The following is a 65,795-nucleotide window of genomic DNA, read 5'->3' as shown; positions in this document are numbered from 1 at the left end:
TTTTCTAGCCTTGTCTTCAATGAAATCCTGAAGAATATGTTTCCATTTCAACTTATGAGGATAATAATAAGCAGTTAACATAATCTGATGTCGTTTTTTAGAGAACAGCAGACTGCAGTTCTTTGATGTCCTGATCTATGATTTAGTAGAACACATTTTTCAGTGGCTCCAATGAATCTTATGAATAAATTTGTGGACATAAACCTGCCTGAGTCAACTACCTCAGCTACCACTCCACATCCCAAAACCAAGCTACCACTTGCTTTGGGGATATAATACCAAAACTAAGTGTTTACCTCATCACTGTTTCAACTATTGATCATTTAACAATTGTTACTATGTTATTAACTGTCATCTCAACCTTTTGTTAAAAAAATGCAAAAGAACATTTTTCCATTGCTATTTTCTTGGTGCTAAAATTAAAGGATGAAGTGGACACCATAAATGTTTAATGACTGTTAAGTATTGTTGAAGGAACTGGAGCGATTATCATCACCTTGTTATGTTCTTGAATGTAACTATTTATTATTAGTATTATTATTATTCTTCCTCTTAATATTATTATTATTATTATTATTATTATTATTATTATTATCATCATCATCATCATCATCATCATCATCATCATCATCATCATCATCATTACATAGTTTTGTTTTATTGTCTATTTGTCAGATTGTGGCCCGGTGAAGCCAACAGATCCACATCAGCCGCAATGACCAGAGACCCAATCCTGAGGCCACCAAACTGGATCCCCTCAACACCTCAACTGCACCTAGAAATTCTGTCCATAAAAGTTATGAACAGAATCGGAGACAAAGAGCAGCCTTGGCGGAGTCAAACCCATATTGGAAACTAATCAGATTACTGCCGGCAATGTGGACTAAGCTCTGGCACCAGTCGTACAGGGACCAGACAGCCTATACAAGGGGGTCAGGCACTCCATACTCCCGGAGCACCCCCTACAGGATTCCCTGGGACCCCGTCAAACACCTTCCACAAAGCACATGTAGACTGGTTAAGCTAACTCCCAAGCAACCTCCAAGACCTCAAAGAAGGTGTAGAGCTGTCCACTGTTCCATGACCGGGACAAAAACCACACTGCTCCTCCTCCTCCTTTGACTATTTTTAAATAGTCAAATTAAAACAATATAAATGCCAATAAACAACCCACTACAATAAATCTAATAGTTATAAAAAATAAAATGAATTAACCTAGTTGAGGGAGGATGCCGGTGTTACGTCCCCTTCTCAGATCTAGGGGATCAGGGACGATAACAAAACGAACGAACCAGACCAAAGGGAGGATATAAATAAAAGAATAATAATTTATTATACAAAACTGGGTTCAACCAAACAAATACAAACAAAGGGTGTCCTATCTCAGGTTATATCCTATCTGGTGATAATGAAACAAACAAAAGGTGTCCTTAATTAGGTAAATTACCAATAATCAAACAAACAATCAGAAAGCAAACTTCAACTCTTTAACGAGGATTTCACAGAACAAACAAAAGATTTCCTAGAAAACTAACAAACAAAAGCTCTTCTAATCAGAAACCAAAATCTTCTATACAAACTCAGATTACTTACAAAAGAGGAGTGTCTTTTCTCAACTCTTAACAAACTAGCACAATCGTGCAACCAAACCAAAATCAAGGGAGCCTTAAAGCTTATCACACCACTACGGGTTTACCACAAAACCAAAAGACAGACCAGCATCTAGCACAATCCCAGGTTGGCACACTGTGAGTCCCATGAATCACAGCTGCCCCGATTGACGGTGACAGCTCCATCTTAAAGCTCCTGCAGCGTCTTGATTGGGCCGCGCCGGTGGAGGTGCGGTGCGTGCTGTCCAATCCCCGGAGTGGGCGGTGCGAAGGAATCCAGAGGAGACGGACGCAGGCCAATCCTCCGCATGACAGGCGGGTCTCTCCAGCTGGATCCAGTTACAGGCAATCAGCATTCATTCATGTTTTCACCTACATTCTCAGGCCGGAGGGCCTGGGGATGTAACACCGGTCAGGCCTGGCAGACCCAAGCGTGTTGTGAGGGTCTGCTGGGAACGTCTGGTGGAGTGCCCTGTCAGAAAGAGTTTAAACTCCCATTTCCAGCAGAGCTTCAACTATGTCCCGGGTGAGGCGGGGGACATTAAGTCCGAGTGGGCTGTGTTCCGTGCCTCTATTGTTGAGGTGGCCAGCCGCAGCTGTGGCAGCAAGATCGTCGATGCCGGTCATGGCGGTAACCACCAAACTCGTTAGTGGACACCAGCAGTAAGGGATGCCATCAAGCTGAAGAAGGAGTCCTATTGGGCCTTTTTGGCCTGTGGGACTCCAGAGGCAGCGGATGGGTATCGGCAGGCTAAGTGGAACGCAGCTTCAGCGGTTGCTAACACAAAAACTCGGGCATGGGAGGAGTTTGGAGAGGCCATGGAGAATGAATTCCAGGCGGCTTGAAGGAGATTATGGTCCACCATCCGGTGGCTCAGGAGGGGAAAGCAGTGCTTCATCAACACTGTGTACAGTGGGGATGGGGAGCTGCTGATCTCGACTCGGGACCGTTGTGAGGCGGTGGAGGGAATGCTTTGAAGACCTTCTCAATCCCACCAACACGTCTTCTGATGAGGAAGCAGTCTGGGGACCCTGGTGTTGGCTCTCCCATTTCTGGGGCTGAGGTCTCTGAGGTGGTTAAAAAGCCCCTTGGTGGCAAGGCCCCGGGGGTGGATAAGGTCCGCCCAGAGGTCCTTAAGGCTCTGGATGCTGTAGGGCTGTCACGCCTCTGCAGCATCGCATGGACATTAGGGACAGTTCTCCTGGACTGGCAAACTGGGGTGGTGGTCCCCCTCTTCAAAAAGGGGGACCAGTGGGTGTGCTCCAACTACAGGGGGATTACACTCCTCAGCCTCCCTGTTAAGGTCTATTCAGGGTAGCTGGAGAGGCGGGTCAGTCGGATAGTCGAACCTCGGATTGAGGAGGAGCAGTGTGGTTTTCGTCCCGGTCGTGGAACAGTGGACCAGATTTAAACTCTCTTCAGGGTCTTGGAGGGGGCATTGGAGTTCCCTCAACCAGTCTACATGTGCTTTGTGGACTTGGAAAAGGCGTTTGACCATGTCCCCTGGGGACTCCTGAGGGGGTACTCCAGGAGTATGGAGTGCCGGACCCTTTTGTACAAAGTGTCTGGTCCCGGTACGATCGGTCCACATCGCCGGCAGTAAATCAGAGTCATTTCCGGTGAGGGTTGGACTCTGCCAAGGCTGCCCTTTGTCATCGATTCTGTTCATAACTTTTATGGACAGAATTTCTAGGCGCAGCCGAGGTGTTGAGGGGATGCGCTTTGGTGGCCTCAGGATTGGGTCTCTACTCTTTGCGGATGATGTGGTTCTGTAGGCTTCATCAGGCCATGATCTTCAGCCCTCACTGGAGCGATTTACAGCTGAGTGTGAAGCGGCTGGGATGGGAATCTGCACCTCCAAATCAGAGACTGTGATCCTCAGCCCGAAAAGGCTGGAGTGCCTTCTTCGGGTCGGCAATGAAGTCCTGCCCCAAGTGTAGGAGTTCATGTATCTCAGGGTCTTGTTCACGAGTGAGGGAAAGATGGGGCAGGAGATCGACAGGCGGATCAGTGTGGCTTCTGCAGTGATGCGGACTCTGCATCGGTCTGTCGTAGTGAAGAGGGAGCTGAGCCAAAAGGCAAAGCTCTTGATTTACCGGTCGATCTATGTTCCTACCCTCACCTATGTTCACACACTGTGGGTAGTGACCAAAAGAACAAGATCGCAAATACAAGCGGCCGAAATGAGTTTTCTCAGCAGGGTGGCCGGGCTCTCCCTTAGAGATAGGATGAGAAGCTTGGTGATCCAGGAGGGGCTCAGAGTAGAGCCGCTGTTCCTCCGCATCGAGAGGAGCCAGATGAGGTGGCTCGGGTATTTGGTCAGGATGCCTCCTGGACGCCTCCCTGGTGAGGTGTTAAGGACACTCAAAGATAAAACTTGTCATTTCTGTTGATGTATTGTCCCTATGTCTCTCAAATCAATATCTTAGTTTTACCATTAATTCTACACTTTAAACAAAGAGCAGCAGCAGGAAATTAATCTGATTAAATCAAGTACTTCATAGTTTATACTTCTCAAACTTTTCACACCTTGTACCACTTCAGAAAATGTTACTCCCTAGGTTTAAAAAAAAGATTTTATACTAAAGTCCTGATAAACGAAAACACAGAAAACAAATACGATGATCAAAAACAACTGTAAGTCAACATTTTTGAAGATGAAGCTTTTCTAATGGACCAACTATAGTTGTAAGTTGGATTTGTACCAAAATTTCTTTTGCTAGCTTCCAGTTCTACCAGTGGTACATTATAACTATACAGTATTTAAATGATGAAAGGAACAAAACAAATGTAAAATGTTTGCTCTTCAATAAGCCTTAAATGCCTGTTTTTTTCCCCATCAATTGTGAGTCTGTGGACCTTAACATTTACAATTCCTTAAAGTGAAATTGTAAGGCAGGACAAAAAATTAAATGAAGCAAAGCAAACATTTAATGCTGCACTACTGAACTTTGGCAGATGTTCATAACTCCCTAACTAAGGGTAATTCATCATCTGTTTGAATCTTGTTTCTTTTCTGAGCTCTCTCCAGCCAGTAAGACAGTTCGACGTTAATTCTTGTCTTATCTCTTGCTCTATCACCTTCTTTCTTTTCCCCACTCCCTAGCATAATGTTCTCTTTCTTTCTTTGCTTATTCAGCCTTTGTATGTTCAAACAGCAAGTGTGTTGATATCCAGTTGCTAGGTGTGACAGTAAAGCTAAATGCAGCTGTCATGTAAGCTGGGGAGAGTTGGGGAATGTGTTTCTTAGCTTCGGGATGCTGCAGGGCAATGGCAGCTTTGGGATTTTTGTAAAGAAAGGTCAGTGTGACATCAAACGAGCCAAAGAGTTGGCTTATAGTCCTGAGTAAATGTAAATCAGGCAGATTATTTCACTGGATCTGACTAATTTTCTGTGAATGAAAAACTTTTCTAATCCGAGACATTGTAAGCCAAACTACAGTTTTATTAAATCATTAATGAAAGAATTTTAAAAGAAGGAATGCGTGTACGCGGTCTGTTTCCACTGACAGACGTGTCTGCAGCCCAATGGCAGAGCAAACTGACGCTTAAGGCGGAGCCAGAATCCGGCGGAGGATGGGTGTCGCCTGACCGGATGATGACAGAAGTTTTCAGCGTAATGTGGCTGTTTGTATCATGCAATCACCCATTTAATAAGCTGACCAGAGTATTAACCACTAGCGGAACTTTCGACTCTCTTCTCTTGTGTTTTAGTGCAATAAAGAAAACGAGGTTGTGCCCACTTGTTCTGAGAACTTTTGATTTGCTGGACGAGCGACTCTTTACAGCGAGGGACTAGCAGGGTAAAGCTCACAGGGCTCACCAAGGTGCCGCTATGGGAAATCGGGGAATGGAAGACCTGATTCCCCTCATCAACAAGCTCCAGGACGCCTTCAGCTCCATCGGCCAGAGCTGCAACTTGGACCTGCCGCAGATTGCAGTCGTCGGTGGTCAGAGCGCAGGGAAAAGTTCCGTTCTGGAGAACTTCGTCGGGAGGTTGTAGCCTACTGTCTGCCTGTTACCTTGAATTAATCTCACAGTGTTAATGTGACATTAACTTTTCAAACTTTAATCTCATAACTGTGTAATATAAACAATAAGCTTTTACGTAAAACTTGCCAACTAAGCACTTGGTTACGCGCTCTGCATGTTGGTGCCTCCCAGTTTCTAACGTTTTTCTCCAATGGTTTTTTTTTTCCACATTTTGGAGCCGCTATTCACAACCTCAATCTACGTGATTTGCGCATGAAGACAGCTGTTGATTTAGCGACATAAATAAATGAGAAGAAAATGGCTACATATGTCTTTTAAGGGACTTTGGGTGAACGATTAATAAAAATACATCGAGTTTAACGTGACTTTCGTTATGACTGCTTTTGTGAGTCAGTGCTTCGTGTCAGGCCATCTTGTCAAACATTTACAAAAACATTTTTGCCTTTAGATAGTTTAGGCTGTAAATAAGATGTCTTTACGGGCCTCGCGTCACACAGGTCAGGTGAATGTTTTACATTCAAGGCTGTGGAACAGATCGGTTGTTTGCGTGATTGATTAGGCCATTGTCAGCTACAATTAGTTATTGGAATTTACACAAATGAAGCTGGAGTCTGTCCTCTACATGCCCAGCACGGCTGTGTTTGGGATCATGAAGAACAATAAGAATTTCTGGATCCTTGATGACAGAATTAAAAAATAATATCATTGATACTACTTTTTTCCAACACTTTATGATCACTTTAATCAGATCATAGCTTGGGAGGAAATAATTATGTGACATTTATTTGCTATCAAAACAGAATAACACAGCTTAAGATAAATCAGTTCAAGGGAAAAGGGAAGTTTAGTCTACTGAAGTCAGCCGGAGCAACTGCGTGTTTTAACGTCTTATACAAGGAAAGATTTACTCGACAGCAAGTCAGAAGGATTTTCGTGTTGCCCAAGACATGGTGAATGTTGATCAGGCAGCTATGTCTCCTTTTTTTCCTGTCGCCTTTTGTCTCTGAGTCTCGAGCAGCGGCAGCAGGAGACAGTGGAGGCATTGATGTGTTAGTGCTGGGGTCATCAGTGATGTCACCAGCTGCACTGTCATGTGTATATGACACACTGAGTACCAGATACCCGCAGAAACTGTTAACTGTTTTCATCTTTGTTAATTAGCCCACTAATATGCAGAGATGTAACGCAGGCTTTTGAGATCTGTGCACTTTTCATTCACTTTTAAGTTTGCTGGGCAGTGTTTAGTCAGATTCAAAGATCAGTTCTGATAGATAATGTTCCCTCTTGAATTCTTTATCTGTCATTCACATTAAACAGTTAAGGCTTAAACACTGCTTCAGTTGATAAAGCTTCAAAGAAGGTGGTGCTTAATATTTATGTGTGAGGCCAGAAATGTCAGAAGCACGTGTGTAACTTGTGATTATTGCAAATTTTGATTAACTTTTTTTTTTTTTTTTTTTGGTTCTTCAGCTTGTAAAACATCAAATTGCTCATAAATTGGCTCCTTGAGCCCCAAATACTGTCTTCTGGTGCTTTTCGTTGAATAATAAACAGAACAAATAGGAAACATGTTACTTTAAGTCCACAGATGACTTTCAGTTTGTTTGATATATAGACTCATAAGAAACCATAATTAAAAGTGTTGCCATTTAGTTGTTGGATCAGTCACACAATGAACAAGTTGGATCATTTGTAGTTTGCAGACTGAAATATAAAAATTACCACACTAGTCCAGCACAAATCAGCAGAGAACAGTTTCCTGAATAAATGACTTAATAATTTAATTATTTTTGTCTTGTTCATATTTATGTTGTGGCTTCATGAGTGACAGGAAGAGATGAGGAAACAGGATGGGAATTGAGGTTGTGTAACATCCTGTTTGCTCTGTCAGCACTGAACTTCAGGCACAGCATGTATCTATGGGTGCACATTATTACCTTAGAGCATATATGCTTGTTTTCTAGTGTTTCTGTGGTCTGCTAACCTCACAATGAAACTCAGACCATGCAGCTGACTTGGCAAGCACACAGACAGAAAGGCAGACGAGCCATATTCTCATTGCCTGGAGAGATGTGAGGCCGCTGACCTGGAAATGATCACAATTCTATTGAACAGGAGTTTCCATTCTGATGAGCGTCTATATAATGAAAAAGGACAGAGATGTTTGTTTATCTCGTTTTTTATATAATGAACAGAGTTGTAAGTCAGTCTTCAGCGAGGCCTGTGCATATAACTAACAGCCTTGAATTTCTACTTTCAATTCTACTGGATGAACTCTTATTTTAGTTGAGACTGACAAGTTTTGATGGAGTCTGTGTATTTAATGTAACCTCTGTTTCTCCTGTAGGGACTTTTTACCAAGAGGTTCTGGCATTGTTACCCGTCGTCCTCTCATCCTCCAGCTGGTCAACAGTAAAGCAGGCAAGTCCTTTGCATCCACTCAGCAAAATATTTTCCTGTTCTTGCTTGACGTAGAATTCCAGCTGAATGAGCCGCATGTAATCGGTGGATCAGTTTAGCTCCCAGACTCTGTGTGGACCATGCAGAAGGCGGTTTGTCACTGTCTTGCTGAAATAAGCAAAACCTTTCCTGAAACCAACATCAGTTGGACAACAGCACATGTTTTTCTATAATCTGTTAATATTTTTCATTATTAAATGATCCCCCACCCCGCCCCGCCCATTTTCCACTCCGCTTCACTTCACTCTGCCGAGCTTGAGCTTAGAAGTCGGTCACATTTTCCCTCCCAGTCTTTCCTAACACCTCTAACCTGACTAGCCGTGGGATGTTCCAGCAGGTTTGCTTGGTAGCATTACCAAACTTTTCCTGTCTTTTGTTGCACCAACTTCAAAATGCACGTACATTTTTCCATAAAACTACAACATTTCTAACATTTGATATGTTGTATTTGTGTTGTTTTCAATTAAATTAAACATTGCAAGGACTTGCAAATCTTTGTATTTTTTTTTAGTTCTTTGAGATTTATAATAACTTTTATGTAAACGTACCTGCATCACCATAAAGAGCTACAAACTACTGTCAAGTGCTTTGTGTTAAGTCAGCTTCTTTCTGTAAAATTGAACTTGCTATATCAAGGTTTGGTGCTCTACTTGTTAAGTCATAACTAAATGATATGCAAAGAACCACAAAAACCACTGAAAGGGAGGAAATACCGGCTTGATTTCAGCCGCTACACCACAGTCGGGGGGGTTACTTACCAACGGAGATAAAAGGAACTAGCTAGATTTTACCAATCTGATAATTGTCCATAATTTCTCAAATACTTTTTGATTTTTTTTCTTGTTAGATATACACTACTTTATTTATTGCACAACATGCTGTTCAGTGTGTCTGACCTATAAACCAACCACTAAGTGTATTTAAACAGTCCTCTTTATCATACTGTCAAATTTAGACATCAGGCGAAGATGACGCCTAATACATGACATGTTTTTGAGACATTTAAATCTTATATTACCTACCGTGGTTGTTAGTTTTTGCTTCAATAAATTGTTTGAGTTGCAGGACTCATTGTGCGATTCTACCTAAATGCCTTACATTTATGATTTAATATCAGTGTAGTGTGAAGTTTTTACATTTTCCGTAGGTTTCACCTAAATTTTGTGTGTGGTGTAGTTATTTATTTCTACTACTGTACTTTCATCACACATGCTGAGTGCTTATAACAAGCTGTGTGATCCGTCTTCTTCTTAGTCCAGAAGACACATCGTCCATTATTCACAAAAGAAGTTTGGGTGTGCTCACATCACATCTGTAGCATTTATATTGTCTTTGAATGGTCAAGATTTCACTTACGTTTCTGGTTTTGAATCAGTGAATCAAAAAGATAATTTGATAAACTTCCTCAGTGTCCAAAGGATCACAAATTAGTTAGAATTTCAAGAAACCACACCAGATGTTAAATTTTCTTCTTGGAAATGCTGAAAAGTTTAGCATTTATTTCATTTACATCACTCCCCAATATGATGATGTTGATTGATATTCAAATGGTGTCTAAATAGGAGATGGCTGAACATGTTTTTTAAAAAAACTTGTTTGAAATTATTATTATTTGAGATATTATTGTCAAACTTTTTGGTGGTGTAAACACACCGGTACAAAGTTGTTTACAGCGACGGATAGCTAAGCTCCCTGAAAACAGACCAAATTACGTGCGTAACTGACGCAGAAGATGGATGAAACTGTCCGTCAGTCTACATATCCATCAGTCTGAGTATCCGTCTGTCTGCGTATCCGTCTGTCTGTGTTGAGCATAAATGGGCCTTAAAGGTCTACAAGACCAAGATAAAGCAATAACTCAAAAAAGTTAATTTGCAAATTTCTAAAACATTTGTTTGTGGAAGAAAGTTTTACTTTAGAACTGTTTCAGGCTGATTATTGATTACTCATTAATCATTTATAAGACTGATGTGCCACAAATAACTGGAGAGCAGAAAGTAGTACAGTCATTTTAGTACATTGATTTAGCAGACGCTTTGTTCTAAAGCGACTTACATCTGAGAGCAGACAGTAGCGTTAAGGGTCCAAGCACCCAACTGGAAGGTGTTAATATTAACCCCATTGTTATATGTCCCCTGTGGGAATCGAACTCAAGTCCCCCGCATGGGAGAGAAGAGATGGAATGTAAATATAGTCATCTTATATTCCTGCAACACCATCATCATCATCATTTGCCATTAGGAAGAATTTAGGTTGCATAAATGCTAACAGAGATACCGTTTGTCTTGAGCTTATCTTGCTTTGGCACTGACCAGTCTAGAACCAGAACTAGTTTGGCACTGGTTCCTGATACTCATCTTAAATGTTGCTGCACAGTTTCATTGAACCCATCTTGGATTTTCTTTTTTCACCATTTAGAGTATGCAGAGTTCCTGCACTGCAAGGGACGCAAGTTTGTGGACTTTGATGAAGTCCGTATGGAGATTGAAGCAGAGACGGACAGGCTCACAGGATCCAACAAGGGCATCTCCCCTATCCCCATCAACCTCCGTGTTTACTCCCCTAATGGTGACCCACACACATACAAGAAAAGCCCACCTTCTTAGTGCACGTTTTCAACTTCTCTCTGACAGATTACATCCTGTTGTTTTCCCTTATCTTCTCTCAGTGCTGAACTTGACCCTGATTGACCTGCCGGGGATGACCAAAGTGGCTGTGGGTGACCAGCCTCCGGACATCGAGCATCAGATTAGAGATATGCTGATGCTGTTCATCACCAAGGAAAGCTGCCTGATCTTGGCCGTCACTCCAGCGAACACAGACTTGGCAAATTCTGATGCCCTTAAGATTGCCAAGGAGGTGGACCCTCAGGGTAAGCTGACTCTCAAACCTGTAGGATTTTTATGTGTAACAGTACAATACACTGGCACTTACAAAAACAAAAACACTTTGTTTTTGTATCTATCTTTGCCCAGTGAAAAAAGAATCTAGATAGTTAAAATACTTCCTGGCAGAATTATATAATAAATACATTGAGCAGATGTATAATTAGGTTTTTCACTGCAGATTATTGGATGGTAATCACAGAGTCTATGTGTGCTGAAAATTTGCTTCTCATGTTGCTATGGAAACATCATTGTAACACTTGCCAGGGCTCCGAACCATCGGTGTGATCACAAAGTTGGATCTGATGGATGAAGGAACAGATGCACGAGAAATCCTGGAAAACAAACTACTGCCACTCCGCAGAGGTAACGCCACACACACTTAAATGCAGTGCAGTCTGAAAGTATTAAGACACTTTTGGCCTTTTTCTGCTAGTACCTACTCTGCTTGACTCAACTCAGTTTTCTAGGTTTTCCATTAGGTAGTAACATCTGGTACCTGGTACTTTGTTAGCACCTACTTAGCAGAGGTTTCCAGCAAGCTGAGTCGAGCAGAAAATGTGACATGTACAGACTTCAGGCCAGCGATTGGTCAGGGAGTGACATAACTGAAAGAGTCATGAGAGTGACTCCTTTCCATACTTTACGGTACTTTTTATTTAGCCGCCTCCAGCCTTCTCGGGCTCTCCTCTTTTTACCTTAAGTCTGACTAAAAGCCATAGACGGAGCAGCAAGTGTACCATCACCTCGTTGCAGGACTTTTTAGGTGCTTTGCCATGACAACCCCACTCACATTGAGGTGGTACTCAGCTGTAATGGAAAATGACTTCTTATTGCCTTCGTTGAAGACAGGCTTGACTGAATTTCTTGCTGCTTCATATAAATTTTACCAGCAGCTGTGAGAGATAAATTCAAGCAGTGATCAATAGGCAGGGACAGTGCACATAGTCAGCAGTAATAAATGGAAAGATGTGCATAAATAAATTTTAATGCTAAGAATTGATTTCTTTTTCATTTTTCATTCTTTCAAAACCCCATAAGTTTGCTAACACTGATGCCTTTAAATTTTTTAAAAGGGTTTTAAAGAACTGCCCAAAAGCAAACCTGCTACAGTTTTATGTAGTTTATGTAGTTTTATAAATGTCGTTTTTATTGTATGAACATTTGTAACATTTAGTTATATGCTGCCATCTTTACCAGGAGTCCCTGAAAGAGATTTTGTATCTGAATGCGACCTCCCTGACTAAATCCCATTGTGCAGAATTTCATGTTTATCAGTTTTTAAAAGACTTATTTGCGTTTTTCTGTCAGGTTATATTGGAGTGGTGAACCGCAGTCAAAAGGACATTGATGGAAAGAAAGACATCCGTGCTGCATTGGCTGCTGAGAGAAAGTTCTTCTTGTCTCATCCAGCATACAGACACATTGCAGAACGCATGGGTACACCACACCTGCAGAAGACTCTCAATCAGGTTAGTCACACTTCATACACATGCATGCACTGTCAGCCACTTTAAGCTTCATTTTGGGTAGCAATAGCTTATTAGACCAGAGATGGTCACTGATGATGTACCACATATGTTTCAATTTAACATGTTCTTTGTATTTTTTTAAACTTTTATTTCTTTCCAGCAACTCACCAACCACATCCGTGACACGTTGCCAGGGTTACGCAGTAAGCTGCAAAGCCAGTTGTTGTCTCTGGAGAAGGAAGTGGAGGAGTACAAGAACTTTCGTCCCGATGATCCTGCACGCAAGACCAAGGCTTTGCTTCAGTCTGTACTTACTGTACACACATATCCAGCAGATCCACACATATACAAAATAGATTTTAACTAAAGAGTTAAATATCTACACACAGAGACAAATCTATAAGTAATCTATGGTGTAAAATCTGTAGGATGGTGCAGCAGTTTGGTGTGGACTTTGAGAAGTGCATAGAGGGGTCTGGAGACCAGGTGGACACCTCCAACTTGTCCGGGGGAGCAAAGATCAACCGAATCTTTCACGAGCGCTTTCCCTTCGAGCTGGTGAAGGTAAGCTTTAGTTTTTATTCTCGTTTTCTGTATCATTTCATTTTCTTTAAAAAGGAAATGCTTGCAAATATAATGAAAGAATTATTGTGTCTCTAACTAGAAAATAAACAAAGTGACTCAAGAGTAATGTATTTACAGTACTAATGGGCAGTCTGTTAAAATACTGATAGCATGTAGATCAAACGCTCTTTGATCCTACAGGACCCCCCCGCCCCCCATATTTTCATTTTCAAGGTTTTTAAAGGGTCCAATTAATTATTTATCCATGCACCCATTCATGCCTATACCCTCTTGCTCCAATGCAGGATTCCAGGACAATTCATTTTGACCAGAGTAAATAAAATCTATTTTTTTGTGTCATAGATGGAATTTGATGAGAAGGAGCTGCGAAAAGAAATCAGTTATGCTATCAAGAACATCCATGGAGTCAGGCAAGTTGAACCAGCATGAAATAACACCCACAAAAAACATGTAACACGTATGTGTCTGCTTACCGTTCTGTCAGCTGTCTATGATGTGCCTGTAATGTTTTTGTTTTCTTTTATCTGTGACCAGTTTTGATTTATTAGCTGCTGGATTCCTTTCAACCTCATGTTTGTGTTCAGCTCCAGTTTCTCGTATTCCTAGTTTGTTCTTCCTCAGTGTCTGTCTGTCCGGGTCTACACTGTCTGTGTGATGGTTCACGGTCTCTTCATGTGTCTCCATGTCTCCATGCAATGTGTTATCTGTATGTCCTTCAGGACAGGCCTGTTCACCCCAGACCTGGCGTTTGAAGCCATAGTGAAAAAGCAGATCATAAAGCTGAAAGAGCCCTGTCTGAAATGCATCGACCTGGTCATCCAGGAGCTCATCAACACAGTCAGACAGTGCACCAATAAGGTATCACTGCATGGCCAGAATGGCATGCCCATGCACAGTTGGTGCTGCCAGGTTCTACGTCGGTTCTAATAGTAGACATTCCTGTTTTTCTAATGATGTGCTTTTAGACTTTTTTTTCTTTTTTCTTGGACTGAGGACCCCTACTGAAAAATCCAGCTACTGGCAAATCCAAACTTTACATGTTCTGTATGTACTTATTTACAAGACATGTGTGATGTAAATTTTATCCTCTGCACCAGTATGCAAAGGGCCAGCATGATGAGTCTTTATTTAAAATAATTTTTTAAAAAAGGGAGAAAAGACTAGAAGAATACTGTGGATGCTTGTTGTCAGTAGAGACATGTTTTTTAGTAGTGGACACAAAATATGAATTTTCTTGCAGGTTGAAGTGAGTTATCCACCTTGCTTGAGCTGATTTAATTCGAGCACAAACCTCAGGAGGAGACCCTTTAAACCATCACATAAAAACATTTTATCAAGTCATCTGGCTTGAGAGCAGAAATAAATATGTTTACACCATAGTACAGTTAAATAAAACAGCCCTTTATGAAATCTATTTGGGGGATGAAATGATCCCTTTTTTTAACGCCACTTTTTAAATTAAATATGAAATTGTACTTTATTAGTTTCCTCAGTTTCCTGATAAGATGTCTTCCTGCTATGCAGTTTAAGGCTGTAAAAATCCCAAAGTTTCAGAATGACAGTCTCCAAACTGATGGATCACATCATGGTGAAACTTGGCTCAAGCTGATTAGTCTGGATGCCAACTTGAAATTAAGCTGAATATTTCAGTAGGGACCGTGAATGAGCTTGACAGTCCTGTTTACTCATGCAAACAAGTGTTTATTAAAATTAAAAATCCTGGCTGTACTGCAGTGCATTGGGGCATGCCTGTTAGAGGCTGTGTGCTGCAAGCAGACAATCTGTGACATGTTCCTGCGTAGGTTCATTGCAAAACAAGCTGCAGGCCTGGTTCCAAGCCACAGTTTAAGGTCTGCCATCATGCTACATGCTAATTGCTTTGTGAGGCTATACTTCGTTTTAGCTGGGTGCTAGCATGCTAACTGTAGCTTTGTAATAGTGCCTGACTGATAGAGATTCTTTAAATGTCCTTTATTATAAAAAATTAACTTTCTAAAAGTTTTCAAACGGTCTTATGTGTCCTCATAGCCTGTGTATGAGGCCAAGAATTAGAAAATTCTGCCTCATCTCTCACTTGCTTGCTCCACTTTTTAGCAAAAGTGTGTTCAAACGGGTGAAACAGATCTTTCCCCTTGTGACATCGCAAAGGGAAACAAACATTCCCCCCGGCAGTGGACCCCCAGCTAGCTGAACTTACCCTCTAAAATCACTGAGTGGGCGCCAGTGGGACCTTTAAAGGATGGTGTCAGGAGAGTTTTTTAGAAATGAAAACTTCAAACATTAATATATTGGTGAATGTTATTTCTCTATGTGCATACAATACAGTTGGAGTAAAGGGAACACTATAAAGTCTTTTTTTTTTTTTTGTGCTTTATTGCATTTCCTGCTACAGACATGAGCTCAGTTAGACATTGTGTATAGCTATGTTTCTCATTTCTTCTATGTTTTTTTTTTTTTTTTTTGCTAACAATATCAGAAAAGTTTTACTTGGTATGGCATATGAAACCACCAATTTTAAATTGTAACATGACTATACTTCTTCACAGGAAAATTCAAGGAGCTACCAAAGACAGTTTTAATATAAATATTTCTGCACCATTCCTCTTTAAGCCATCAAGCAATTGTTCAGACAAAGATGGACAGGCCAGCATTGCTAGCCACACAGTCATGTTTATATTGTGGCTTAAAATTTCAAGAACCTGCAGCTTGTTTCTGTTCTGAACATGAAGAAAAACTAACCTAATTCCAATTTTTCTTTTTTTTCATATTCCTCAAAACTCTTCTTTTTCCTTAAACTACTCCCTCCAACTTGGCCTCTTCATTTTCCTGCTATCTTTTTTCTTACCATGACCCATATTACATTTCCCTTCCTCTATGCCCTCATTTCAAATCTCCAACTCCCATGATGCCTCATCACAGGACAGGCCTGTTCACCCCAGACATGGCGTTTGAGGCTATAGTGAAAAAACAGGTCATTAAGCTGAAAGACCCTTGTCTGAAATGCGTAGACCTCGTCGTCACCGAGCTCATCACGCTGATAAGGAAGTGCAGTGAAAAGGTAAAAATGAGGCCTGAAAGGGACAAGATGGAAGGACAAAAATGTGATGGAGAGCAATCAGAAATTCAACGAACTAACCAGCCGCTGTCAGTGTTGATTGTTACCCCTCACCACTGCTTAAAGGCTTCGCTCAGCACCCATCCTGTTGTTTCCTTTTGTGACCCTCGGTGACAAATCTGTCTTGTCTGATCCTGGATCCCTATTAATCCACCCATTGACACCTGGATCAGTGATTTCCCAAGCCCTCACCCTGCCTCATTATCAAATCCAATCCCACCCACTTACACTTGGTAAATTTAACTGCTTAGAAATGGCACCACCTTATAATTACACACATCTGTTCTGCACTCCTAGTTCCCTTGTTCCCAACAACAGAGGAATCCATGACTCCCTGTCTACTCTTCAAGTCTTTCTGACCTTTAACCCGATCTGTCTTCTTCCTTATTCCTTCCTGCTCTGTCGAGACTCGCTATGAGCTTGAGATGACATCACATTGGCACAGTTAATGACGCTGTTGCTGTTTCTCGTTTAGTTTTACTTAAACTGAACTGGATGGAAGTAACACTTGTTTGCCTAAAAGAAATCTCAAGCTGATGAAGAACTTGTTGGTGCATGCCTCCCCCTGTTTAAGTGCATTAACTGTGATTGGTTGGGTGTTGCTGCTTATTAGATGTTGTGTAAGCCTGTATTAAGTAGGCGTGTGTACCCTGTAATTAAGTGGTTCAATCTGCAGCAGTGTATGTGTGTTTGTTTGTTGTGTGTGTCTCTGCAGTTGGACTCTTACCCTCGACTTAGAGAAGAAACTGAGAGAATCGTCACCACATATATCAGAGAGCGAGACAGCAAGACCAAGGACCAGGTGAGTGTGAACGTCAGCTAAAGAAAGCAGCCCACCTAAATGGCTGTACATTTTCACTTCTTTGTATGCATGAAGTAATGTGCCGGGCTTTTTTTTTTCTCAGGTTCTGCTGTTGATTGACATCGAGCTCTCATATATTAACACTAACCATGAGGACTTCATCGGATTTGCCAAGTAAGATAAACTTAAAATATTAATTGATGAATGTCTTTAGGATCAGCATGTCACATTTCCTAACATTGTACAGCCTTCCTATTGTGTAATCAGCTTGTATGAATGAACTGATTTTAACTAAGTATTCAAATGCCATATATTAAATCGGAGAAAGTAGAAATGCAAACAGATGTTAACTGCAGGCACTGGTACTACGTATTAGACACATACAGTAGGTAAAATAAGTATTGAACACAACGTTTTTCTCAGTAAACATATTTCTAAACACAGGCTATTGACATGAACATTTTTATCAGATCTTGGTAACAAACCAAGTAATCCAAGCATACAAATAACTAATGTGTTCATGCATTAGGTTCTGTGTATTGAACACACAAAGAAATGCAAAAAGGAATAGAAGGCCAAGGCAGCAGCCAAAATCTATCAGTAATTAGAAAGAAATCCTGCCCCTCGTTAATATCAGCTGATCCAGTCCCAACTGATGTCTCATTACCAAGGTGTCACCCAAGAAACATCTCATGACATGTCAAAGCTGAGTGTTCTCTCAAGGCCTTTGCAACTTTACTATTGCAAAACATACTGATGGTGTTGTTTACAGACCTTCTGAACATTCCAGTAACACTGTTGGGGGCATAATTTTAAAGAGCATAATTTCATGGTAACCTACTCATGGCCTGATGCTCCTTGCAAGAATTCTGACACAGGAGTAAAAAAAAAAAAGAAAAACATCAGTGGTGTCATCCAAGACCCATGGACCACTTGGGGAAAAAGACTTGGAATTAGCAGGCACATTTTTTTCAAAGAAAACAATAAGTAATGCTCTCAACCACCGTGGCATGTATGCACGCTCACCATGCAAGACTCTGCTGAAGAAAAAGCATGTTGAAGTTTGTTTTTAGTTTGCTGCATTTTTATATAGTCTGATCAGATGAAACCAAAGTGGAATTCTTTGGATGGCATAATACACCATGTTTGGGTTAAAATAACACTGCACATCACCTCAAAAACACCATCAGTTAAGTTTGGAGGTGGGAACATGCATGCAGTGATGGTAAACTTATGAAAAATGTGCTGGTACATTCTTGATAAAATCTGTTGCCTTCTGCCAGCATAATGAAGATAATGGGATATTTCAGCAAGTCAAAGATCCCAAACACACAACCAAGGGAATTCCCAGCTGGTTTCAGAGAAGTTAAGCTGCTAGAATGGCCCAGACAATCATCTGACTTTAATCCAGTTCAAAATCTATAGAAAGAAATTAATAATCAGAGTCCATAGAAGAGACCAACAGAACATCAAGATTTGATTTCTTGGGTTGTTACCAGCATCTGGAATTTTGTCAACAGCTACCATTAGAAATATATTTACTGAGAAATATATTGATGTATTCAATACTTATTTTATGTGCTGTATACACAGACTGAAAATACTCGTAGATGTTTTTTTTTTTGTTGTTGTTTTTTTTGGGGGGAGGGGGGGCATTTCCATCTATCCATTGTCTAACTGGGGGCAGGTGGTGGTCCCTCTCCCTGGCCACGTCTTCAAGCAATACCGCGGGAATCCCAAGGCATTCCCAGACTAGCCAAGAGACATAGTCCCTCCAGCATGTTCTGAGTCTTTCCAGTGGGACATGCCCAAAAAAACCTCCCCAGGGAGGCGTCTTGAGATTCTTGAACTCCTCCACTTAAAGGTCCCATATTATACATTTTTTAAACAATTTTATATGGGTGTCAGAGGTCCAACAACATTGTTTTCAAAGTGTATTAGCCCAAATTCATCCTTGGTCCTTAATCTCAGCCATTCTAGTGAGCTTTACTGAGCGCGGGCTGTTTCTGTGTCTGACCCTTTAAATGTTCATGCTTGTCCACGTCCCTCTCTGGAAGAGGATCTGTCTTCGCTGGCGCCTGCTCAAAGATTTTAGAGGGCAGGCTGAGCTAGGCAGGGGGTCGGGTCAATAACAGCATCCACTACTGGGGACAGTGGTTATTTCCTTTGTGAGGTCACAAAGGGAAAGAAATCAGACTCACTCGTTTGAGCACACATATGCTAAAAAGTGGAGCAAACAAGTGAGAGAGAAGACAGAATTTTCTCATTTCTGGGCCTCATACACAGCTATGAGGACACATGTTACTGTTAGAAAACCTTTAGAAAGTGAATTTTGCATAATATGGAACCTTTAAGGTAGGACCTCATTCCTGACCTTGAGAGGACCATGGTCTCACTGCTTCCCATCCCAGCTTCTTCACACTTGGTTTGGGAATTGCGCACGTCAGAGTTGGAGATCATGGCCCGATTAAGCCAGCAGAGCTATATCGCCTGCAAAAAGCAGAGACCCAGTCCTGCCACCAAAGTGAACACGCTCAACCCCTAGGCTGCACCTAGAAATTTGGCTGTATCACCAAGCCCTAATAAGCCACATGGTGATAAAGACAGAGAGTAACACCACAGCCACACACACACACACACATAGACTAATATGTTGCCAGCATGGACCTTCATCACAGTGAAATCAAAGCTAATAACTAGCAACATTTTAACAAATTCACACTCACCAGATAAATGGAGCTCAGACTAGCAGCTCTTTCACCCGGAAATATGTCAGAAATGTGCTGCTGCTGTCTGATGATGCTCACATTCACAGGTTTAATAACTCATCAGAGATTTGTCATGAAAACACACTCAGTGGGGTGTAGATTAAGTGACTAATTGCCGGAAAACTGCCGTTAGACTCTTTATATGAATTAGGAATTTTCATTCGTAAAGGATTAATAGCTTTTCTTTAAGGAAATGTGAGGATTTGAGACTTTTCTCCATGTGATAGTAAATTTTGTATATTTTAATGTTGGGCTTAAGCAATAAAATTAAATAGTTATTATAATTGCTCTTCTAAATCTTCTCCATTCAATCCTTATAAACATTGAATCAGAAAATGTTCATATTTATTAATCTAATGTAAAAAAATCTTTGTAAAATTATTAAAATATTATTTATGATTATATAACAAGAAAGGAAAACTGGATTAATAAAACAATATTCGAGAGTAAAGAAGTCATACATTGGTTTTCTGTTGTTCTAATAATAACAGCACCTATCATCACATCTAAAAGCCCAAGGCAGTTTAAACTCATCACTCCTCCCTAGTGGACAAGTTGTGTAATGGCAACACATATGATCTGACCTTGATATGAATGTTACTGAACCTCTCTCCTACAGTGCCCAGCAAAGGACGGCTGCTAATGTCACCAAGAAGAGAGTCATGCCCAATCAGGTGAATAAAGAACCAGTGTGAATCTGCTCAACAGCTCTCACACGTTTGCACCTGCATTCTTTCTGTCTCATCGTGTTTTTTTTTTGTTTTTTTTTTACCCCATCTCTCCTGTTTTTTATTATTTTTTTGTTGCTTCATATTTTCATGCTGTTTTCTGTCATGTTGCCTCGTCTCTTTGTTATCCTCTTCTCTTTTTCCTACTGTATTCCCGCTTATAAACGGCTCATGGAGGGATTCCTGTAAGCGTTGTGCCACTTGCTTCCTGTTTAGGTGGGTGGTAATTGTTTCCATGTCGGGAAACAAGATTTGTGCTCTTTGATGGAGAAGAGGGAAATAAAAGTGAAACTGTAGGTCTATTTTAAGAAACAAATAAGATTATTGCTTCCCTCTAAGATTTACTGTGTGTTTATAGATTATAGGTATTTTTATAGGTATTTTTCCCACCAGAAGGGTAAATCCAGTGAGATCTAACTAAATCGCTCAAGGTTTAATGGCATTAAAATATTGCTGAGTTACAAGGAGCAGTTTAAAGGTGTAAAATGCATTTTTGTGAATGACTACTTTTGTCTGTCTCTGGAAATGATTAGTTTCATGGTGATTATGTAGTTTAATTCAAGTAAAAAGAATTTAACGTCCCAGCCAGCTTACAGCTTCTTTCATTTATGCCTGGGCTAGTTTGGATGATAATGAAGGGGATTTAATTGGATTGTAATTTGCACGAATTGGCCTGTGTCTTTAAAGTACTTTGAGATGACTTTTGTTTTGGAATTAACACAACAAATAAACTGAATAACTTAAAATGACCTAAGTACAATGTCAAATAAGCAACAACACATGACATACCGCTGCGTGTCTTTATTTATCAAGTGTTTTCTAAAACTAAATTTAGCTGCAATAACTTGTATGATATTATCAGTTTCTTATATCATTACTGACAGGTTTAGCATAGTTTCAGTTCATTGAGGTTTCCAGGTATTCTTTAATGTACAGCACTTTTTAGGTCCCACCAAATCATTTAATTCAGGTTGAGGTCTGAACTTGGACTTGGTCATTGCAGCACCTTCATTTTTTTTAGGCTTTCCTCAGGATTTTCATCTGTGTTGGAGTCCTGTTGTGTTGTTGTACTTCATGGTCAAACATGTTTACTTTGGTCTTCTCTGGTCAAAGAAGACATGTCCAGAGATCTCGTGGTTTGATGCAACTTGGCAAGCCTAAATCAGGCTGTCATGTATTTTCCTTCAGAGAGAAAAACTTGTGTGGAACTATGTTAACATACCTGAATACTTTTAGTAACATCAGATTCTTGTGTCACAGAGAAAGATACAGAGAAGACTTACCCCGTTTGTGGTGTAAATGCCATGTCTACACGGAGAAGTTTAGGTGTGTCTGCTAAAGATTTTTGTGGTTTGGAGGTTTCGTCTACAGGGAACCGGTATTTTGGGAGCCCAAACATGTTACATTATTAGACCTGTTCCCAAAGTGAATAAATCTGAAAACACCACCATACACATCTCTCCTGAACCAATGGCTGACATCTGATTTTAAATTGCAGCACTCCTATTATTACAGATGTTAGTTTTTTTTGTGTGTTTTTATTTATTTATTTTTTATAGTGTATATTATATTGTTTGTTTTTATAGTTTAACTGAAATATTTCTTGTCAGCTACAGTAAAATTTGTATGTACTATGTCATAAAGCTGAGAAGACCCAGAAATAAAAAGTCATGTCCTTACCGTTGACCAAACTGTAGGTCGGTTGTGATGCCACAGAAACAGGTTTCACAGACAGAGAGGGAGAATTCATTGATTGTGGTTATTGGTAATCAAACATGGCTTATTTGTCCAGAGCTGATCTGTGAATTCCACAGTAGCATCACACAGCTGATGAAGAAGTAGTCACAGAAATGTGATACTGGTTTGAATGAAAAATTGTCAACTGCTCAGGATTGACTCGGGTCTCCACCAGCTCTAGAATTGTGCAGGTGTAAGTTTCATTTTTTATCATTTTACAGCCAATCTTTTGGAGGGATTAGAGGGTTTGTTTCTGTTGCAAGTGAGTGAACTGTGGCAGGATAAATTAGCATCCTATTGCTCAGACTTTTACTCCTTAGAGAATAAGTGAAAACCTAATTTTTTTCCCCCTGTAATTCCTTAATTTGACCCATAATAGTGCAATTTTAAATCCAGAGAATATGCTGTATATTTAGCCGTGTAAGTAGATTTTTCCAGTATTCTATTTCCTTGCTGTGCAGTAGATGATACTCTCTTGGGATGTGAAATGTGTAATGCAGTAAACTGATGTGCTGACTCTTGTGTGCAGGTCATCCGGAGAGGCTGGCTTACCATCAACATCAGTATCATGAAGGGAGGGTCCAAGGATTACTGGTTTGTCCTGACTGCAGAATCTCTCTCCTGGTACAAAGATGAGGAGGTAAAGCTGCTCATGAGAAACCGAAAACTTCATTTTTACCTTTTCATTTGGCACTACTTTGATGATTTGGTGCCTTTGAAGGAAAATGATTCAGTATTTTACATCACTGGCCGTTTCACCAGGAGAAAGAAAAAAAGTACATGCTGCCTCTTGACAACCTGAAGCTGAGAGATGTGGAAAAGGGCTTCATGTCCAGCAAACACGTCTTTGCCATTTTCAATACTGAACAGAGGTCTGTGTGGCTTTGTGTTCTAAAACATCACGTGTTCTTGTGCTCTTTTGTTTTGAATCTTTAATTGTGTGTGTGTGTGTGTCCCTCAGGAATGTGTACAAAGACCTGCGTCAGGTCGAACTGGCCTGCGACACTCAGGAGGATGTTGACAGCTGGAAGGCTTCCTTCCTCAGGGCTGGTGTTTACCCAGAGAAAGATCAGGTGCTCTACAGTGTATTCACTTCTAAAATGTTGTTTTTATACCTTTGGAAGGTGTAACCAAATATGAAAAACCAAGTTAATTGACACATCCAAAGCTGTTCTTTTTCTGATTTGAGAGTTTTGTCCAAAGCTCTTTCTGTCTGTTAATCAGATTTGAGAGGCTGCAACCAACCAGCAGTCAAAAATAACAAAGTGCTGCTTTGTTTTGGTTTTATACCCTGCTCACCTCAAGTTACTACCTGGACAAACGTGCTAAAAACAGATTCCTCACGTGTAAACTGATCAAAACTGTTCAGACTGTCAGAAAATAGTGATGCCATTTATTCTTTTAATCATACTCAGACACATTTCTCTGAGCTCTCGATGAATCATTATTTCATGTCTGTTTCTATGTCCCTTTCTCTCTCTCTGCATCTGGTCTCTGTATCCTCCAGTCTGAAAACGAGGAGGCATTAAATCCTAGTGACACGGTTTCCATGGACCCGCAGCTGGAACGCCAGGTGGAGACCATCCGCAACCTCGTGGACTCATACATCAGCATCGTCAACAAGTCCATCAGAGACCTCATGCCCAAGACCATCATGCACCTCATGATCAACAGTGTACGCTTCTTTTTCTGTTAAGGTTTCATTTGTTTGTTGCTCTCGGCTCTGTTTTTGCAGCAGCTGTGAGCAGATGTTCCTGACCATCAAAAAAAAAAGTGCTATCAGCTTTTAGTGCGGCAGAAAGTGTAATTAAGTATAAATAAATATGTGTTTAACTCAGGGCTAATGTATTATTCTGTTTTTTCTAACTACATCAGAGACCTTTTTATGCTCCTCCCATGTCCAGGCAAAGGACTTCATCCACTCTGAGTTGTTGGCCTACCTGTACTCGGCCGGGGACCAGGGCAGCTTGATGGAGGAGTCCGCAGAGAAGGCTCAGAGGAGAGATGAGATGCTGAGGATGTATCATGCTCTGAAAGAGGCTCTTGTCATCATCGGTGACATCAGCACATCCACCATTTCCACTCCAATGCCTCCACCAGTAGATGACACCTGGATTGCCAAAGAGCCAAGGTGACAATTATAAAGTAAACAATAAAAAGCAACCAAACACTAACATACTTAAAAAATAAAAAAGTTAAATAAGAATCTGTGACACATTCAGGTGTTAAAATCTAGAGTCAATTTGTAATAAATTTGTCATGTTCTCAGTTTTAAATAGATTATCTTTAACCTCAGTGTTATTACACTAAATGCCCACTAGAGGGCATCTAATAGCTAATTATTGTGATGCATTGTTGCCTGAGGTTTAACTTGCATACACTTTCAATATGTCTGCTTTTAAGAGTAAAAATCTGTTTATAAAGGAGAATTTAGCCAGCAGAGCTGTATTAATGTTACAGTCCAAGATTTTTGAACAGCACCTGAAACTGTTGCAGATATGCATCCCAAAACAAAGCAAAGCATAAAAAAGTCACCTGAACTATAGGAATGAATAACCAGTTTCAAAGTATCTCATTGGTCACTTTGAGTCATAATTAGTTTCCATTTACTCAGGTGCATCTGCAAATAGTGCCCCTGACAACACAGACTGACAGACATTAAATGGTATTTTTGTACTATAACAAGGTTATTTTTAATAAGTTTTCAGCCTAAACCTGACATATGAGAGTAGTTTGAAGAGTGTCCTTAAAAAATAAAAAACTGGGCAGGTAGAGGACAAAAGAAGACGTAGCATACCTAGAAAAAGCGAGTGTGCATCTTAAAGTGATGTCCTTAGGAAAAAGGTCATCACTGGAAACAATTCTAGTAAAGATCTCACACAGTTTATGAGATTTATTTGACTCTTTAGTTGAATCATCTGTTAACTGAAGCCTCATCAGAAAGTCAAATTACACAAGAACTGGACTTGAAATCTAAGGCAACAGGTCTTATGGAGTAACCAATCCTCCCCATATCCCACATCACATTATTGAAGCAGTGTCAAATATCTTGACATAGAACAGAACAACAGGCAGCCAGCTTCCAAAGAAGAGCTTTGAAATGTCCTTTATATAAACCTCTAAAACTATTCCTGAACTCTACCCAAAATACATTACATTACTTTTCTAAAAAGAGTTAGACTGTTGAAGATCAAAGGTGCTCATACCAAATATTGACTTTTAAGCTTACAACTTTACAAATTCTGTTTTTTGTCTCATAACCTGCGTTTCTATTTATATTTGGTCATATTTAGGTAAATTGCTGCACGTTTCCCATTTTCCTCTCTGTAAATGGACTGTTCCTTTACTCAAATTAAAATCAAATTAAATTTTGGATGTCTTTAATACCACTTTGCCTTTCTGTCCCAGTCCTCCCCCGGCATCCCGTCTTGCTTCATCAACGGCACCCCCTCCCAACCGACCCCCAGCAGTGAGGGGGCCCACCCCTGGTCCTCCCCCACCTCTAAACCCCTCACCAGCATTTGGGGCACCACCTGTGCCCTCCCGACCAGGACCTCCGTCGGCCTACGCAGGTGACGTCAACTCTGCTGCTGTACCTCTTGTTCCATCAAGGCCAGCCCGTGTGCCACCAGCTCTGCCACCAGGAATACCCAGGTATGACTTTTTATGCAAACATGAATACACACTCTCACACGTGTCCTTCGTGGGCTTGATGTAAAAATTTGGAATAACCCAAAAAGTAACGTTTCAGTCAGTAGCAATATACCGATATTTCCTACAACTATATTAAAAAAATAAATAAATAATAATAATAATAATTTTGTCTCAGTAATACACTTATGCAAAATTTTTGATAACACTGTCTACGGCTCAGATTCTCTTCATATCTGATATGATATATCTTTGATATCTTTTTTTCCTTTTGATGGTTTAGACGTTGTCTCCAACAACTTTAAACGTGTTCATAAGCTTCCCTGGATTTTTTTTTTCTATTTAAATTCAAGCTAAGTGCATTGACTTTGCCAGTAAATGCAGTTTGCAGTGTGCAGAAACTTGATGGGCTCAGATTCAGTAATCCAATCCAACATATGGATCTGTTTATCTTGTTCCTTAAAAGCCTGATTTAATACCCCCTTTAAGATCCCATTTATCTCTCCCTTTCTCTCTCCCTCTGTCTTAACATCAGTTTTGACTATTTTTAACAGCTTTTTAACCAAACAAAACCAGGTAGCCAGGTAACTATGGTAGTAAACACAGAAAACAAGATATCTCTCCATTCCCAGCATGCGGCATCCTCTTATGCTTAAAGCATCTTGTCAGTTGCAGCTGTTGGTGAAGGGTTTTACTGTATTTTCTACTTTTTGGTGGTTTGGGAGCCATTGGTGCATGACTTTTTAATGATATATATCCATGCATGTTTTCTCCCCCCCCTCCTCTGGCACCTCCTCCCCTATCTCTCCCTGCAGCAGAAGACCTCCGGCTGCACCCAACAGACCCACTGTCATTCGTCCTTCAGAGCCCTCCCTGCTTGACTAGACACAAACAATTTTTTTTCTGCTCACACAGACTTTGTTTACACTTCTATATTTCTTTCAAGCAGAAATATTAGTCACTAAAATTGAGTTTTTTGTTTTAAGTACAGACTAGTGTAACTGGTAATCTGATGCTGTTTCAGTCTGTGCATTTCAGAAGCATTATGTGTGTAATTGCGACCTAATTTGTAGTATTTTTTAACAATTACACAATGACATGAAGGCCTTCAGTATAGAACAAAAAGGGACAAATTTGATTATTATAGTAAGATTTATGAATCACCTAGTCTGTTATTTTTTCTTATGAAATGTCTTAAAATAATACATGATCCATAACTTTTTTACTATGGCAAGAAATGTTTCTGTTAGTTGTATGCTTGCTAATGTTTTGTCAGTAACTTTATACACTAAGCGCCTCAATGAGTCAGTTTCAAATCAGCTTCTTGGATATAGACTAGTAAATGAAATTTATGTGTCAATATTTTTGCTAATTCTGTTTTACTACAGTAAAATATTCTTCATTTTATTGTATCTCTTGTAGAGCACATTAATGTTAATGTGTCAGGGGAGGTAGAAAGCTGATGGGAGGTGCTGCAGCACTGGGACCTTTCTGGTGTAACTCAAACATCCTCTGATGGGTGCTTCCCCCAACTGCTCCTTCTCAATGGAAAACGTGCATCTTATGTAAATTACTTGGAAATTACATCAGAACGTAAAGCCATAAATAAAACACACACATACACACACACACACACATATATATTTATATATATATATATATATATATATATATATATATATCTATATATATATATATATATATATATATATATATATATATATATATATATATATATATATATATATATATATATATATATATATCTATATATATATATATATATATATATATATCTATATATATATATATATATATATGTATATGTGTATGTGTGTGTGTGTGTGTGTGTGTGTAAGCCCGTCTTGAAGAGGTGGAGTGAATAAAAGAATGGAAAAGAGGTGTGGTGGCTGGTGCCTCTTCTTTCTGCAAAGAATTCTGTCCTTCATTTGTCTTCCAAACCATTCTTTGTGTGTGCAAATGTTAAAAACGCAGTACAGGGTGGCGCTTCCTGTTGCACTGACACTAACAGTGTGTGAGTTATACACAGGAGAGTTCAGGGCAAGACTTTTTATATTTGCATGATAGAAAAAAAGGAGACACACAGTTGAGTAGAGCAGAAATGTTTCACTGTTCTGTGTGCAGCGTAGCAAGACCTTCCTCAAGCACACTGTGATGGAGCTGCGGTCGCCATGGTAACTGAGGTTGCCAATGGCAACCAGCAGTAAAGGATGATGTTAGTTGCTTTTGGGCTGTTTATAGTACTCTGCAGGAAGGAACAAAGGTATGCATTTCTACTCTGATTTCCTTCGGCAGGATCAGAAACTAACTGGAAATTTTCTGTTCATGATCCTCTCACACAGGCGACAAGTCCCTTCTCGCACTGACCACTGGTGAGGAAACCTCACATAAAAGCTTCTCACTGGCTCAGCCGACAAGACTCGACTCTGCTGCTCGAGGCCCTTGATATTAGCTTGATATTAAACAAGACAAAATGCTGAAATATGTATAGATGACAATAGTAACAATGCTAACGTGTCAGATGAAATTGCATGCAGAAATAAAATTTATCTCTGTAATCAGTTGTATTACTAGGCTTAATATTTGTTTCTACTGATCAATACTGCTGAAATGCTGGTTCTTCATCTGGTATGTCTGTGAGACGTAAATGGAGAAAAGAGCATAATAGTTGAGTTAAAATGCTGCAGAAAGTGTACTCCTTAGTGTTATCTACCCTAAACCTAGTAAAGTAATTTACACATCTGCTTCTTGTTTCTTATACATAAATCATTCATAACATTATGACCTAATAATTGAGGTCATTCTCACGTTGCTAAAAGAGCCCTCATCAGTCAGGGGTGTGGACCAAGAACATCTAAAGCATTACAGTTGACCCTTTGGGCCCTGTGAGTTGTGGGGTACCGTCTTTGTAGATTGGGCTGCCTTTTACAAATGTCATCAGATCCCAACAAACTGGTATCTGGGGATTTTGGAGGCTGGTGGAACACTTTAAATGTTTTTTTTTTTTTTTTTTTTAACCCTTCCTAAACAGTTTTTGTTGGCTCAGTGTTATCTGAAAGGAGCTATTACTCTACATGAATCCAAGTAACCCCTCTGTAATGATGTAAATACCAATGTAAATGTCAGCATGCAGTTTTTTCCAGCAGAGCACCATTTGAACATTGGCCTATCAGTGTATGAGTAGAGAGCACGTAATGTGCAAAGCATCTGCACAAATAATGAGCTACAAATTCAAAACACCAGCACAAGTCTGACAGCCACTGCAATTTGTTTAACTTCATTCCATATGAACATCTGGTGACTACAGTTAAAAAATGTCTAGTTAACTATGTAATGTTTTTTTTTATTTGAATTTGAAGTTATATACTTTTAGTTTTTTATATATCAGCTATATCTTCAAAACTAAGGATCATAAGGTGTATTCTATGGTGTGGGGAAAAATTCTCTTCATTTTTCCAAGTTTCATAAAATTGTACCAAATGAAATCTTAATGTTTCTGCTTCAGTGATTTATGGCCATTCAAAGACTTTAAGCTTTAATGTTGAAAAAGTCTTGCTAGAATTGATCACGTTTTCATAAATGTCTTTATTCTACAAAGAAAACTCATGGTAAAAAATGTCTTTATTATCAGCAATGACTCATGAAAACCTGAATTTTTCCAACACCTTACAGAATTCACAAACACAGTTTTAGTAAAAAAAAAAAAAAAAAAAAAGACAAAAATGATGAGAATTATATTCTGTTGAAAAATCCCATTCTCTGAAAGAAATCTCATTTTGTCTAAAAGATAAAAAAAAACAAACACACACAACCAGTATGCTCATGTTGTCCAAACACACCAAAACCGACAATCATATAGCTATATATATTTTTTTGTCTGGAAGGAAACTGACAATATTTGCAATCACACTTTGAGTTCCTCTTACTTTGTATTATTAATTAAAAAAAAAAACAAGATGGATTTATACTGGCACATAAAAAGAAATCAGTACCCTCTGAAAAAACAAATGAGAACAAAATGAAAACACCATCAGCAAAGCTATAACCAAGGAAACACTTCAATCACTGATTTAATAGCAAAGTTGTACACTGTCAAAACCACAAGAACAAACACCAACAACACTATTGCACATTGTTTCCCCCTGTAAACCATCATAATGGAGTCGACCTTAGTTGACCTTATACCTTTTGCTGATGGTAATGTTGGCTTTCAAAAATTCCAAGACCTTTAACCAGTTTCAGAAGTGTAGCATAGCAGCTGTATAACAACATGCATTTCCTCATTGATTCGTGGCTAGATCTGGCTTTTAAGGCACTAAAAGAAATTAAATGACCAACTTTTCAAACTCTTGCTCATAATCTAACAATATTTAATTACTCCTCACAAACAGTTCTCTCTGAGAATCTATCTCATATTCCTGCGAAATGATGCCTCTATGTGTAGACCCTTCGTTTATCATCAAATAGTCTGCGCACAGTGTAAACCTGCAAAAAGACATGGAAAGAAATTAGGTTTAAAAAAAGAAATTGGGTTTAAAATGGTGTGACAGACTGAGCTGTAGCCATGCGTTATTGCCATGGATTCCTTTACCTGGGTAAGGGCCACACACAGCATCACCAGCACGCTGGCACAGGACCAGAATGAGACCCTCCAGAGATTATCCTCCAGAAGGTTTCGATCTCGCGCCTCGAAAGCCCGCAACACAGTCTGCATCTGCCGGCTGCGCTCCAAGCGTCTGTGCAGGGAATCCATGGAGTCCTGAGAGGGATTCAAAAATTGACATGAATGGGATGTAAATCAAAGACAGAAATAGAAGAAACAAGACGATATGATAAGTTTGTCTCAAGGCTGCAAGCTTTCAAATATTTTATGTTGACCTTTGCTGAACTGTTTGAAAATTCTGTCTTTGATTTCATGTGAAATGTCAGCCTGTCAGGGGCAAATTATAAGACTGCCTCATGAAACCATCAGTTACAATTTAGCTAGTCTAATTTTATAGACCACATTTAGCTCTAGATGATTGTAAACTGTTGTCCAGATATACATGAAGCACTACTAGCTTTAATTGTTTTAGCAGATAATGTTACACTGACTTAAAAAATTATTCATTGCCTCCCACTAACACATTTTTATAAGAATTAAATTTTAAATGATTTTTGAGGGGCTTTTATGAAAAACAATTAAACAAACAATACAACCCCCCTCCCCCAAAAAACAAAAAAAACAAAAACAAATTTGGAATAGTGGTGAATGCATATGTATTCATCCCATTTGCTATGAAGCATCTAAATAAGTTCTGGTGTTCCCAATTACCATTAGAACTAATAAAAACATAGGGACCTATGTGCAATTTACATCTTACATGATATCAAGAAGAATATCAAGAGACTGCTGGATCTCTCTGCCAGACTACTGTACGCTATACTTCCGAGACAGTTGGGCTGGTCTGTGGCCAGTAAAAAGCTACTGCTCACAGATGTTTGTAAAAGGCATGTAGGAGACTTGGGAAAGATATAGAAGAGGGTCCTCTGGTCAGATGAGACTAAAACTGAACTTTTTGGCCATCAAAAAAAATGCTTTGTCTGGCACAAATCCAACATCTCTCAATACCTAAAGAACACTGTCCCTATAGAGAAGCATGGTGGTGTAAGCATCATAATGTGGGGATGTTATCTATCAGCAGGGCTGAGAAACTCTTTAGATTCATGGGAATGATGGATAGTACTAAAGCAGGGAAATGCTTGAGAAAAATTATTTTCAGTCATCCAGTGATTTGAGACTTGGAGGGGGTTCACCTTTCAGCACAACAATGACCCTAAATGTAGAGATAAAGCAACATTCGACTGATTTAAGGAAAAACGTTTAAATGCGTCCAGTCAAAACCCAGCTCTCAATCTAACTGAGAATCTATGGCATGATTTAAAGATTGATGTACACCACCACAACCCATCCAGCCCGAAGGAGTTGTTTTGTTTTGGAAAATGGGGAACAAACCCAGTGGCTTGGTGTACCCAGTTCATAAAGACATACACACCCTAAAGAGCATAGCACCTGTAATTACTGCAAAAGATTTCTCTATAGAGTACTTGGATTAAGAGAGTGAATGTACTACTTTTGGACCCTCTTTTTTTAATTTAGCATGTAAAATATAATGACATAAGTCAAGTATAATTATCCTGTTTCATTACTGACTTTTTCTAATCCACTTTTTAGGATTGTATAAAAATCCAGTGTTTTATGGTTTTATGTGATATTTATGCAGAAATAGCAAATTCTTAAAAGTTAATAACTATAGAGCACTGCTATTTATTTTCCAAATCGTCAGCAAGTCCCGTGAACACACCAAAACCAACAGTGCGTTAGTGTGTAATTTTCCCACTTCCCCCAGCCTGTCTGTGGCCCTCAGACCCATGCTCGATTTCATCTTGCTGACGACAAAATAAAAATGGATCAGAAACTATTTCCTTCTTTTCAAGGAACACCAAATATTATTCAAATATTAGTCAGAAGTTCTTTTGTAGAGAAATTTTCATGTGTGAACTTCTGAACTTTTTGTATATAACACTGTATATGTCAGAAATGAATTCCTAGCCTGGACATTGTTTAGTCATACGTGTGCTGAAAAAATGCATGGTTATGGGTCAGATCCCAGTAAACAAGTTTTAATTTCTAAACTTAAATAATGCATCTCACCCTAATGTCATCCAGTTTGTATTCAAGCAGGCTTCCATCAGGCTCCTCTAACCCTGGCCACTCTTCATCTCCACCCACATCTCCTCCTTGTCCCTCGATGATGATCTCAAAGAACACCATCTTTTCTGAGAAACGACTGAAGCTGTTGTCAAAGCAGATTTCATAGTCTCCCTCCACTGTAGGCTCCACCCTGGAATAATAAGTCACAAAAAAATCAAAAACCAAACTGCGTGGTCAGTTACATGAAATATGATGAAAGATCCGGGCCACTAACACGTGGACTCCATCTGAGCGGCGAGACTCCAAGATAAGCCGGATGCCTTCAGGGGAGATAATGGTGAAGTCTACATCCATACCAGCACCTGCTATCACCTGAAAGTACACACAGGAGAAAACCTTTCTTTAGGGGATAAAGAATGGATATAACTCTTTTGTTTCCTAACATCCATGAGCTAAGTCACCATGAGCATGCAAAGTTGTAAGAGGTATATTCACTAAAAAAGTTATTTGATCTCACTTAAAATGAATCTTTAAGTAATCTCTGACAGCATGTGTTTATAAAAGAATACAAAAACAAAACTTTTGCCATAGTCCAATAGTCAAAGAAAACAAATGTCTATGTTTTCCTTAACCTCATGAGATCTAGAGAAGATAAGCCAAATTCACGAGATTTTAAGATGTGCAGCTTAAACAATCACTTAATCAAGTTAATTAGCATTTGAAGGTTGATGCTGCAAGGACAGGTAAAGAGAACAGTTTTCTTCAATGAACAATGGTGTACTGCAGCCTATGCTAAAGTCATAGGAAAGAAGCAATTAAACTTCTTTCTATACCGTTTAAAGAATTCGACCAGCTCTTTTCAAGGCTGCCACTTAGATCTCAAATCTTTCACAGGTCTTTTTACAGTTTAGAATCTTTCTGAACAAAAGACAAAAGCACTTCTCATTATTCTAACTCATGTCATTTCATGTCCTCTCTCATCCCAGATCATTCCAATTTCTACAACCCTGTTAATGCACAGAGGAGATGAATAGCAAAGAGTCAGCAGGCCAGTGGATGAGCTCAAGGCGTCTATTGCAGATGTATAAATACAGAGCCTCCACATGTAACTTACCCTCACAAATTTAGATTGACACAATGGAACCACCTTCTTTTCTTGTCTTTTTCTTTAATTTGGCAGTTTTGCCTCCTCCTCACATTTTCACAAGGAGGAGCAAAAATGTGCAGAAGAAAATGTGACTGCAGGAAGTGGGAAAACGCATTAGCATGACACACTGGTGACGCTTGATACTGAGGCAGGTTTTGAAGCAGGCTCTCATAAGGGACTGAACAAACTCTGGTTTGTAAATTAGAAATGTCTTCCCTTCATATAATTCTAGTCCAAATGAAAGTTTATTCAGGATTAGCCAGGTCAAAAAGCAAAGGATCAAGCAGGGAAGATTAAACTTCCTGGGTTACGAAGTGCTTATTATTGTGTCGACTTACAAGTGAGTAAATACACAAAGCCAAACATGCAACTTGTGAGTGTCTTGCTACAACAATGGAAAAGCAGCGCTGCCATGCATGACATATTTGTTCTGTTAATCTTTTTCTTACACATCAAACTGAAAAGTCTTATCAAATTGTTCTTACAGCTCATGCAAATTTCATCACAAGGTCCTAAATGCAACTGTCCAACAGAAACTAGATAATTTCCAAATAAAACGTTAGGTTTTGTAAATAATAACTAATTACTGTGCACTGCAGTTACAGTCATACTTAATATAACATGTGTGTGTTGTATAAATAAGCTCCTGGACACCTTGAGACAAACATCTGCATGAACCCCTCTCAAGAAAGAGCGATAACATCTATAAGACCGAGACTTTCCCACTTAACAAACAGCTGCTGAATCATAAAACTTAACCATTATATGATGCGTTCAATGTACAATGAATCTGAATATTTCTTAGTATAGACAGTAAAAATGCCTAAATAGTGCTTCAATTAATCATAAATCATTATGATTAATGATCATTTATGATCATTAAAGTATTGATTATTTATCTTCTTCAAGGCAAAGATGTTAATCATATTTGCAAATGTTCTCAAACAGCTGTGATAGTAAAATTAATTTTTTCAGGCCATGTGGTTACGTTTAGTTAGGGTTTGTGATATTTTTACACATTCAACATAATTAGTGGTACAATTCTTATTTTTCACATCTTTACTTTTAAACTAATCCAGTTTTACCTTTTACGTAGTAATTAAATTTTGTATTTATTTATTTCATTCATTTGCATATTTATTTTCAAACTGCTACCTGTTCATGCAGTTAATTCTGCTTTTATTATTAATTTATTTTAACCAAGTGAATAGTTTATATGAACTCTTTGTATATTTTATACATGCTGGTCTTATTTGTCATTACAGTTTTTAGATTGGTTTGCACTTTATTTTATTTTTTCCAGTGCTTTCTTCATGTGGTTTTCCACATTGAAAGCTATGCCTGCTCAGACTGAGTGGTCGCTGCCGTGGTGATTGTCTTTGTCTGGGAAGTTGGGGTCCAGCACTGTAACCCTATGGTTGTGCTGTGGACCTGATCTGGCTGGTTCCCCTGGCAACAACCTCTTTGGCTAAGGGAGGGGTTGCTCTTGATGTGGATGGACCACTAAGTTATAGCTTCCTCGCCTGGTAAATCAGTACCATGACATATGTCCGTTAATTGGTATCAAGTTAGAGACAGTTTGTTTTAGAGTGTGGTCAGGCTTTATGTTAGTTTAGTTTGTGTGTGTGTGTGTGTGTGTCTGAGAGAGAGAGAGAGAGAGAGAGAGAGAGAGAGAGAGAGAGAGAGTATGATTCTGTGTATGTGTGCACTTTGATTTGTTTTGTGATGAACTTGGTGTGTGATTTCTTGTGTTTTTAAGATGCAAAAACTGTTGTTTTAGCACACTGTGCTGCTGTAATGCAAGAAAATGTTTTATAAATAAAGTTTGATTTAATGTATAAATATTTTTATATCTAATAAAAACCATTATTAGTTGCAGCAGTGGATGAGATTATTACATCATGTAGATGTGATCAATGGATCGTTTGAACATTAGTTTCTAGTAGTGTTTATTCTTTTGGTGAAACAGGATATCACTTCAGGACTTCGACCAGGAAGTGTAAAGGCTGAAGCACCAGGATGTGTTCACTCTGCTCATTATTTGACTCACTGCGACAATGAGTGGTGTGTTATCTCATATTCTTGATAGTATTTTGGTATGAGTAATCTTGTTACTAATTCAATAATTTATGCTCGTCTCATCGGGACCTACGTTTCATTTCAGCCCTATACGGACAGTTTAGTCTGACGTTTTGTAATTGATTAGGATGTTTACAAATGTTTCCTTTTCTTTTTAATGTGGGCCGGATTAAAGATCTATGAAACAGTTCTCAATTGTTTTAATCTACGTCCTAGGAGGGAAAATAACGGAGGAATATCAGCTGTTATTAGCAGATAACTGTTTAATACAGGCTAACCATATCAGCTGCTAAAGCTAGCAACAGTTTGCCATCAACAGAGCCTTCGTTTATCAATAACATGATTCTTAGAGATATATAACTAGTCAAGAAGACAACAAGTGATTGTGTTTTCTGCCCACACACACAAAGTTACCTGATATTCGACTTCCATCGTACCATTCTTTATGGCTGCCTGATAGAAACACTCGGATCTTCCGGCTGGCAGCAGAAATGTAAACTCGCTGTCTAGGTCCTGTCCAAAACAGCGCACAGAGCCTGCACACCACAGAAAGACTACAGCAAGGCTAAGCAGCTGTCCTCTGTTCTTCACTTTTATCAGGAAAACATCCATGGTAAAGTATTTTTACACATACAGCTATCTAAGTTCAGCCATCTCCTTCGAATCCCTCTTCCGCTTGGGAACTTTGCGATATTGTGATTGGATGGAGGCTCGAGAACAACAGACCAATCAGAAGGGGAAGAGTAGCAACGCCTGTCCAATCACTGCTGAGATTCGCAAGTATAAGTTGACTTACTGACCAAAATGACCAACAAAAACAAACAGAATGACCAGCAGAAAAAATTCCAAAACGTTGATTATCTAATCCAGTCCAACTTTATTTATGAAGCACTTTAAAACAACAAAGTTGACTAAAGTGCTGAATGCAGCTCTGAGCTTAAAAATTATTTAAATAACATACTAAGTAGCATAAAAACAAGAAATGGACTAGCAGCAGTAACACACACTGAACCAATAACAAAGAATAAATGAAGAATTAAAAAAAACAATGAAAGAAGGTACATCTTAAGAGAGGTTTTAAAAGCAGAGAGTAACTCGGCCTGTCTAAGATACAGGGGGCAGTGTATTCCAAAGTTTGGGGCCAACAACTGTAACGGAGCGGTCCCCTCTGGTTTTAATCTTAGATTTAGGGACAACTAACAAGGAGTGATCTGCCATCCTGAGAGAGCGTGCAGGAGTGTAGGGCTGGAGCAGGCTGGAGAGATACTGTGGGGCAAGACCATGTTGACATTTAAAAACAAATAAAAGAAAAATCAATGTGAAATCCTTTCAAACCAGTGTAATGTGCTCCTGTTTTCTGGTGCCGGTTAAGAGCCGAGCTGCATCATTTTGGACGAGTTGCAGTCAGGCAAGAGTTGACTGACTGAGCCCGATATAAAGTGTGTTGCAGTAATCGAGGCGATTTGTAATAAAAGCATGAATTAAAATATCAAAATTATGACAAAGAACAAACAGCTTGGCTTTGGACAATTGTCTAAGCTGAAAGAAGCTGACAGCACTAATCTGTACATCAAACTTTAGAGCACTATCCAGCTTCACACTGAGGTTGGTCACTGTAGGCCTGAGATACTGATTCAAGTATCCCAGGTCTAAGCAAGCTGAGGAAACATCCTTTGGGCTAAGCAACAGCACCTCAGTTTTATTATTGTTAAAAATAAGAAAGTTCAGGGACATCCAGGCTTTGATTTCCTTAATTCAACATAAAAGTGGTTTCATGCAGTAAGCATTACTTTGCTTTAGTGGTATATAAATCTGTCTGTCATCAGCAAAAAAAATTTAAAGCAACGCCATGCTTATAGAGGAGGGACCCAGGGAACACCAGAGGGCATATTCAGAAGTTTTGAGGATTGCACGGTCCAGGTTTTACTCCACCATCTTCAATAACAGCCCCAAAAACTATAAACAACTTTTTTCAACAATAAATCACCTCCTCAAACCTCCCCCTCCTTCTCACTATGAGGTCACTCTGAGGATAGGTGTAACATGCACATAAAGTTTTTCGAACAGAAAGTCAGTAACATCCGCTCACACCTCTCCACCACGGCTGTCCTGTCCCCCTATACTGCTGACCCAACATCTGGCATTGACCAGGCCTTTTCCTCATTCTCTGCTGCCACACAGGATGAGGTGAAAGACATCATCAGGAAAATGAAGCCACCTACTTGCGCCACCGACCCGTTCTCCTCAGCCTTGCTGAAGGCAAACATTTCTCCACTCATCATCAAAATCATAAACCACTCCCTCTTGGCTGGCCATATCCCATCTGCATTAAAAACGGCAGTCATCAGACCTCTACTGAAAAAACCCACCCTGGATCCAGAAGTTCGCTCCAACTACAGGCCCATCTCTAATCTTCCATTTCTGTCAAAAGTTCTGGAAAAACTGGTGGCAGCACAGCTTCTTGCTCACCTCAAACACAATAACCTGTTTGACAAGTTTCAGTCTGGCTTCCATCCTGGCCACAGCACAGAAACAGCACTGGCCAGGGTCACAAATGACCTCTTGATGGCAGAAGATAATGGCTCCCCATCCCTACTCATCCTCCTGGACCTAACAGCTGCATTTGATAGAGTCGACCACAGCATCCTCTTCCACCATCTGCAACACACTATCGGTCTCTCAGAAAATGTCCTTAACTGGTTCATATCATATCTCACAAACAGAACTGAGCATGTTGCCCTGGGAAATTCAAAATTTCACACTCATAATGTAAGCTGTGGTGTCCCTCAGGGTTCTGTGCTAGGCCCCACCCTTTTCACCATTTACATGCTCCCCCTCAGTAATATCATCAGCAGACATGGGATATCCTTCCACTTTTATGCTGATGACACACAGCTCTACCTCAAAACAACCCCCACCTCCTCTGTTCCCCTGCCAACATCCACACTGACCACCTGCCTGGAGGAGAGAGGCATGGATGAAGCTAAATTTCCTCCAGCTGAACAGTTCAAAAACAGAAGCCATTCTTTTTGGCACTGCACATCAGCTCCACTCCTCCATCATCACCAGCATCACCTTCTCTGGCCAAAACATCCCCCTTTCCACATCTGCCTCTAACTTGGGTGTTAAAATGGACCCTCACCTTACTTTTGACACCCACATCAAACATCTCTGTAAGACCTCATTCTTCCACCTCAAGAACATCGCCAAACTCCGTCCAACACTTACCCTACCTGATGCAGAGAAGCCCGTCTATGCCTTTGTCTCCTCCAGGCTAGATTACTGTAATGCACTCCCCATCGGGATCCCTGGCAAGAGCATTCAGAGACTGCAATACATCCAGAACAGTGTTGCCAGGATCCTGATGAGGGTGCGCAAGCAAGATCATATCACCCCCATCCTGAAAACTCTTCACTGTCTCCCCATCCCAATCAGAATAGAATACAAAGTCTCCCTCCTCACCTACCAGTGCATTCATGGACATGCCCCTCTTTACTTACAGGAACTCCTCACACCTCCTCACCAACCCTCCGTTCTAAAACCACGAACACCCTCCAAGTTCCCAGAACCAAGCTTCGTAGCATGGGTGATTGGGCCTTTTCAGCTGCTGCCCCAAGACTGTGGAGCACCCTACCAGACCACCTGAGAAGTCCACAGTCTTTAGATGTTTTTAAGCAAAACTTGAAAACCTTCCTTTTTAAAAAAGCCTTCTGCTAAATAGTATTTTTTTTTTTTACTATTCCTGCCAATGTCCCCTGTTGATGCTTGCTGCTTTGCTCTCCCCCTCTGCTTGCGTTTTTCTGCCAATATTCTTATTTATCTAATCAAGAAACTAATGAGCAACGGCTCCTGGATACTTATTAATCACCAGGACTCTATTTTGTTGTAGGTTTGGTTGGATGCTACTATTTTTTAAGAATCTTACAATCTTGTCAGTGTCACGTCAGTGTGGCTACAAATAGCAGAAGCCTTATCTACAGTTACTCAGGAGCCAACTAGCTGCAAGATGCCTCCCTTCTCTACAGATGACTATCACAAACTTCTACAGTGGATCAACATGCTGGAAACAAAGATTCAACAGCTCGAGGTGAATGTGGAAGTGAATGGATTGTGTGGAAAAGAAACAACCTTGCCTTTAATAAAAAACAGTGGACAAGATTGTTAGCACAAACTTAGCTGGAAAGAAAAAGGAGGACAATGTACAAGGTAATAACTCTTTCACTGATAGTCCTCCCTGGAATGCTCTTGGTGCAAAGCCAAAGACTAAATCATCTCATAGGGAAATGGAAGGATGAGTAACAGGCAGAGCCCAGTTTGCTGAGATTAGAGACATGACCGGCATGGCCTTTTCTACCATTCAGAACAAGTACATCCTCAACCCCTCTAATTAGCAAGACACAGTCGTGGCCAGTGATCAGAAGAAAAACTAACAAATCCTCTCCACAACAACCGAACATGCAACTACAGAACAGGTTTGCTTCACTGCTGCAGGATTCTGGATCTACATCTGATGATCGGAATGAAATGTCCCTACACACCAAGGTTAGACCAAAAAACAGAATGTAAAAGACGACAAGAATAGCAAACAGCTAAGCCTCAGACTCTGATTGTGTGAATGACGTAAGAAATGTTGGTGGAAAACATACAAAAGTACTGTGCTTTCCCAAGGATATGGTATCAGATGTGAGAGGCAAAATTATGCAATGTGAAGGGGTCTGTTTGGGCTTGTGTGAGTTTGGCTGCGTGGGAGTACGCAGTATTAGCTGAGACAGGCCTGCAGCTGGTTAATTCCTCTGTATTCACAGAGGTCCGTAAACTCTAAGCAACAGCTCCCCTCTGTTAGAGGAGAATTATTTGATTTTATAAGTAATTTTATTAATTTTATGAGTAACAATTATGGTAAGAATTCAATAGAATTTTGTTCTGAATGGATCTCAGTAGGTGTGTTCCCTGCTAAAGGAACCCTGAGTCTGAAGAAAAAAAGAAAAACAAACCAAAACAAAAAAAAAGGGTAAAAAACGGTTTAAAAAGAAATTAAATAATAACAATAACAATAATAATAATAATAATAATAATAATAATAAGTGGAAGCGGAACTGAGATCTAAAAATACCATAAATGTTTCTGACAGGAAAAACAGACAGAATGTGACCGCAGGCAGAAAAAAAAACAAACAAACAAACAAACAAAAAACCAACCTACTAAATAGCCCAATGGTTTTGTTTAAGTTCAGTCATTTATTTAAATTAATGGCATTGATAATTCTACTCTACACAAGAGGCGTGTACGGACAACTGACTTTGAGAACAACAGTTTTTGAGAACATTTTCTTTTTCTTCCATTTCTCATCCTTCATGAGAAAATATACAAGTTGTCAAATAGTCGGATCAGTCTGACGAAATGTTTTGCTCTGCTTTACAATGCTCAATATATGCACAAGGACACATTTTCTGAAGTTAAGTGACACCCTGCTTGCAATGAAGAATGCTTTTTGCTTACACACACACACACACACACACACACACACACACACACACACACACACACACACACACACATCTGAAGATTTATTTTTAGCATTATCGAATCTCTGAGAGAAAACACTTGCAACTTTCCTCAGACACATACACACACACACTCTGTAGGATAAATATTAACCCTATTGTCCTTTTTCTCCTTCTTCTCTTCCCTCTGTCTCTGTCTGAGACACCTACTGATCCTTGTGCATTTATGTAAATACTGAACGGCAGTTTCCCTGGTTGATTCTGTGTGGTGATGCAAGCTGCAAGTCCCCTGATTTCCTGAGAACTTTAAGTGTGTGCGTGATTTGCACCAAAACTGCTTGTGTGTCTCTGGGTCCTGAATATTTTATTTTTGCTCACAAATGGTTTAAGTTAAGCTTAGGAAAGGAAAGGAAGGAAAACATTTTTAATTAACTGAAACCTGGTTAAACCAAAATAACAGTGCAGCCACTCTTATAGAATCAACCCCTCCCAACTCACCCCTCACCACCAGTTTTATCAGTGAGATCAGACTGAACAGGAGAGGAGTATCAGTTTTATTTAATGAATCATTTCGGTGTAAGCAGTCATCTCTTGGAAGTTTTATGTCTTTTGAATATGTGGCTCTTCAGTTGAAAGCTTATTACATTATAACGTATCTAAATTTCTATAGACCACCAGGGCACTGCACAGAATTTTATGATGAGTTTAGTGAACTGCTGGCTGATTTTGTCTGTGTAGTTATTGTTGCCGATTTTAACATCCATGCCGACAACCGTCAGGACAAAGCGATTAAATATCTGGGTAACAGTCTGGAGAACTTTGGGCTGACTCAGCATATAACAGAGCCCATACAAATTAAAGGACACACTCTAGACTTCCTAAGGGTTTGGATGTTTCCAAGGTTACTGTGTGTGATGTGGGCCTGTCTGATCATTACTGTGTTTTCTTTGAGTGTACAGTTCCTGTTCACACAAATGTCTCAATGGAGGTGATCACAAAATGACATGAGTGTCATGCTTAACCAGGTCTTCTCTTCAATACTTGCCCTATCAGGGGGTTCAGCCAATGAACTTGTTGCTAGTTTTAATGCTAAAATGTTAAATATTATGAATGATATTGCTCCTATTAAGGTGAAGGTTGTCTCTGGAAAGAAAAAGTCTCCATGGAGAAATTCCACACTGGTGAAGCATGGAAAAAGAGAGTGTCGGAAAGCCGAGCGTAGATGGAGAAAAAGAAATCTACAGGTTCATTATGACATGTATAAAGAGGAACTTTACCCTTACAATTTACAAGTAAGGAATGCAAGAAAGTCCTATTTCTCTGAAATTATTAGCAAAAACTATCATAATGCTCGGGTCTTATTCGCTATTGTTGACAGGTTAACAAACCCTCCTGCATCAGTAGCACCTGAACTTTATTCCACCAAGACCTGCAATGAGTTTGCCAAATTTTTCATGGAAAAAATCCAGAATATCGGACAAGCAGTTTGTTCATCAACAGCAGGTTCAACAGACATACTGTGTCCATTGAAAACCAGTTTAAGCAACATGACACAGTTTAATCCCATTAACAGCAAAGATCTGGGCGACATCTTATGTCAGCTCAACTCCTCCTCTTGCTGCTTGGACATCCTACCCACAGGTTTCTTCAAAAAGGTCTCAAAGACTCTGGAGCCAGATCTGTTACAGATTGTGAACTTGTCCTTAATTTTGAGCGACTTCCCAGAACTTTTAAAAACAGCTGTAATCAAACCTCTGCTATAAAGGGACAATCTAGACAAGACACAAATGAGCAGCTACAGGCCGATCGCAAATCTTCCTTTTCTAAATAAGATCATCAAAAAGCCGTTTTTCATCAACTAAACAACTTTTTAACATAAAACAACTGCTATGATGTCTTCCAGTCAGGTTTTAGACGGCGCCACAGCACTGAGACTGCTCTGACCAAAGTCATTAATGACATATGTTTGAATACAGATGATGGAAAAATGTCAGTCTTAGTCTTACTGGACCTCAGTGCTGCATTTGATACAGTCGACCACAATATATTGCTTAAATGACTGGAGAACTGGTTGGGCCTCTCTGGTACTGTGCTACACTGGTTTAAATCTTATTTAGAGAACAGAAAGTACTTTGTGTCAATAGGTAATTTTACATCTGAGCAGACAAGAATTACACATGGAGTTCCCCAAGGTTCCATCTGGGGGCCTCTTCTGTTTAACATCTACATGCTCCCACTGGCACAGGTCATAAAGAAAAACAAAATTAGTTACCGTAGCTACGCAGATGACACACAGATATATATTACAATGTCACCAGGAGATCAAGGCCTTGTACAGGCTCTTTGTAAATGCATTGAGGAGATTAATGACTGGATGTGTCTAAACTCTCTTCAGTTAAACAAAAACAAAACTGTGGTGATTGTCTTTGGAGCCAAAGAGAAATGAGCTTCAGTCTATACACCTAAAAACCACCAACCAGGCCAGAAATCTGGGTGTGTTGATGGACTGAGACATTAGCCTTGAGAAACACATTAAAGGAATTACAAAATCAGCCTACTACCACCTAAAGAATATATCAAGGGTACAAGATCTGATGTCTCAGCAGGACCTGGAAAAACTAGTCTATGCTTTCATCTTTAGTCGGCTTGATTATTGTAACAGTGTTTTTACAGGTTCTACCTAAAAAAATCAATTAGACACCTGCAGCTTATTCAGAACTCTGCTGCTCGAGTCCTCACCAAGACCAAAAAGTGGACCACATCCAGCTCTGAGGTCTTTACACTGGCTGCCTGTTTGTCAGAGAATAGATTTTAAAGTTCTGCTGCTGGTCTATAAAGCTCTGAATAGTTTAGGACCAAAATACATCAGTGACCTCTTGACCCAGTATGAACCTGCTAGAACCCTCAGGTCGTCTGGTTCTAGTTTCTTATCAGTTCCCAGTGTCAGAACCAGACATGGAGAAGCTGCATTCAGCTTCTATGCTCCACATGTCTGGAACAAACTCCCAGAGAGCCTCAGATCAGCTGAAACACTCAGTTTACTTAAATTCAGGTTAAAGACCCACCTGTTCTCTGCTGCATTTCAATAGTTTTTATTTAGATGTCAAAATCTACATCTGGTTCTTTTAAGCTGGAATCATGTTTCAATATAGTCTATCCCCACACTGGAACTTTATTTCTTGCATTTTATCCATTTTATCTACTTCCTTCTGTTTTTATTTCATTAATTGCATTTCTTTTTATCTTTGTTTTTTTGTTTTTTTAATGTACTTGTATTGTTTTCTGCACCCTGCTGAAATGTTTTATGTAAAGCACTTTGAATTGTCTGGTACATGAAATGTGCTATACAAATAAATTTGCCTTGCCTTGCCTTATTATTATTATTATTCCTGTTTTCTGTAAGCACCCTACAATATAAAGTGCTATACAAATAAAATGTATTATTATTATTATTATTATTATTATTATTATTATTATTATTATTATTGAGTGGGAGGAGATAAAGAGAGGAGAAGAGAGGCCCCAAGAATAGAACCTTGGGGCACCCCACAAGTAAGAGGCACTGGGGTGATTCAGCACACCCTATATGGACACAAAATGTTCAGTCTGTCAGGTATGACCTGAGCCATATAAAATATAGGATAAAAGTAGTAGAATCCAAAATAAAATAAATATAGAACTACAATCTTTGACATTTTTATGTTTTGAAGCAATTCTAAAGCAAATATGCTACACCACTTTCTAAAGGCCCCAAAATGATCAATTCAGATTGGCCTTGTAGCTGAAATGTTACATAGTGTAATACGCATTTCTTTACAAATTCAGAAACAAAACAAAAACTCATTTTCCACAAAAGTAACTTCAGCCATAACTACAATAAAAATTAACATTGTATTACGTATGAAGTATTGATGTTGCTTTCACTTCAAGTTTCATAAACAAACAGAACTACTTGAAAGCGATTTACTAAAACAGAAAATATCCTCACATAAAGTATTGTTCCTCTGTGTAATCCCTTATTTCATCTTTCTAAAGAAACGGTTGTACATCCTATTACTTTAGGAACACAATTTCTTCTTAAATAACAATTAATAAATTTGAAATGTAGTATGGATAATTTTTCACAGTGACCTCTCAGTGTAGAATGCACTGGTGTATTAGTGATAGCTGCATTCTAATTGGGGGAAAATCATGGTGTTGTGAATTCTGGTTCATTTTCAAGGCTTTTTTGGGCACTAAAAGGAACTTTACCAATGCTTATGTCTTTCACTACACTCATATTAAACCAAACCAGATAACTTGGTCCACTGAACTGAATACAGTGACTTAATAGACTAGTTGTACTTATGCAGCTACATTTGCTGTCATGGTCTGCAGGTTTTGGGTTTAGTGTTTAAACGTATCTTTTGGTGTACTAGTTTCAAATCTTTTGTTTTATTAACAGCTTCTCAAGTTTCAGTGTAATTTATCCCATACTGGTATTCACTGAGATTTTACCCTTATTTCTTGTCACATGTTCTCAGATTATGTAACTTCTTGTTTCATCTAATAAAGCCTCATCCATTATTCAGTCATTGCTAAACCTGGTTGAATGAAGATTACTTCTCACCTGTTGCTCACTCGTAGTTCTTCAACATATAATCTTCTTTTCTCTGCTCGATTATTGTCATTATATCAGCCACGTCCTATAGATCAGAGGTCCCCAACCCTGGTCCTCAAGGCCCACTATCCTGCAGGTCTTACAGGCCTAAGACCTGCAGGATAGTTGGCCTTGAGGACCAGGGTTGGAGACTTCTGCTGTAGGTCTCATGTCTCAGCCCTGTTTTCTTTATTTTTTTATTTTCTGCTTGTTCATTAAACGGATTTGATATATTGCTAGCAGTGCTTTTGGTTCAACAGTTAGTTAATAGTTTAAAGTTCATCTTTGTACACCATCTACTTACCCCGTGTTTGACTCCTGCTTTTGGACCCTCCACCTTGTACTTTGTCTCATGACATTTGCACAATGGGTTAACCTGTTTACAGTAAGTGTAAAGACATTTTTGTTTTGTTTTGTTTTATGTGTTTTGGAGTAATATGCTATTGGATACATGCCATACTGACTCACAACTGGTAGCACTGGAATTTCAAAACAAGAGCAAACACCAACAGGAGAATATTGCAGGGGATTTTTGCACATTTTGTAGGAGGGACTCTGTGTTCAGCTTGTTGCTCATTCTACAGAAAAAAGTTCCTTAGATCCTTAAAAGTTATCCCTCATTGTAAAGAATCAAAATAAGGTTTTATTGCCAAGTATGTGCACACATACAAGGAAATTCACAAAAAATTTTATCTCTCTTATGGTCTACAATATCTACAAGAGACATACACATGAGGACAACAACTGAGCAACAACACAAATACTACAAATTAAATATAACACTAAGGAAAAATACACTGTATAAATACACGTTTAAATTGGCCTGTGAATTAAAGGTGATCACGGGGTACAATGTAGCGCAGTAGAAAATGAGGTAGAAGTGTATGGAATAAACATGAAATACTGGATTCTGGATAATATAATATTTATTATTCACACCCAGATAATGTTACAATATGTAGAGTGAGCAGGATGAAACACTGTGAGTGTGACATGAAATAATATTGATAGGTAGGTGGTGATTTGGGGTCAGATTATTTTTCACAATGATAGATTCAGATGATCAAGAAACTATTCTTATGTCAGGCAAGCTTGGCATAGTGTTTCGTGTTCTAGTGTTCTAGTGTTTGTCATACAGTATTCTAAAGATGACCGATCAGGCTTTCTAAAGATGTACAATACAACCTCAGTAGGTTGTAAATTTAGGTTAAAGGGGAGAAATAGATGACCAAACACAAATTTTCTTCTTTCAATAAATTTGTTTAATAACGGGGCAATGCCAGCATGTGAATTAGCAGTTCTTGGATTGCAGTTGCATTTGCTGACACGGACAAAGTTGTTGGCGTCCCTCTGTTAATGAAGGAGAAACCCACAATGGTCACCGAAATAACTTGAAACTGACTAAAGTAATAGTAAATAAAAAATTACTGAAAATGAACCGATGAAAATCAGACATTGCTTTTGAATTGTTGTTCCATCAGAATCATAAAAAACAACAAAAAAACAAAAAACAAAGTAATGAAACAGGTTTGGACAAAAATAATGGCAGCATTAACTTAATATTTTGTTGCAAAACCTTTTGAGGTGATCACTGCAATGAAATGATTTATGTAAGTGTCTATGAGTCATCTACACCTGTCACTGTATTTTGGCCCATTCCTCATGAGCAAACTGCTCCAGTTATCTCAGGTTTGAAGGGTGCCTTCACTAGACAACATATTTCTGTTTCTTCCATAGATGTTCAATAGTATTTAGAGCATGCTCATAGAAGGCACTTCAGAGTAGTCTCGTTTTGCTTGTAGCCATTCTTGAGTGTTATTAGCTGTGTGCTTTGGCTTATTATCTTGATGAAACACCCATGACCTGCAATTAAGACCAAGTTTCTGACACTGGCTGCTCATTTTGCTCCTGAATGTCTTGATATATATATATTTTTTTTTAACTTGTCCTGTCCAGCATCATAGCAAGCAAAATGATAATCTGGTTGCTGTATCGTGCTGAACAAATTTGCTCTGCCAAGGGGAGGCCTATGGGTAAGGCTCCTCTTGATAATGTGATTAATTTATTTATTTATTTACTTTGAATCACGGAATCTATGTAACCTTGCTGGACCTGACCGGAGGGGACAGAAAAAGATGGAAAATAGCAACAAGAGCAAAAGGGAAAAAAGAAAGGAGACAAAAAGATCACAGACAGAAGGAAACGACCCTTCAAGCCACACCATCACCAGACAACAAACTGTTACACCTGTACATGAACACACCAGAAAATTTCGTACAACTTTTACAAAAGCAGAAACATACACACAGAAAAAAACTAGTCATTAAGAGTTTTTAAATAATAACCAAATCAAAAAGACATAACAGCGACCAGATACTAATTCACAGGAAAAATAAAAAAAAACAAATTATCACTTAGTATTAAAACCCACTGACAACTCAGTGACTGTGTCAGCATGCAGAGCATGAGAAACAAGGAGTGATCAGTGATGAAGAGTGATGAGTGAGATCATGCAAATGCGACCACGCCTCTACGGAGGCCAGAGGCAGACCAGGGCCAGAGGCCCGGGCCCCCAGCAGCAGACCCGGAGCACCAACCCAAGCCACCCCACCACGAAGACGACTCCAGCCCCACCCGAAGGGCGGCAGAGGAGAGCCCCAGCAAGAGCCCCCCACGGTCCCGGGGCACAGGTCCCAGTGGGCCAAGATCAGCAGCCGCCGGCCCAGCCAGGGACCAGCTACCCAGGGCAGCCCAAGCAAAGGGCCCCCTTGATATTCTTGAGATTTCATTGTACCCTGCACAGATTCAAGATACCCTGTGGAAAAGCATAAATGCCATAACAAACGATTAAAGGACAACAAGTTAGAACTCTCTTCATACACCTTCCATAGTAATAATTATTACCTGGTTTTAAGGGTGATAGTTTAAATAATTCTGAACAATTTGTAATTTGTAATTTTTGAGCATTAAAGCGTACTACCTATATTTCAATTCCACGAAGTGGTCAATCACTTGACTGTGACTCAGCTTTGAGAAAGTCATGAAGAGTTGTTTCTTGTTTGGCTGTGGTTTGAAGTGACAGGGTCACTTGTTTAGAAGCTACTGGATTTTTTTTCTCTTAAGAAATTATTAAAATCTCAATTAAAATTTGAAGCACTTCAAAAGCTTTGGCACCCTGTATGACAACAAAAAAAATATGTATATATATATATATCAAATTGCGCTGTGTGCTCACTGCTCTCCCGACACAAGGTAGAGCTGCGTGACGTATGTGTAGTTCACCTGCTGCTCGTGCACAGTGACATGCAGTGAGAGAATTTGCCTGTGAGCTTCATCCTCTATTTCGAGTTAATACTCTTGCTACGCGTTTGAGTTGAAATATATATCTTCTCCCGTCTGAATTATCTGAATTGATGTATGATAAATACTTAATATCGAAAATTAATTGTAGCATTTATACTGGAGCACAGCTCATTTATACTGGAGCACATGTCCAATAAATGGGGTCTGGCGACTCCTCGGGTAGGGAAAGTGTCCTTTTCTTGGTGTGTTTCATTTTAGTGTAGTGGACATAGATCTGCTCTGCCTTGCCAAAATGTTCCAGTTTTGTCTGATCTGTCCAAATTACTTTCTCCCAGAAGCTTTGTGGCTGGTTAATATGAATTGTGGCAAATTCCAGTTTCGCTTTTTTTTTTTTTTTTTTTTTTTTTTATTATTATCTCCGCTAAGCCATAGGTTATGTTCTTGGTTTTTTCATATTTAGTTTTGTTTCCAGATTTGTTCATTCCCTTGTGTTCTGTGTTTTCTGTTTCTGGCTTGTTAGTTCACCTAGTCTGATTGCTCACTCACTTCACCTATTTCCTGTTAGTCGTCCTCTTTTACTCAGAGTGAGTGTTGTTGTTTCCCTGTGTTCACTCTGTATCAGTTACCTTGATCTTTGAAATTAAAGCCTGGATAATTGCATTCGTCTGTCTCCTGCCTCATCAGTCCGCGTTTGGGTCCTCACCTTCGCCACCCTGTGACAGAGTGATCTGACCATGGACCCAGATGATCACTGCAGATATGAGAAGGCCTTCAAGGAAATGCACCAGGCCACAAAGGCCTATGATGGCTGAAGTGCAACAGGACGTGGATGTATTATATGAAATAAGCCAGCAAACCAGCTCCAAGTCTATCCATGTTCCTTATGTTGGCGTCCAACCCTCCAGCAATCAGACCACCAACCTCCAACTGGATTATGTCCTGCTTGGTTCTTCAGTCACTCCAGGCAAGCAGAGGCACTCCAGGAGGAGGCAAGGCACAAAACAACATCCAGTCCCAAGGCCCACGTCTCTGGCGCCGCCTCCAGCTCCAAGGCCCACATCTCCGCTGTCCCAGCCCTGGTCCACACTGCCACATCCGGAGAGTCCTGCTTCAAATAGGGTCCTGGGTCGGGACCCTCCTCTGTTGCCTCCTTAGGTTCCTGTCTCCGAGGGGGTCCAAGGTGGTTCCGGGTCAGAATGCTCCTCCATCGCCTCCTGTGGTTCCTGTCTCCGATGGAAACATGTGATTCTGAACAGTCTGCGTTCTCTGAGTGCTGCTAGTTTATATTTTGCTTTCAACAGTGATGTCTTCCTTGGTCTTCCCCATGAAGTGCACTTTGGCTCAAACAGCTACAGATGGTGTGATCTGACACTAAAGTACCTTGACATTGGAGTTCATCTTTAATGTCTTTGGAGGTTGTGGACTATTTGGTTACCATTCGTACTATCTGTGGACCTCAAAGTCCTTAAATCTCCACATTCTGAACTTGTTTGACGGCACAGTGACATCTAACATGAATTTCCCTGCAAAGGGATTAATAAAGTATTTTTCATTTCATTTTTCATTTCATTCATTTCATTTCATTCATTTCATTTCATTCATTTCACTATGTGCTTTTTTTTATTTAAACTTGTCCTGTCCTGCTTTGCTTTGCCAAGAGGAGCTGTATGCATTTAAGGCTTCTCTTGATAATATGATTGGTTCTTTTTTTTTAAATCTCTAAATTTATTTATTTTGAATTATAAAATTTATGCTGGATCTGACCGGAGGGGACAGAAAAACAGCATAATAGTGAACAGAATTAAAAAGGAAAGTAGAAAAAGAAAGAGGAGACAAAACACATAGAAGGCAACAACCCTTTACTCCAAACTAACACAGCCAACTGCTGCACCTGTACAGAAACACAACAGAGAATTTCCTACAGCTTTTACAGAAAGAAAAGTTGACTCTCATCAGAAGCTCCTAAAAAATAACCAAAACAAACAAAGAAACAAACATATATCACAACAACAACAACCAAAATACCAGAAACACACAAAAACTCACAAAAAAGGTAGCTCTTAGTGTATAGACCCACTGGACAACTCATTGAATGTGTCAGCATGGAGGGTATGAGGAATGAGGAGTGATCAGAGATGAGTGTGATCGTGCAAGTGTGACACACCTTAGTTTAATATGTCCCTATGGTCAAATTATTTTCATTTCTATTTTTTGCCAGTTACTCATACTCCTTTTTAGATCCAGCTTTCTCCTCTTTCCCTTCCTCAATTTTCCGTCTTTACTGGCTTTAACACAGCCAACCAATATAAACTTTAGGCTATATAATTCATACATACATACATGACATTTATCTGTATCTGCTGTAAAATTTGTGAATTTGTTACACATGTACCAAGTCTTCTTTATGAAGTAGTATCACACCAGAACAAAGTAAAGCAAATGACCAAAGACAATGGCAAGGTAGTTTGTAGTTTGAGACATACCCGCTTTATCCACCTCAACCTGTTTTCTGTTGTCCGTGTGTTCTTTTTTTTTTAACTAACCAAACAGCTCTGACATATAAGAAACACATAGACATGTTGTATTAATGATGATAGATATGGGAACTGGGAAGAAAATGTGACAAAGGGAATTCTTTTCCTGATGCTGAAGGGAAATTTGTTTTGCAAAAAAGGGAAATAGGTAGTAATATAACTGAAAGTGAGGGGGTGGGGGTAAACCAATAGTTTAGTGATTTGATTGCCACAGACATGTAAATGGCCTGTGTGTAATGTCACTTGTGGATGGACCATTTACTGTATGTTTTTCCCCTAGTGTGTCCCTACATTTCTGTTAAATAGTAAGTATATATTACTTGAGAAAATCTGTAAAATATTAGGACATAAAAGAATTAAGGTATGAGCCAATGTGAAGAGAGTTAATCCACCTATTCCTCCATTTTCTATACCCACGAATTCCAGTGCAGGTTTGCAGGGGCAAACTGGAGCATATCCTAGCAGCTACTAGGCAAGAGACATTGTACACCCTGGAAAGATTTGCAATTGATCAAATATGAGGAATTCTATCAGAAAAATTATTCAAAAACTTTAGACCCAATAATGAATTATTGGGTCTAAAGTTTATTAGTTTGCTAAATTGCAATTTTTCAAGCTAACTTTATTGTTTCTATCTTTTGTATGTTTATCAAAACAATATTTATTTACTATATTCTCACAAGATCCAATAGGCAAATTGGACTTAATATAAAACTGATTTGGGGTATTTACCTTTAATAGATTTTAGTTGATATAACCTAAACTAAAAAAGGATGAAACGTTAAGACATGTCTTGTGGGTTAATTAATCCACATATACATATACATATACATATACGTATAAATGCACATATACCTTTCCTTATGGAAAGGTATGTGGTTTGTGTGGTTTGTTGCCACAACATCCCCCACTGCTAAAGCGGTTCTGTGAACCTGAGCCAGTCGTCATCAGTTATCGTTACTGACCCATGTTAAAGAGAATGCTGATATTTAAGCATACAGGAAGTGAACAAAACATAACCACTTCTATAAAGTTGTTAAAGCCCCACTGAAATAAAAGCACAAGCCAGCTGGTGTTTTTGTCTGGAAAGTTTTTGTAATGTGCCAGAAAAGGTTATGTGGTAAAATGTACTATGGCATTTCTGGTCTGTATGTACAAAGCATATGCTGTTATTATGACATATGTATAGCAGGTTGTTTCTTTAAAGTGATGAATGACAGAGTTGAAATGATCCACTACAGATATGTAAGCTTTGAGATTGAATGGTAAATGTTCAATTCACCATTCATCTATTTATATGATCTTAAACAACATGGACTGTGTCTGCACATGTGTTTAAATTAAAGCTGCAGTGTGTCTCTAAATAATTTTCAAAATCTAGGACCATGGTCCTCAGGCAAAAAGGGTGGAGTGCTTTCTCCAGGTTGGGAATGAGGTCCTGCCCCAACTGATAGAGTTCACATGTCTCAGGACCTTGTTGACAAGTGAGGAAAGGATGGAGCGGGAGATTGACAGGCCGATCGGTGCGGCATCTGCAGTGATGCAGACTCTGCATCGGTCTGTCGTGGTGAAGAGGGAGCTGAGCCAAAAGGCAAAGCTCTCATTTACCGACTGATCTACGTTCCTACCCTCACCTATGGTCACTAGCTGTGGGTAGTGACGGAAAGAACAAGATCGCGAATACAAGCAGCCTAAATGAGTTTTCTCTGCAGGGTGGCCGGGCTCTCCCTCAGAGATAGGGTGAAAAGCTTGGTGATCCAGGAGGGGCTCAGAGTAGATTTGCTGCTTCTCTGCATTGAGAGGAGCCAGATGAGGTGGATTGGGCATCTGGTCAGGATGCCTCCTGGACGCCTCCCTGGTGTGGTGCTCTGGGCACGTCCCACCGGAAGGAGGTCCCAGGGAAGATCCAGGACATGCTGGATGGACTACATCTGTCGGCTAGCCTCGGAATGCCTCAGGATCCCTCCAGATGAGCTGGGGAATGTGGCCGGGGTGAGGAAAGTCTGGGTTTCCCTACTTCAGAAAATGGATGGATGGACGGATGGATGGATGGATGAACTACAATGAAGTGGATTGACTTGGATTGTGTCTGTAAAAGTGGCTTGAAGTGCCATGAAATGGTGCTTCCCATAACATAACTGATCTGAAATTAAATAAATTTTATAACATTAAAATAACACTATAAATGGTGAGGGTTAAGGTACAATATAGAACAAGATACCATCTTTTACAATGCAAAGAAATAACCCAAAAACTCATAACAATATAAATACAATGTGACTTGTTTTCTAATAACCTGACCATTTTTAATTGCTTAAATAGCCAGGGTATATGTAAAATATATAAACACTGAAAATAAGTTAATAAATAAAAAAAGATATATAAACTTTGAAAACCACAACAACAAAATACTAATCAAATTAAACAGCTAAACAGATGCATAATTTTTAAACGACAGTAATGGTTTTAATGGCTTTATGATTTTCTAAATTCATGAAAAAAAAAATGTTTTGGTTCGTAACCTAAAAATTTACATTTATAAGTACTGGATTTTGCCTGTATAATTAGCATTTTAAGAAAAGACGTGCTGTTTCAGGTCTCACAAGACATAATGAACAGGAAATATCAATGTTCTTTGCTTGACGGGAGAAATTTTATGTAAAATTTTATAAGAGATTTCTTTTGCTTTGTTTGTAGTGATATATTTAAAGGGCAAGAGCCAGGCTTCTGTCCAGGGAATATTATTGCAGAATTGGGCCCAATGGGAAATAACATGGTTTTGTTGCTATTTGCTTCTGAAATAAATTAGGTATTGGGCTGGAAGCACTTTTTCTCTGACCGTCAAGGGTCCTGGCCAATCAGCGAGGCTGATTTTATTCTTTATCCTGCTTATTTTTCTTTCTTTTTTTTTGTCTGAATTCCCCACGCAATTGATCCTAGTCCCCTGGACTATCCTGGTGTGAATGAGTTCTTATAAGCAAAATGTCTTGAACATTTTCTCACATAGTCTATAGAAATATAATGTCAAACATAGTTTAGTCAGTAACTCAATTCTCCTCGATGGCAATGTTTAATATGTTTTGGACTTTCAAAAACATATTAGGGGACACTATAACTCAAGTAAATTGGATATTTAAATGATCAACTATGCAATAACTCTGACTTTTGGGGTTCTACCTTTTGTCTTGTTCTCACTGCGTTCAAAAAGCAGGAACCACAGAAACAACACTCGAACCCACCTATACAGCAGATTTTCATTTGTCCTCCCCGCATCCTTATCTGCACTAAACACAATGTTCGGATATTCTGTATGTGTGTGTATGCTTGTGTGGTGTGTGGCTGAAGTAGACATTTAGACTGTGTGGGCAGTAAAAAGTCAGAGTGAGTTGTATAGTTTCACCATATGGAGTTTATCATGTCAAACTGCCACCTCCTACAACGAAGCTAAAGAAAACTGACAAGGTTCACATAATGTTACACACAAAACGAATGACTCATCAGATCCTTAATTATTTTCACATCTGCATTACCTTTCACAAAGCATTTAACAGCAGGTCAAAACACACAAAGACACTTACAGAAAGAATTATTTACCAAAGTTTACTGTCTGTTTTTTTTTATTTTAGCATGTTCTGCTCAGCTGTCCACACTGTAAAGAGGAAACACTGGTATAAAGACGCAAGAACAATAAATCATTCTCATCAAAGCTATGATGGAAAAAGGAAGATAACTCAAAATGAAGCAACTCTTGAACAGAACAATGACTGTAAATGGGAGGAAACACACAAAAGAAATGTTGCATCACTGTCTGCAACTCAGTCATCTGAAAATCACAGCAGGTTACTTCTGATTAAACAAGCATTGTGGTTTTGTTGGCAATAGTGATAACAGCAAAAGTGTTTCAGATGAGACACTTTTCAAACATAATACAAAAAAGCCCTGGTGTCTAAGTGTGGGAAGAGAGAAACATCACTTTTTTCTGCTGAAGCAAAGGTGATCAGCACTGTGGATGCAGGGCTGCAGTAGCATTTAGGTTTAGGAGCTGTATATGCTTTTGGCAACATTAGCCAAAAGCAGTAGCTTAGCTAGTCAAAGAGACAGCAAATTGTTTAGAAACTAAAAAAAAGAACAAACTAAAAATTAAACAGCTGCAGAAAGGGATTCAAGAATATTAAATGAAATAAAATAAAGTGAAAGTGTAAAAAAAAAGAAAAGAAATTGAAGGAGAGAGAAACTGAAGTGAGAGAAAAGGAAGTGTCAGCTATTGGGTGATAACTATATTCAACAGGGAGTGTCCCTTACACTAAACACACGCACACATCCTCTCTCTCTCTCTCTCTTCTGTCTTTCTGTGTGTCTCTTACTCATGTCATCTTCATTTCCTCCTTAGCTTTGCTTCAAAAGCAATATTTGTGACACTTGACAGCTGGCAAGAGTAAGAGCGACTCAGTGCTGCTGGATGGTTGACTGAGCTGTGGGGAAACATTTAAATTCAGGTAATTCTTCTTTAAGTACCTTGAGGATGATATGAAACATATGTAAGCATGTTCTTTTGTTTCTTTGGACCTGTTGCTGCTGTCTTTTCTTTTGAAAGTCCTGCTTGAAATAGTCGGGGTGTGAAGAAATCACCTTGTTTCCCAGAAGCTGGTTACATTACATGTGTCTACTGTAAATAAGGCACCCAAGACTTCTGAAGCAAATTTGATATCTTTTTGTTATTCATCTCTCACATTTCTATTCCCTGGTTGGTTGCTTTGCTTAAATTCAGCCTTTTCTCTTTCAGTATTCACACTCCTTTGGCCTTAAGCCCTTACATCTCAAGAGGTGCTGTGACCTAGTGGGATGTCGCAGGGCGGTGCTGATACCTGCCCCCAGGTGTTTGTGGTTGACAGCCAAGTTAGCCACATCGCTATCCCCAGTGTAAGGAAATCAAGATGGGCCAAAGATGGTTGGAAGTTTATTCTCTTACTGGTGGGATTTTCCATGCTGGGAATGATTACTGAGGGGGTTTTAATCTACAATCTTTACAAAAAAACTGAGGTAAGAGTGATGTCTCGATCTAATGTGTGTGTTAAATTTATCTGCTTGCTTGAGTGAAGTTTCAGTGCTTGGAGTGAATGTAAATTCTTTTGCTGCTGAATTTCCCTATTTTCCTCTACGTCACATGTTGATATGTTAGTGTATTGGTCTGTAAGAGGGTCATCACTTGCTGTTTGAGTTGCTGGTCACTAATGACAAATCTGTCAGCTAGGCTCTGTCTCTACTTCTACTTCCCTTTCCTTTCTCTCTCAAGTACAAACACACAATGTTAACTTCACTTTTTCTAAGGTGGTTTCATAATGCTGGTGTTTTTTTTACACACCTGGCTGTTTCATGTTACGCTACCTATGTATTATGTAATATATACTATAGTTAAAATTACGTGTTTTTGTTTGGATTTAAAAAGCTAATAGCAAAGATACTGTCTTAAGCTGGTATTTACATGTTGCTTGTCATTCTTACTAAACCTTTAGTACTTTTAAACCCAGACCAATATTTTTATACATTACTCACATCCGATTTCTTTCACACTTTTTTTCCCTTCTCATCAGGTATTTAATCTTTGTGGGACTCACCCTCTTTGCCACAACTTGTCCAATGCTTCACCACTTGGGAAAAATGAGGTAAAGTGTGCACAATATATACATATATGAATGCATGGAGTTGCACATGCCTGCATCAGAGCTTCAGCTTTTAACCTCCCCCACTTTGTTTTTTTCAGGATGGCACTATATCAAAGCAAGTAGGATCTAAAGGTGGGTATGACTTACTCTCTCTCACTCTAATATGTTCTCCTCAAGTTCTACATATATGGCTTCCTTTTGCGTAAAGCCATAAAAACAGGACGGGTAAAATTACCATAACGTAAGCTCTAACGACAGCTCTTCTAATACTTATAAACCACTACCATGATTAACTGACCAATCTGACTCTTCGTTCTTAAACAGAGCACAATTGGATTCCCTCATTGCAGACTCAGACACGACGGAGGCCTTTTGCACACTTGTTCGGTAAGACTCCTCACAACACTTACAATCTGTATATTGTGTGTGTGGTTCTGTGTTTTAATTTCTGTTTAGACAAATCTTTTTTTCTCATTTTCTTCTCAGGCTCCATTCATGTCAGTGGGAAAGACAATGTAGTACTATGGGAAAACGCTGGTGAATCCGTCATTCAAAATATGACCCATGACAAAGGTCTTTTAATAGTCCAGCAGCCAGGTTACTACTACCTCTACTCCAAATTGCAATTAGAATTTGTTAGGAACTGCTCACTTACTGAACACAAGGTCATGAGAAACACCAGTGCCTACGGCAAACCTATGGAACTCATGAAGTCAAAAAAGTGAGTGATTTTACTGTTCTCTACTTCCTTCCTGCATTTCACCCCGCTTCTTGTTATAGATATATTTATTTGTGCTCCACCCGTATAATGTCAGAGTTTTTTTGTGACGCTTCTGGTATGTTTCTTCTAGCAATCACTGCGGGAACACGAATGGACCAAGTAAAGAGAGGAAAGATCTGTTGAGCAGTTTCCTGGCTGGGATTTTTGAGCTGCAGCAAGGGGATAGGATTTTTGTCACACTGGACAAAATACAGAGCATGCGTCTTGGACGTAATGAAAACTTCATAGGGGCCTTTATGATATCTCCATAGAAAAATATAGAAATGTATCTGGTTCACTTTGCTGGGCATGCTCTGTGTTTTTGTGTACAAAACACAAATTTTAATACTGTACATGATGAATGAATTTCAGAATTATATAAAACAACAAGTAGTTGTGATCAGATGTACCTGATATTCAGGTAATACAATGTTAACTGTTATTTTAGCACATATTTTATTATTGGAATAAAATGTTGTTTCTTATTCAACAAAATGTGGAGCATCATCTGTTTCAGGGTCAAGACAGACAAAAGGACAGATGACAAGCTCAGAAAAGGTTTTTGGTAGACAGCGATGCAACTTGGCAGTTGTTCTTTTTTTTTTTTTTTTTTTTTTTTTCAATTACTGTTTGGAACCAGCTTCAATACAATAAGGACTCCAAACAAACCACAGAAAACCCACAAAACAAAGCTGCAGGTCTACAGATATCATATGCAACATCTCACATGCTTCTAAAGCAGTGTGTGTGTGTGTGTGTGTGTGAAGAGCAGGATGTGGTTGAGTAGGAGTTGAGAAATGATGGAAGGGGAGGAGGGACTTAAAGAGTAGATATGCTTTCTTTTGCTGACTCAGCTCTTCTCACACTTTACAAAAGACAGTTTCACAGAAGGTGCAGTGTTTCAAATGAAAGAAAAAAAATATATATCAGAGGTATAGATAGAGATCGAGGTTTGGCAAACTATGACACCTTCAGCCTTACAAAAAGTGAAGGATAATAATAGAAGTGAGAAACATAAGTATGCACAGCACATGAAAACATTTAGACAGGTAAAGCAGCAGGTAACTAAATCTCCACTGAGACAGAGATGTGAGTGGAAAGAATGGCCTCAGAGAAACTTGAAATATTTGGGTCACTTCCTGCCACAAGTTATAGATAAACATCTGTGCATCTCAATGCAACAAACACAAAAAGATGCTCTTGCAAACCTGAGCATGAATTCTTCTGTATGAGTATTATAGCCAGTCAGGTGTTGTTTCTATTTAAAGTCACTTGATTCTTATATTTACATCCATTTCTGAAGCAATCAAATAACTGGCAATTTTAGGTTCATTTGACAGCTGGAGGTATTATGATTACAAGCTCATATTCAAGACATGTTTTCTGCACACAAAAATATTTCGCACGTTTCTAGCTTAAGTGTGACAAGCAGTTTTTTGTCTCTGTGTTAACCCTGTGTTGGACTAGTGACCCTGTCTCTCAACTGACAGCAGATAAAAAACAAAAAAGGCTTAACATATAATCACTTTTAGCATTTCATACCAAAAGCAAATGGCAAAGAAGATAGTTCTGATAGTTTTACTTTCTAAATTATTTGAAAAGATACAATATAGTCACTTAAAGATGTACTCTACAAAATCTTACAGCAGGACGTTAAGGGTTAAAGCACCCAACAGAAAAAAACAAACAAAAAAAAACAACTTTAACTGCACCAAGCAACAACAATACAGTGCTCCTAGTGCTAACAGATTAGCAAGTGATAAAATTTAACTTTTACTACTGATAGACTATATGGTAGTGTGTAAAGCTCCATGTAAAGTGCATAACCCCTTATTGCATGTGAAGTCATTTTTTTTGTGACAGTTCCTATTTTGTTTGGCAGTTTAAAAAAAGACTTGACGCACATTAGGGGGAGCGGGAACAACTTAGCAAATTGCACATGATCTGGATTACAGGAAAACAAAATTAAAAGAAATGACTCACAAGCTGTTTCTGATGTGAGAAAGCAAACCATACACTCATGTCAAACACTACTGACTGACAACTTCTGAGACAGCAAAATCATACCCCACAAATTCCCAAAGAACAAAATAAAGGTAATTCCTAAAGAAGAGCTCTCCTCATTTTGTTTTGTATGTACTAGAATTCCACTGCAGTTTTTTCAGTTAGGGCAACTACTTTATCTATTGAATTACCACCAATAGCAGCACACACTACGCTGCCTCTCTCTGGCACACACACACACACACACACACACACACACACACACACACACACACACACACACACACACACATATATATATATATATATATATATGTATATATATATATATATATATATATTTATATATATACAGTAATTGAATGACATTGTACATATCAGTGGTTCCCTACCTGGGGTCCGGGACCCCCTGAGGGGGTCCTCCAGAGAGCACAGGGGGTCCCTGAGGCTTTGAACATTAAGAGCATTGAGATCAATGTCCACACATTTTCCCTATTTTAAGAAGAGGAAAAAAGTAAATAATATGTTGTTATTTTTCATTTTGGCTCTATGGATGGACAGGACTCAGTCAGAATACAGTATTTATGGTGAGAATCTCACTTTTGAAAGCATAAAACCAGCATTGATTCAGCCCTGGGTTAGGCAGGGGCCCATGGCTTTTTAGTATCTGCACGAAGGGGGTCCCCAAGGAAAGTAGGTTGGGAACCACTGGTATATATGATGCCTTTCCACATGTTATGTGTGTTGTTGTCACTGAAGTACTCCTCAATGCGCTGCTTGTACCTGAGTTTTGCCAGTTGCACTTTTTCTGTTCTTTGTGGGCCCTATAAGCCAGTTTGTCTCCTGCTTTGTAGGTTGCGTCCCGGGCTTTTAGCAAGGACTGAACTGTGCTGCCCACCATAACTTCTGGGAAAACTGTGATAGTCTTTGTGGGCAGGACAGCATCAGTGCAGAAGTGAAAAGACGACATGCATTCCTCCAGATCAGCATCCTCTTTAAAACACTCCCCAGTCTGTGTGCTCAAAGCAGTCAGGTTTGTTCTGAGGAGGAAGCCTTCTCAGACCAAACCTGAATGGTTCTGGTGGTAGGTTTGGTCTTGCAGATCAGAGGTCTGTAGGCAGGGATCAGCTCCACCGAAATATGATCTGACATCCCAAGGTGAGGAGCTGCTGCAGTCTTGAATGCTTCTGAAATGTTACAATACACCTGGTCCAATATATTAAAGTCTCTTGTTGGAAAGTTTATGAATTTGTGGAATTTGGGGAGGACAGATTTTAATTTCATGTGGTTTGTGGTTTTCCATCACCACTCTCTTAAAAAGCTCATGAATAGTATCTAGCTGGCGGATAAAGTATGTGCAAGTGCATCTAGTTTTTTTTTTTCTTTTTGAGTGTTGTAAACACATTCCCTGTTTTAATTCAGTGTGCTATTCTTTAATGAAATTTACAAAACCTTGAAATTAATCAATGCTGACTGCATTTTCTGAAACATTTGCAAAACTGATTTTTAAAGCGCACATTATCTATCCATGTTTATTTATTAGCATGCTAAATGGGATTTCATGATCAAACTAAGCTGTCAGTGCCATAGCTGATCTTTTTCAGCATGGAACTACAGAGTACCAAAAGTCTCAAAAACAAAAATTCTGACAACTTGAACAGGTCGTAGGTCATCCATGAGCCACGATGGTGCAAATGAGTGTACTGCAAAAAAAAACAAAAAAAAAACAATTGCAGCGCAAAATTTCTAAATAAATATTTACAAATAGCAGTTTTCCTTAGTGTGGAAGAAATTTACTTATTATTCTATAATATTAATTAATCATCTTTTTATTACTCACTTCATTTATCATTTCCAAAGAATCCTCATAAAAGCTGGAAAAATCTACCTTTGGTCTTTCTAAGCAGAACGAGCGATGTAACTTCCAAGTTTTCTGATGTTTACTTTAACTTTTTGTTCCAGCAGGTTCTTCACCAGAACTCTGTTCTTAATTTCTTCCATACAGGGTTGCTTGCTGTGTTGTGTGCATCACAGGGGTGATGCCAGAGCAGGCGACTTTAGGGTTCAATCGTACAAGAATTTGACTGTCTTATAATAATTTGTCTTTTCTAAATTACAGGAACAAGCATATGCAATAATACATATTTGACATGTTTCTGTTGGTATGTGCATATATGTACTGTCCTGTGAATGGTTTGAGTAAAAGTCAGTTATTTGTTTTGAAATGCTTGTGTTTATCCACAACTGTCATTCATGAAGCTGGTGAACTTTGGTAACACAGACACAGTTCTAAAGATCGGATGGTAAGCCAGTTTTGAACTCATTTTGGGTTGCTGACCGTGGCATGCACTATTACTATTGTCTGTCTCACTCCACCGTCTCTCTCATGACGTCGTCCTCCGCCTCTTTTGTCTCCCTTGGCTCTTCTGCTTCCTCCTCCATCCCTATTTGTCCTCATCCTCTCTCCCTCTCGCTCACTCACTCCTCTGCCTCATCTTTCACATTCTCTGCCTTACGTGTTGACAACTCTCCACCTCCTCCTGACGTACACGGGATGAGAAAGTCGGACAAAGGTTGAACTCTGGCCATTTGATATTCTTGTTGGCAGGCCTCCTGGTCTTGAAATAGAGCTCTCCCAAAACTGAGGTGGTGTGCAACTCACTGAAGCCAGATGACTAGATAGTGTTAAAATAAAAAAAATAAAAAAAATCTCAGGGGAAAGCATTAGAAGGCCCAGAGGTTCACAGGCCCATACCACGAGCCCCTGACCACTGACACAGCAGTTAAGGTCACACAGAGGGCTACCTGGATCCACCTCAGCCACTGCAAACGGATCCTTACTCAGGACCTCCCACATTCACAACTACCATAAAAGTAATGTTGCACAGTGAATCAGTATTGTTAGGAATGTAGTATGAGTCTGATACCACAATTTGCCCAAAATATGACTCAGGCAATTATTCTATGAAGCTAATGTTATGAATGTACTGAAGCTGGAGAATCAGTTTTAGCCAGATGTGATGATCTACAAACAGTTTAACATCGAAGAAGAGCTGGAGAGTCACATCTACCCTGTTTCAAGCAGTCATGGAGTTATTTCCATGTAAATAAATTGTATGGTTTTCATGATTGGAAAGATATGATTAATAGAAATGTCACCTAATACTGTTTGTCATCCTGATTTTATGTACTATGTACATTAGTTTCTATTTAACCCATAAAGGCCTGACCCATGAAAAAATGGTAAGAAAAGTCTAATTTCTTTATTTGGCCCATTAACAAAATGTAACAAGAAAATTAACATTTTTTTAGGCGGGGTATCTACCATTTATTACCATGTGATAGTTTAAAAATATTATAATGTGGTTTTCTGCTTCTGGTTATCTATTAGGGGACAGAAGACAAGTATCAGATTGTGTTCAACAGGATTTTAAACAAAGTTTATACCATGAATTGAAGCAAAATGTCTCAGAAACTGTATGTGACAAATATGTCACGTCGGGCTCTTATGGGTTAATTGATTCATTTATATTTTTTGCCAATAGTATTGCCTTATATTAAACAGAGGAAAGAAAAGGCCCTGGAAAAATATCTGATATGCTTCTTCACTATCAGCCCTCTGGAAAGGTGTGTCACTGTATGCATTTGATTGGCAGCAGCTGACAGGATGCCACAGTGTGTGTTTTATGCCATAAGAAAGGAGAGAAAGAGTAAACAAACTTGTGCTGTGGCATTCTGTAGGTGGAAAGAATCCCGATAACGTCTAAGCACACCACAGAGGTAAGTCTGCTTTTTAATGTGTTTTCGTAGTAAAGTGTAAGAAATTACATATATTATAATTATATATATATAATATAATATATATATAATTACAGATATTTCATATCTGTTATAAAAATGAGTTGAAGACTTTTACAGAAAATTAGCCTGCTGTTCAACAGAAAAAAAGTTTTTCATTGTGTGACAAGCTGCTAACTCAGAATACAAAGATCATCACTTCAGGCAGCTTTTGATTCATTGTTCCAAACCAGCATGGAGAGGAAGTAATTGGTCTCATATGAACATATTTTTAAAAGGTTTTTCTAAGCACTGTACTTTAAATCATACATTGTTTACTTCTGTGTTTACTTATCTGCAGTTTTTAATGCATTGCTGCTTTTGCTGAATAGCAACAGCTGAACCATGTGAAAACAAGAATGACTATAAACTGCATCACCCACACAGGCCTATTTATGCAAATCAAATGAAGTCACACTCATTAAAAACTGTCCCTACTGTACTGGAAGAGGTTAACAACACCAAATGAAACCTCTTGCTGTTAAAACCTATAAAAACTAACATGTTTTAGACACAGAAATGATTTACTGTAACCTTCTAAGAGAGCAGTAATCTACATATCCAGCTTAAAGCAAAGCCTTCCTGTTAAACGTAGCTCAGATCCATTCTCTTTTATCTCTGTTTGCTCTAAATACTTCTGTATTCACTAACTAGTCTGCTGTCTGACCATATGTACATTCAATTTGTTTTTAAATAATTTTGTGTGAAAATAGATGCTGGCTGCATGAGAAAATTACAATTTGAAAGAGGTTAGACTGAACGGAAACAGTAAAGTTGTGGGCCGCACAGCTCAGTGCTGACCTGAAACTCAATGTTACACTCCATAAAGCTAATGTGAGCTAAAGATTTGGAGGGTTATGCGGCTGCATAGATGCACCTCAGAGGCAGGATGTCAGGGCTTGACAGATTTGACTTCTGCCAGAGCGATGCAAAAACTAGAAAAAAAAAAAAAAAAAACAAGAAAAAACACAGCTGCCCACATTTTTGGTTTTGCTGTTTTGCAATCAAGACCACTATAAGCCAATACATGAACTTTTCTTCCTTTATGAGAAAAAGTTACACATCCACTGTAAAAGTTGCCTTTTTTAAGAGTGTGATGTAAAATGCACTTTGAAAACTCAAATTTTGAACATGACTTGTGGTTTCTTTCTTTTTTTCTTTTTTTTTTTTTTTGTTTCTTACTTTGCTTGTCTGAGATGGAACTTCTCAGTTCACACTTGCCAACAAATGCATGACGGGTTTCAGTGGGTACCTCACAGAAACTTTCACATTTCATCTTAACCACTTAAATGGAAAGATCTACAGTTAAGTGGATGAAGAGATAACTTTTTCTCATTAGGAAGTTATCTTTGATGTCAGACTAGTATAAAATGCTAGTCTGGCATTGATTTGGGGAAGTATATTCAGTTACACAAAATGTTAATCTCTCCTTTGCCTAATGCAATCTGAGAAAATGTGGAAGTAGTTTAACACGCCACTTCAAAATTGTAAGCAAATTACTTTTTGTAAGGTGCTAAAATGAAAGCGATCATCACATCATGGAAGTAGGAAATACTTTTCTTTTTCACTTCTCATCTGTACTTTGGTTTTATATAGCACATAGAGCGTACGTGCATTTATTTGTGGCCCTGATTTTTTTTCTGTCTATTTTTTTTTTTTTCCTAAACCGCTGTTTGATAAATAAACAGGATGTGATGTGCATCTAGTTCCCGCTTGAACTTTGTGACGAGCGGACTTTTTCCTTACCCATAAACGTTTCATTCCACCTCAGACACCTTTCAATTTCCAAACCAAAACTACATC

General features: G+C 39.1%; 3 protein-coding genes across 8 annotated transcripts; 2 read left to right on the top strand and 1 right to left on the bottom strand.

Moving 5' to 3' along the window:
- Positions 1–5,135: 5,135 nt before the first annotated feature.
- On the top strand, positions 5,136–29,319 carry dnm2b (dynamin 2b). 6 transcript variants are annotated; one of them, XM_041982157.1, is made up of 21 exons: positions 5,136–5,227; positions 5,326–5,607; positions 7,952–8,025; positions 10,483–10,632; positions 10,733–10,936; positions 11,217–11,315; positions 12,261–12,421; positions 12,582–12,724; positions 12,850–12,985; positions 13,349–13,416; positions 13,726–13,864; positions 16,837–16,923; positions 17,027–17,097; positions 20,311–20,365; positions 22,686–22,796; positions 22,919–23,028; positions 23,118–23,229; positions 23,664–23,831; positions 24,061–24,287; positions 25,565–25,810; positions 26,623–27,457. In XM_041982157.1, exons 2-21 carry the CDS (start codon positions 5,447–5,449, stop codon positions 26,690–26,692), a joined length of 2,592 nt encoding a protein of 863 aa, XP_041838091.1. In that variant the 5' UTR covers positions 5,136–5,227; positions 5,326–5,446; the 3' UTR covers positions 26,693–27,457. The 6 variants fall into 6 exon arrangements, with proteins under 6 accessions (XP_041838091.1, XP_041838093.1, XP_041838092.1 ...); XM_041982159.1 differs by lacking the exons at positions 5,136–5,227; positions 26,623–27,457 and adding an exon at positions 28,171–29,319 and having other exon boundaries at positions 5,245–5,607; XM_041982158.1 differs by lacking the exons at positions 5,136–5,227; positions 13,726–13,864 and adding an exon at positions 15,926–16,064 and having other exon boundaries at positions 5,245–5,607; positions 26,626–27,458.
- A 112-nt stretch (positions 29,320–29,431) lies between these two features.
- tmed1b (transmembrane p24 trafficking protein 1b) lies at positions 29,432–36,440 on the bottom strand. The gene is made up of 5 exons (XM_041982236.1): positions 36,163–36,440; positions 32,797–32,894; positions 32,523–32,712; positions 30,420–30,587; positions 29,432–30,313 (listed from the first exon to the last, which is right to left on the bottom strand). The coding sequence occupies exons 1-5, from the start codon at positions 36,358–36,360 to the stop codon at positions 30,263–30,265; spliced, it is 705 nt and encodes a 234-aa protein (XP_041838170.1). The 5' UTR covers positions 36,361–36,440; the 3' UTR covers positions 29,432–30,262.
- Positions 36,441–56,119: 19,679 nt separating this feature from the next.
- Positions 56,120–58,636, top strand: LOC121637887 (tumor necrosis factor ligand superfamily member 14). Its single transcript, XM_041982233.1, has 7 exons — positions 56,120–56,224; positions 56,512–56,768; positions 57,320–57,391; positions 57,490–57,523; positions 57,716–57,778; positions 57,878–58,112; positions 58,243–58,636. Exons 2-7 carry the CDS (start codon positions 56,571–56,573, stop codon positions 58,421–58,423), a joined length of 783 nt encoding a protein of 260 aa, XP_041838167.1. The 5' UTR covers positions 56,120–56,224; positions 56,512–56,570; the 3' UTR covers positions 58,424–58,636.
- The last annotated feature ends 7,159 nt before the right edge of the window (positions 58,637–65,795 follow it).

The sequence above is a fragment of the Melanotaenia boesemani genome, chromosome 4 (genome assembly GCF_017639745.1).
Source record: "Melanotaenia boesemani isolate fMelBoe1 chromosome 4, fMelBoe1.pri, whole genome shotgun sequence".
NCBI lineage: Eukaryota > Metazoa > Chordata > Actinopteri > Atheriniformes > Melanotaeniidae > Melanotaenia > Melanotaenia boesemani.
This window is presented reverse-complemented; position numbering and strand designations above follow the sequence as displayed.

What these genes read in the sequence shown, in the direction of transcription:
- dnm2b (XM_041982157.1), top strand. Translation starts at nt 5,447, where the DNA reads ATGGGAAATCGGGGAATGGAAGACCTGATTCCCCTCATCAACAAGCTC. An exon ending in CCGTGTTTACTCCCCTAATG is followed by an intron (nt 10,633 to 10,732) that starts GTGACCCACACA and finishes ATCTTCTCTCAG; the next exon opens with TGCTGAACTTGACCCTGATT. An exon ending in ACTACTGCCACTCCGCAGAG is followed by an intron (nt 11,316 to 12,260) that starts GTAACGCCACAC and finishes TTTTTCTGTCAG; the next exon opens with GTTATATTGGAGTGGTGAAC.
- tmed1b (XM_041982236.1), bottom strand. Translation starts at nt 36,360, where the DNA reads ATGGATGTTTTCCTGATAAAAGTGAAGAACAGAGGACAGCTGCTTAGC. An exon ending in CGCTCAGATGGAGTCCACGT is followed by an intron (nt 32,713 to 32,796) that starts GTTAGTGGCCCG and finishes TTATTATTCCAG; the next exon opens with GGTGGAGCCTACAGTGGAGG. An exon ending in ACAAACTGGATGACATTAGG is followed by an intron (nt 30,588 to 32,522) that starts GTGAGATGCATT and finishes AATCCCTCTCAG; the next exon opens with GACTCCATGGATTCCCTGCA.
- LOC121637887 (XM_041982233.1), top strand. Translation starts at nt 56,571, where the DNA reads ATGTCGCAGGGCGGTGCTGATACCTGCCCCCAGGTGTTTGTGGTTGAC. An exon ending in ATCTTTACAAAAAAACTGAG is followed by an intron (nt 56,769 to 57,319) that starts GTAAGAGTGATG and finishes CCTTCTCATCAG; the next exon opens with GTATTTAATCTTTGTGGGAC. An exon ending in GCCTTTTGCACACTTGTTCG is followed by an intron (nt 57,779 to 57,877) that starts GTAAGACTCCTC and finishes TTTTCTTCTCAG; the next exon opens with GCTCCATTCATGTCAGTGGG.